This window comes from Melanotaenia boesemani, chromosome 3 (genome assembly GCF_017639745.1).
Source record: "Melanotaenia boesemani isolate fMelBoe1 chromosome 3, fMelBoe1.pri, whole genome shotgun sequence".
Taxonomy (NCBI): Eukaryota; Metazoa; Chordata; class Actinopteri; order Atheriniformes; family Melanotaeniidae; genus Melanotaenia; species Melanotaenia boesemani.
Window position 1 is genome coordinate 3,175,496 of NC_055684.1, and position 72,089 is coordinate 3,247,584.

The 72,089-nt window shown below is 39.6% G+C and overlaps 1 long non-coding RNA gene and 1 pseudogene across 1 annotated transcript; both read right to left on the reverse strand.

Annotated features, from left to right (window-relative positions):
- Nucleotides 1-9,020: 9,020 nt before the first annotated feature.
- LOC121637474 lies at nucleotides 9,021-24,673 on the reverse strand. Its single transcript, XR_006009852.1, has 4 exons — nucleotides 24,425-24,673; nucleotides 22,667-22,671; nucleotides 16,467-16,470; nucleotides 9,021-9,033 (listed from the first exon to the last, which is right to left on the reverse strand). It is a non-coding gene; the product is annotated as an uncharacterized LOC121637474 (long non-coding RNA).
- An 18,523-nt stretch (nucleotides 24,674-43,196) lies between these two features.
- LOC121637466 overlaps nucleotides 43,197-72,089 on the reverse strand; it is a 79,621-nt pseudogene continuing 50,728 nt past the window's right edge.

Here is a 72,089-nt window from a genome sequence, read left to right on the forward strand (position 1 = left end):
GTGAGAAGTCCATAATCTGGATCAATTGGACTGAATAAATTAGGTGAAAGTTCAGCTGGCTGCTCACAGCTGAGAACGCTCAGTGAGTTGTCATGACGACGGCCCCCACCTCAGCTGACGCGCACACAGACTGAGAAAAGAGCAGAGCAGAACTGGCGAATCACTCTGCGCACCTCCCGAACTCCTCGCTCCTGACATAAAACCATAAGAGTTATGAAAATAATTCTTTCACCGTGAGCGCCAGGAGGGTCTGGGGAACGCAGGGATGTAATTTATTCTTCCCTACTTCGAACAGAATTTAAATGGTGGCGAGTTAAAAACACAGGAAAAAAGCACTTTGAACCAGAATCCTGCCTCTGATTTGAATGGAAGTCAATGGGAGCAAAAGTAGACTTTTGCTGGCTTGGAGAGGCCTAGCTCTAAATCTATAAGTCCCAGCTCTGTCATTCTTGGTTCTGTACGAAGCCAAGTTAAATTCCTCCGTTTTGATGTATAATTTATGTCTCTACGACCAAGATTGTAGGAGTTATGAGAATTTGTTTGAGTGGCAGAGCAGGCTGAAAAGTTAGAGTGTGCTAGAGTGGGAGAGATTTTGTTGAAAATCAAGATTTTGATGATTTTTAAACTTCCATAAATCCAAAACCGTAAAACATATCGGCAAAAAAAGTCATTTTTAAATAGCCCAATCCGTCGTGAGTTGTTTAAAGTTTGAATGGTGTTTCTAGCTAAAAGTATGTAAAAGTAGTAGGATTTGAAAGAAGCAGAAGTTTTTCAATGAGCTGAAACGTTTTCCATTGATTTCAATGGCAAAATATTTTTGTTTAAAGTTAAATATTTTAAAAAGTATAAAAGTTATAAATACCAAAAGTCATAGCACCCATCTCCTGAACGAGCTGAACGTTTTTAAAACCAAAATTGTTGAAATCGCACCAAAAATGCGGAAGGAGAAAGGTGCCGAAAAATGGCGGAATAATAATAAAGAGAAACAGGATTCCAGCATTCACACAATAATGGATTAGATTTATGTAGCGCTTTTTCAATGCACTCAAAGCACTTTACATTTTATCCATTATTGATTCACTCCTCACTCATACCTGGTGATGGTAAGCTACTTGTGTAGCCACAGCTGCCTTGGGGGCAGACTGATGGAAACGTGGCTGCCAATCCGTGCCTACGGCCTCTCCGACCATCACTGAACATTCATCCACATTCATTCACCAGCGATGCCAACACTGGAGGCAAGGAGGGTGAAGTGTCTTGTTCAACGACACAACGACAGATGTTTGGGGTAGTCGGAATCGAACAGCCGACCTTCCAGTCATTGGATGGCCTGCTCATCATATACTTGATTTTATTTTGTGCTGTTGGTTTCACAGTTTCCCGTTTTCCCAGATTTTGTGCATATGCCATGGTCAGAGTTTGCGTGGAGGTAGGAACATTATCCTGCCAAGTTTGGTTGATATAAATCCCAAAAGTTGACTATATTTGGCATATGCCGGTTTTTGTACCTACGCCAGGTTTATGCATGAGGCCCCTGATCTTTTGCTTGGGTCATTGCTAACCCTTCTGTACACTTTGGACACCAACATAGCATGGTAGCAATCTGATAGTAGCCATGTGTATAAAATTAAGGTAGCCAGTGAATTTATACACACCTGTATGCATTTGCATTATATACATATTGCTTTGCATGCACATATATAAGTAGAAGAGCCTAGCAATATCTAGCCTTAAAGTAGTTTACTGCTCCCAGCTAATCAGGGAATATATTCTTCTAGAATCCAATCAACATAAACCCGTTTTGTACACAATAGGTATTATCTTAAATTAAGCTGTTGGAACGGATGTAATTGTTGTAGTCCACTGCAGAGTCATAATAAACAAAGACTGAAATTTTAAAAAACTAACAAAAAACCTAAAAACAAACAAGGGGAAAAAAAAAAACAAAAAACCAATAATATTCCACTTTATAATTACTTGATGTTAAAGTGTACGACAACAATAAAAAAAAAATGGCCTTTAAAAAAGGAGAGAAATACAAAAGACGTCCAGTTATTGTTTCCAGGGCAGAAGAAGATTAACATCCTGTTAGATTATGGTGAAAATTGTATATACAGTACAGGATGTGGAACAAACCTGTTGTTTATATTTTCACGCAACCTCTTCCGCCATGAAAACTGAGCAGACTACTCTTTATCATCATGCACACCAATCAAACAAAGAGACATGAGGAGATGAGTTAGGTAATTGCAGACAACACATTATGTGAGAACAGTTTCAAACAAAGGCTGAACAAGAACTGTTTATATTTTTTGACAAGGATCTACTGTATCCATGCAAGCACTAAATTTTTTTACTGTACAGCTGCTGCAGTGTACCCTCTAGGTGAGCAGGGTGGATGGTAATTGCATTTACTGTTTATATAGCTTTCATCTTAAAAATGTAGAAAGTGCCACACCCGCATGAGGTCCAGCCACACACCACAGCAACCCCACTCCGGATTGCTGATCAGTCACACCTGTTTCAGCCAGTTACTCTATGGACTCCAAATTATTTACACCTGTTTCCACTTGACTCACTAGGCTTAATATACTCCAGCACTAAGCTCATTCTTTGTCAGATCTCGTTTACTCCTGCATGGACTTATACTCTCTCCCTTCCTGGCTCCCTGGTTCTTGGATGATAGGTCTACTCCTCTGTGTGGGCCTGTTGTAAGGCCTCACTCCTGTTATCCTGTGCTTAAATAAAGTCTTCTAATCATTTTCCTGTCTCCGAGGGATCCATTCATAACAAAAGGTCTGACTACAAACAGAATGAGCTTGCCAACCAGGGAATCCACAGACGATGATCCTGGGCTGTACTCTGTGTCCCTCCTCACTTCAGAGGACTTAATGGCAGTGCAGAGGGTGGTAAAGCACTACAATGAAACTTTTGCAGAGAAACCTGGACCTTGGGAGAGATTGCGGGTGGCTGTAGACCTCATGTTACTGTGTGATGAAAAACTCATGCTTATGTCTTTTCCGGGGAATGGCTGAGCTGCTGGAAGAGGCTTGGGTGGTAGGCATTATCGCTATGGCTGAGATCAGGCTCTGTTGTCGCAGCCTAAATCTCCATGGCCCACATCTCCAGTGTTGCCTCTGTCTCCCAGCCCCACATGTCTAGTGTCGCCTCCAGCTCCCAGGTCTACTCCAGTGCTTCAGCTCCCCACGCCAGCTCCCAGGTCCATGCTGCCATGCTGGTCTCTGGTCGAAATGCTCCTCACCTGCCACTGGTTCCCAGCTCCGAGGGGGTCTCTGGTCAAGATGCTCCTCACACGTTTCTGGTCCTTGGCTCAGAGGAGATTGCTCCTCCGCCACCGCCTGTGGTCTACACCACCGAGGAGATCGCTCCGCCACCGCCTGTGGTGTAAGCCGCCGTGCAGGTTGCTCCTCTTCTACCTCTGGAACCTGGGCTTGCCATGATGTGGATGCCACATAACCCCCTAGAGATCCAGCTCCTGTCCCTGCCCTCTTAAGATTAAACTCCCATTTGTGCGGCCTCCCAGCCATCCTCCCAAGATCCAGCACCTGTCTTCTCGGCCTCCAAGCCAACCTCCCAAAATCCTGCACCTGTCTGCTCGGACTCCCAGCTACCTTCCAGAGGTTTAGCTCTGGTTGGTGTGGCTTCCCTGCTGCTCTCCAGAGATCCAACTCCACTCAGTGCGCCTTCCAGAGATCCAGCTCCAGTCTGTGCGCCTTCCAGATATTCAGCTCCAGTCTGCACACCTTCCAGAGAGCCTGTGCCAGTCTGCTCACTCGCTGGGTCATCCTCCAGAGACCCGACCCAAGTCTGTCACACCCGCACCAGTTACAACCACGCACCACAGCAACCACACTGTGAATTGCTGACACCTGTTCCAGCCAGTCAGTCTCTGTGGGGGGGGGGGCAATAAACCTGGAGCCCCCAAAGCATATGTTGCTTTTTCCATGTAAGGTTTAAAGATATCCTTATGCTAGCCGCACATTAGCAAACTTTGACAAGAAAATCATTTGGTGTAAGCCTAGCATTAGATGTTAATTTGGTAGCATATGGTCCTATTATATGGGTGATGATGCTACAAGTGAGGTACATAGATTATTTATTACAGCTAGAGCTGTTGAATTTAAAATCAATATTTTCCTTGCAGCCTTGCAGCCCAATGTATTACTTTTCCTACAGAATTCCCCAACATCTCTTCCCCAGACAGCCACAGTTATTAACAAATTTTCATCAGTATCTGACTACTCTATTAACCTCTTGAACCCGAGGGTTTTTGGAGGTGTAGTTCGCCTGAACAGACCTACCCAAATTAAATCAACAATAACTCTGTAATTTTCCGGTCAATATACATAACCTTGGTCTCAATAGATAGGTAACACCCTATGGAATATAAATCCAGTGTCAGAAACATTGTGAATGTTCATATGCCTGTGCAAATTGTGATAAACCATAGGTAAAAATAAAAAACTATCCTTGCCTAATTGTGTTTTTTTTTTTTTACACAAATGAAAACATCATGATAGAAATCATTCTGTGCATAAAGATACCACTGCATGGATTCAGCAGCTCCTTGACTACAACTGTACAAAGTTTCATGAGAACAGAACAAAGCTCATAGCTTTTATGCAGGTTTTAGTGTGGATAGGACCAGGCGGACTCTCCATTTGGCCACTTGGATACCCAAACTGTGCCGAATGTACTGTGTCTGTATTTCCTCCAGAGCTTCTAACAGGGTGTATTTGGTTTTTTGTAATTTCTTGGACATGTTTATGGCTTTTGTCCTTCGTTCTAAATGGATAAAAAGTCAAAATGAAGCAAAGAAATGAACGCTGTTCAATATTTAGACTTTCCGATGCGCCCACGTGCGTAACTGCAGCAAAATGGCAACGATGCTCCTTTGTTTACGTGCAAGTATTTATACCTGACAGATAACGTCTCGTTCAAGTGTAGGATATCGTTGGAAAGCTTGTAAGATGTGGAATTTGACCAAACTTTATTTACAGTGCCAAGACCCACAACAAGACAACAAAATGGCTGTGAATGGGAGCATATGACATGTTAGCACATGACGCAGTTTCACGATTATGGATTACTACGCTGTGAGTTTTGGTCAAAGAACAATGTGGATAGACTGAAAAAACTTTCCTTACTACAAAAAGGTAAGGAAATAAAATGTGTTGCTGTTTGTGAGAATATCTTTCGTATATGAATATGAATATCCTTTGGGATTTGGTGTATTTGGTGATAAACATGCTATCTGATAAGGCTGCTGTGACATGCGAAGGTTAGCTTTGTGTTTGTTTTGAGACTGACGTGAGGTGCTTGGTGAATATCTTTTTATGCTTGGTATCATATGAAAGTGCAGCTTTTCTAGTTTCATTTGATATGCAATATGTTGGGGTGGAGTGAACGGATCACGTGTTGTGTTGCATTTTGTTTCGGGTGTTACTGGTTATGGTGGCGCTGTTGTTTGTGGCATACGTATTTTAAAGTTGTTATTAAACAAATACTTTGTTGACTAAATGCACTTGGAGAGATGATTTAGAGGCATTAGGTATTCTTCTTTGAGACACATTATAAATAAAATATCCTTACATTACTAAAGTAACTTTTTTATACACATGAACTTGTGTTTACACCTGTTGGACCCACCGGTGGGTCCGTCGGGCTTAAGGGGTTAACTGGTCTAAGACTATTATTATGCCCATTAACTGTGGCCTACAAAACAAACCTAATATTACAACACAGTCTGGAAACATTAGATATCTAGGCATAAACATTTCCCCCAGGTTATCAGAACTAACAAAGCTAAATTATGTCCAGCTACTTAAAGCAATAGAGGATGATCTCTCACGGTGGAGGCGCTTACCCATATCACTCATGGGGAGGGTTGCCACAGTTAAAATGATGGTTCTATCTAAAGTAAACTACCTGCTTTCAATGATACCCACTAAACCATCCTCCAGTTGGTTTAAGTCACTGGATCTAAATTTCTGGATCTAAATTTCTATGGAAAAACAAGCCATCACTAGCTTTGCATAGCTAGCTGTAGCTCTTTCATTCCACTCATTTACTTATACGGTTAATTCATACTGTATCTTATATCCATGTCCACCTGTGTAATAACCTCACCACTGCACATCAAACTGGGTGAGGCTATGTATAAAAATACTGTTTTCTTCTTTATCTTTTATTATTATTTACAATTTATTGTACATACTGTTTTTTATGTCTTTATTTTTTATTTTGTCTACGTTTAATGTCTCTTACTTTGGGTTTGAGCTGCTGTAACAGTGAAATTTCCCTACCGTGGGATCAATAAAGGATCTTATCATCACGTATCAGTCTAAAATCTTTACAACAGACTAAAGACAGAGGTGGATTGGACCTACCCAACTTTAATCACTATTTCTTAGCTAATATGCTGCAAATTATATCTCCAAATGGCTTAAACCTAGAAGTCTAGATCAGGGGTGTCCAAAGTTGGTCCTCGAGGGCCACTGTCCTGCAGGTTTTCAATGTTTCCTGCTTCAACACACCTGACTCAAATTAAATAGATCCAGCAGCCTATTAGGTTTTGCACAATGACTCATTCATTTGAGTCAGTTGGTTTTGGAGCAGGGACACATGGAAAACCTGCATGATTGTGGCCCTTAAGGACAGGAGCTGGACACCCCTGGTCTAGATGAACCTAGATATAGAGCAAGCATTGTGTGAGGTTCTCATTATCTCTGACCTGTCATTCATCAGCTCAGCTTGTTTGCATAAGTGTTTTAAAAACATTAACACCAGTTCCTCTTTAATGGCTTGGTGGGAATTTCTAAAAAGAACAAAGTCTTCACTTTTCCCATGTAAACTTACACCCATCTGGAACAACACTGACATCCTGCAAAATAAAAAGATGATTAACTTCACTCAATGGAAAAATAAATTAACAAAACAGAACAAAAGTGGTTGCCTCTGGGCCCTTCGCTCTGGCCCCCCTTTTTGGCTGGTGCCTGGTAGGGTTGGCGGCTGCCAATCATGTCCCGCCGGGGCCTGTGCCCCGTGACTGTAGGGGGCTCTGGCTGGGGCTCTACTCTGCCACCCTCTGGGTGGAACCAGGGTCATCTTCGGCGTGGGGTGGCTTGGGTTCATGCTCCAGGATTGCTGCTGATGACCCGGGTCTCTGGGCTTCCCTAGTCTGCCTCTAGCCTCTGTGGAGGCATGGTCAGATTTGCACGACCTCACTCGTCATCACTGATCACTCCTCATTCCTCATCCTCTGCATGCTGACACAGTCACTGAGTTGTCCAGTGGGTTCATACGTTAAGAGATATTTTTGTTTTGTCTCTGAGTGTGTATCTGGTACTTCAGTTGTTGTTGTAATATGTTTGTGATATGTCTTTTTGATTTAGTTATTATTTAGGAACTCTTGACCACTGTCAGCTCTGTTTTTCTGTAAAAGTCGTAGGACATTTTCTGGTGTGTTTCTGTACAAGTGTAGCAGTTTGTTGTCTTTTGATAACTTGGATTGAAGTGTCATTGCCTTCTATCTGGTGTGTTTTTGTCTCCTCTTTCTTCTTTATGCTTTCCCTTTTGCTTCTTTTTGCTCTTTCTTTTTTCTATTCCATCCTGTCAGGTGCAGCATGATTACATAGATTCCATGATTCAAAGTAAATAAATAACAGTAAATAAATAAATAAATGAATCAGATTATCAAGAGGAGCTTTATATCCATAACCTCCCCTTGGCGAAGCAAATTTGTTCAGCACAACACAGCAACCAGACTGTCATTCGGCTTGCTATGATTGTTGCAGTCTCCTTCCACCGGCTGAGATTTGTGACATTTAAGTCACTTCTGTGATGTCAAAGTCAGATTAAATGCAGCAGGATTGATAAAATTAATGATCTGATTAAAACTAACAACTTTACATTTTTAATACAATGCAGGCAGTTACAACACTACAGGCTGTGCAGAATTATTAGGCAAGTTGTATTTGTGAGGATTAATTTTATTATAGAACAACAACTATGTTCGCAATGAACAGAAAAGACTCATAAATATCAAAGCTGAATATTTTTGGAAGTTGGAGTGGGGCTTTTTTAGTTTTAGTATCTTAGGAGGATATTTCTGTGTGTGCAGGTGACTATTACTGTGCATAATTATTAGGCAACTTAACAAAAACCAAATATATACCCATTTCACTTATTTATTTTCAACATGGAAACCAATATAACAACTCAAAATTTACAAATATACATTTCTGGCATTTAAAATCAAAACAAAAAAAAATCATTCTTTGCGAGGACACTCAAAAGCCTGCCATCCATAGATTCTGTCAGTGTCTTGATCTGTTCACGATCAACATTGCGTGCAGCAGCAACCACAGCCTCCCAGACACTGTTCAGAGAGGTGTACTGTTTTCCCTCCCTGTAGATCTCACATTTGATGAGGGACCACAGGTTCTCTATGGGGTTAAGATCAGGTGAACAAGGAGGCCATGTCATTATTTTTTCTTCTTTTAGACCTTTTCTGGCCAGCCACGCAGTGGAGTACTTGGATGCGTGTGATGGAGCACTGTCCTGCATGAAAATCATGTTTTTCTTGAACGATGCTGACTTCTTCCTGTACCACTGCTTGAAGAAGGTGTCTTCCAGAAACTGGCAGTAGGACTGGGAGTTGAGCTTGACTCCATCCTCAACCTGAAAAGGTCCCACAAGCTCATCTTTGATGATACCAGCCCATACCAGTATCCCACCTCCACCTTGCTGGCGTCTGAGTCGGAGTGGAGCTCTCTGCCCTGTACTGATCCAGCCATGGGCCCATCCATCTGGCCCATCAAGACTCACTCTCATTTCATCAGTCCATAAAACCTTAGAAAAATCAGTCTTATGATATTTCTTGGCCCAGTCTTGACGTTTTATCTTGTGTGTCTTGTTCAGTGGTGGTCGTTTTTCAGCCTTCCTTACCTTGGCCATGTCCCTGAGTATTGCACACCTTGTGCTTCTTGGCACTCCAGTGATGTTGCAGCTCTGAAATATGGCAAAATTGGTGGCCAATGGCATCTTGGCACTTCACGCTTGATTTTCCTCAGTTCATGGGCAGTTATTTTGTGCCTTGTTTTTTCAACACGCTTCTTGCGACCCTGTTGACAATTTTGAATGAAACGCTTGATTGTTCGATGATCACGCCTCAAAAGCTTGGCAATTTTAAGAGTGCTGCATCCCTCTGCAAGACATCTCACTATTTTTGACTTTTCAGAGTCCGTCAAATCTCTCTTCTGACCCAGTTTGCCAAAGGAATGGAAGTTGCCTAATAATTATGCACACCTGATATAGGGTGTTGATGTCATTAGACCACACCCCTTCTCATTACAGAGATGCACATCACCTGATATGCTTAATTGGTAGTAGGCTTTCAAGCCTGTACTGGTTGGAGTAGAACAACATGCATAAAGAGGATGATGTGATCAAAATACTCATTTGCCTAATAATTCTGCACACACTGTATACCAATGGTCCATTGTGTTATCATCTCTGATGGGACAAGTCATTTAATTTTGGATTAGTTTTATTTTAGGCTACCAGAATGATAAAAAAAAAAGTGACCTCCTTTATGTTTACTGTAAGTCAGTTCAGTAATTAGCAGTGTGAAGAGCTACTTCATGTTTTTTTGCTTGAACAATAACTTTAATGAACTGTTATAATTATTGTTTTTATGACTAAATCAGGATTAAGTAAAGGATGAGAACCAGTATGGTTATCATAACATGACAAATGTCCCAGTGGTTCAGTCCACATCAGAACTTTGTCTTTAAAAAAGAAGTGGTTCTGGTCCATTTTGTGGGCCTCACCAGGGTAAAAACCATGAAGCAATGACAGTTCCAACATTTGGGGCAGTTTGGCCAGCTCCCATTGCAATGTTAACCCTAATAAGTTCACAGAACTCAAACATTTTGCAACAGATTGCACAAAAAAAATTTAGTGATGTTTTTAAATGTTTTAAGTTAACATAAAATAATGAATACATTTGCAGTTGCCTTAAATTATCTTATAAATATTCTACGTTGTTAGAATTGATTAATATTGACAACTTATAATCAGGGAGCAATTCACTAAAATTTTTCATTATCTTCCGACTCAGTATGTTGGGGAAATGCTCTCAAAATTTATTCTAAACTGAAATAATGATACCATCCCACTGTACAATTACAATAAGCTAATAATGTCAGAAAACATGAACACAACACCACAGTTGACAATTTAACACCTTTTTTTATCCAACACAAGGTGCTTTTTAAAAGGTACGAATTACAGGAGGTCAGTCAAAACAAAGGGCTTGTCGTGAATTAGAACTAAAGGAAAAGGAAATGACAAGACAAGATGTATTTTAACGTGCAATAAGTGTTATCTTCCTAATCTTGTTCGCCATTGCCATGAACATGATTGTGAAGTCAGCAAACCCTAAATGCAGAGGTCCCAGTATTCAGTCTGGGATCCGCCAACCACCAGCCAGGGCTTTCAAAGGTGACCTGACAGTCACCACAGAGTCAGTACCAGGATGCAGATGGGTCCTGCAAGGTCCGGAAAAGCTGATTCCGTGGGTATGGGTAAGTTTCAAACCAACAAAGTCACTTGATCAGACCTCTGGCATGCAGGACCACACCGAATCACGTTCCTCATCCATGCAATGTATGATTTCTTAACAAGCCCGTCGAACCTCTTTACCTGGGGGAAGGCAGAGACCCCAAACTGCCCACTATGGTCAGCAAGAGGAACTCTGAGCTCCTGCCCCTGACTAGACTTACTCCCGTCTCAGAGGCCACTAATAATGTCATCTTCATGGAGCTGATGATGCCGTGGGAAGAGCGCTTGGAGGCTCATCAGAGCACTGGAGGGTGAGGTGTATGCCCACTGAAGTAGGCTGTAGAGCAGGGGTGTCAAACTCAAATACACATCGGGCCAAAATGAAAAAATTAGAACAAGATGAGGGCCAGACTGGTTCAATGTTTCTTAAAAGCCTTTTTAAAATGACCTTATTGCACACATTAAACCTGGAAATAACAGAGCCTACTAGTTATTTCCTATAAAATAAACTTAATCATTCAATAAATAAAAAAAATAATAAGTCTGTTCGAAACTGTTGCATTTATTTCTCATGGCTCTGTATGCATTTTTTCCTTTTCAGAGTAATTTTAAATGAAAACGCTCTACAGGTACACATCAGGCAAAAAGCATTTCCGCATTTGAAAAATTAAACTGCACCAAAGGTCAGTTTTCAACAAGTATATATATATATATATATATATATATTTATATATATATATATATATATAGAGAGAGAGAGAGAGAGAGAGAGAGCATAGTTCATAGTGACAGTCAACCTGTGATGACATAATGTTGAATTAGATAAGTAATTTTATTGCTATCATAAACTCTGGTTCATATTCAACATTTTCTCTGTTATACAGTTTGCCTTAAAAATATTTTAAAAACTCTGGTGCTTAAAGGGTTAATAACTTTTAAACCTTTTGGAGCCTTTGTTTCCAGTCCAGATGTTTGTATCTGTCGTGGTGCACTTCTTAGTTTTAGTTTTTCATTACTGCCACAGTGCCTCAACACAGAAGACACACAGCTTTGTCCTTTACACTCGCAAACATATTCTGTATTTTTTTTAAAGTCCACTTTTCTTTTAGCCATTTTTGGAGAGAGGGGTTGTGGACAAAGGTTACCAGCTCAGAGAGGCAGCTACACAACGAGTGAGGTATGCGCTCCCAGGCCCTATGATTGATGCGCCAATGTACTGGCAGTGCATTGTGGGACAGTATTATGGTGGTTCCTGCACTCTATCAGTGGGCCAGCTCTAATAGTGATTAAATATGATCATACGGGCCAGATGTGGCCCTTGGGCCTTGAGTTTGACTCATGTGCTGTAGAGGATTTGTGGAGCCTTCAGCTTACTGCTCATTACAGGAGGAGCAAAGAGCAAAGCCATCAAGGAGATAACTGAAGAAACTGAGAAGGCTTTGAGATGGATCTGGAGAGGAAATCTATGGGGGCAAGCGAATGCCTCCTGATCCACCATGGTGAGGTCGCCTGGTAGAGGGTGTATAATGTTAAGAGACCCGAAACACCCGAACGACATCATGTTACATCACTGATGATGCGTTGAGGTGCATCAGAAGATGTATGTTAAGAACTATACTGTGTTATGGTTAACTTGGATGTTTAAGGATTGTGGTTTTGATACAATACCTCTATGTCTTCCCACAAAAATCATAAATCGCACTGCTGCTGTTTAGCTCCACACTTGATGCTTCGACCCAGGGCCGGCCCTAGGCCAGCAGGTGCCCTAGGCAAAACAGAACTTTTGCCCCCCACCCTACGTGGTAAAATGCCTACCTAAACTGAAGCTACATAGCCCTAACACTCTAAACTAAGCAAACTGCTACAAAAATGATAAACAGCAAAAAACAAATAAAATTTAGTTAAAAATAAATAAAGTTTAGTGCAAAGTCCAGAGCAAGAAATGGCACAAGTGCTAAGCCTGAAACAATGTAAAACGGTGAAATAAAAAAACACACCACACTACAATTATGTTAAATAAAACAAAATAATACCACTGTGTAAAATCAAAATCAATCAAGCAATTATATTGTAACACAAAGTTGTTTAGTTATTAAGATAATTCCTTCATGTCCTTCCACCAAGGCCACCACTCAGAGAGACACCGACTGTCTGTATTCAGTCAACTTTACGACATTTCTGCATTCACTGTTCTTCACTTTGATCTGCTTGCTACAGATCCAAACGTTATTTAATAATTGTTAGATAAAAAAAGAACAACATTATAAAACGTAATGGTACTGCAGCCATTCTTTGTTGAATTAACTTACATTTTCTCTGAGAGCTTCTGGTTAAGACAATGAGGTCTCTTCTCTAGCAGCTCCTACAGGTGCCTGTTGTAGTTACAAAAATTTTTCTCATTGCATTTGGACAAATACTAATTTAACACATTACTTTAAATTTTATAGCAGTAACATTTAATAGCAAAATAAAGACAGTTGCAATAAACACTACATTGCAAATACAATTAGAAAATGATGTTGAATCAAACCTTGTGATAGGCATGATTTTTTTTTTGTTATAACAAAAAAAAAATCATGCCTATCACAAGGTTTGATTCAACATCATTTTCTAATTTTAGGCTTAGATTTAGGCTATAGATTGTTTTTTGGATAGGTGGTACTTTAATTATTATGTTGTTCAGATATTGTTGTTATGGTGCAAAAGCATCTATCCTAGCTAGTGTTAGCCCACTGTCAATGTCAAAATGGAAAGTTAAACGCTGCCTTAATGTACAGTAACTCGAACGTACCTCTGGGCTCGTTTTTCCTGCTCCTCCTTCATTTTCTGTAAGCAGCACCGAACGGCTTGGATTGTCTTTTCATTATAAACTTTTTAAAAAATTTTCTTGTTGCCAACACACAATAAGGTGATGTCATCCATCAGTATTATCATTACAAACGTGGATGCGCCGCTCCCCTCCCTCCACCTGCCAGCCACTGCAGCAGCAGCCGGTCAGGCAAGGACGTTGTCATCATCACTTAATATTGAAGCTTTTTAAATTTATATAATTTGTTTGGTGTAGTTATTATTTACACAATGAATGGAAATCAAAAAAGCGTTAAAACAAAAGACACACACACTTTTTTATTCATTTTTTTTTACAGCAATTTGGTGCCCCTTCTAACAGATGGCGCCCTATGCCCAGGGCCGGCCCTGCTACGGCCTGAGTGAGTGAGAGGAAGAAAAAGTAGTTCCTACAAAGTGGGTATGATTTAGAGAAGATCCTGATATTTTAGTTAGTTTCCACTGTATTCCAGTTCACGATCAACTGCATTTTTACCCCAAATAAGTAAAATATTGATATTCTAACATGAAAATCAATTCTAGAACATACAAAGCTGGTATCAGTAGTATCAATATTTTAGTATCAGTCTGCACCTCACTGTCAGCTAAAATTTTCCCAGTTACACTTAAACCAGTTTGACTCAGTTTTCACTCAATATGAACTTACTCTGCTAAACTGGTTCTGCACTGTCATCATCCACTTCCCTTCTGAATATGATATGACGAGCTACAAGATAAATACGCTAACTGTACAGTCAACCACCACCATTACATTGCTTAATTGTAAAAGATAAACCAGCTCCACCATAACGTTTCTCTTGGCTCCAAGTCTTCTCCATTTTTAAATGTTTCGTCAGTTTTGCACCTGTTTCATGTTTAGATGAATGTTGAAGGATTTTAAATTGGGATGAAATGATTAATACCTCATCTGTTTAGCGTGTTTCTGCGCCTGACGTTGGAACGTGATTGGCTGTTGAACCAGGAAGTAGAGCAACACTAAAACACAGTCAGATGATTCTGTCTGAAATGTCCGATTTTACATGAGAACATCCAGGCTTTAATTATGCTGGGGAAAAGAATTTTATTTATTTTTCTTTTTGAACCTTTGCCTTATCTCTAGTTACAACATACGGTTATTTTATGGCACTTTATAGTTCAATTATTACATATTGCGCCGTTAAGGATCACAACATACAAGACATTTAGTGTAGTTTGACCCGGTGTGATTACGAAATAAATGAGGGGGATTAAACTACCTGGGTTAAACCAGCCACTTGCACTTACTCAGGATGGGTGATTGAACTGAAGTGAAGATTCCCCTGGTTTTTTTTTTTTTCTTTTTTCTATCAATTAGCTTATATGAACACAATGTTTATAAATTAAAATAATGTTGGTCATGCTATGGATGTCTTCTAATTGTATTACAATCAGATTTAATTGGACTGTTTTCACTCCCCTTTAGCGACTTCTTTTCACAAAAGCGACTAGCAACAAATCTAGTGATTTTTTCTGGTGTTATTGGAGGCTTTTGGAGACTGACATGAAAAACTGTATAGTTTACTCTTTTCTATGAGGAGTGGGTGCTGCACAGACCCCTCCCCCATTAAAAGCACTTGGAAGAGGCTTGGTCCTCATGCAGGAGATGATCACCGCAGTGAAATGTCAAAGTGTTTCACCAAATAAGTAAAATCAGTTCTAACAGATAAATAGCAGTCATAATAAAAACAACACCAGCAACAATTTGTTTGAGACAAATGGTCTTAAACGCATTAGTGGAAGACAAAATGTTGTTATTTTAATCTTTATTGTCTTATCAATTTTAAGTAGCCTATGTATTTTTTTTATTTTTCCCTACTTAAGCTTTGAGCAGCTACATGGGATCAATTTTTATTCAGAGTAAATCTCTGATTCAGCCCCCGAAGCAAATGGTGGCGCTAGTGGGAATAATACACTGACTGACTGCTGCTCTTTGGGAACAAACAGAAGAAGAAAAGTCTGATCCACCCTCCACAACGGTTGATGGCGGTAATGTACCACATAATGTTGTTTGGTAAATAAAATAGCACCTGATGAAGAAGAAGAAAGACAAAGAAGAAAAAAGTTTGAATGTGAGTGGCGGCGGGAAGCTGCACCAAAGCCAAGTAGCACAGAGGACTGCTGAAAGTGGGACCTGTGCAGCAGGTAGTCAGCATCACTGGATTTGCTGTAAGCTTTGAATGTTAATTAAGCACGAAATGCTGTGATATACGCTCATTATATCACAGCTAAAGACCATTTGTACTCATGTAAAATGGTTAGCAATGATGAAAATACTGAATAAAAATACACACACAAGCTCAAGTCATGTTTATTTGAGCAGAGAAAAGTAACCGTGGGGACAAGGACTACTTTGTTGTTACTATAGATTGTTTCTGGACTGGGATCGGCTTTTTCTCTCCTGCCACAGAGGGGAAGTTTTGAAGCATTAGTCAGCCCCTTCACCCCAAGCTAGCCACCAATGCTAGCACCCGCTAGAAGATATGTCAAGTTAAGATTTTATTCAATCTGTTGATTTTCCTTAAGTAGGCCATTATTTACCATAAATTTGCATAAATGTAATTGTTTGCAAAGCCATGAGATGACTTTGTTGAGAAGAGGTGCTAAACAAATAAAGCTGAGCTGAGCTGAATTAAAAATGTTAAATTATAGGGGAAAAAAACTCATCAGGCAGGCTTTAATATGTAGAAATGGCATTATTGTTGATTTGACGATGCAGTTAAATGAAAGTTTATTGCAGTAATGTTAGGTTCTGCATTCACACTTTGGGGATCAAATGAAAAAACAGGGAAAATTGTGAATGCAAACATTTATAATTTGACACTGTTTGGATGCTTGGTAATTGTTTAGGCCTTTCCCTCTCTCTGTTCCAAGTCAAATCCAGTCATCCAAACTGCAAAAACAAACACCAAAAATCTAATTAATTAAAAATAAATATGCATTAAAATCCAATGCAACTGACAGCTTGGCATTTTTCTTGAAAATGATTGTTTTGTATTGTGAAGTTACTGAGCCACGTTACTCCTCTGAATGTAATTATATAGACATTTAAAAGAAGCAAAAGTTTTACTTACTCTCATGTACACTCGAAGTCGGAAAAGGCCTCGCCGTCATGCCAATAGTATGTATTTTCGAGCTTGTTTGTGCCAACATTGTTATTAGCGCTGTCACTGAGGGTGTCGCGAATAGAGGCTCAGATTGAGACCGGGACGAGGACACACAGGCAAGCTCTCCAGCTTCATAGTTGTATTGCTTATCACAAATGAGGCCCTGCAATGTTTGCACTGATCTATGCACTACACCTCAGCTATCCCAGAGCACTGACCAACACTTTGAGTTCACTCAGAGGGTTTTACTTGGTCTAGAAAATGGTAAATTGTCCCCCAGGTTGCAAACCCTCAAGAATGACTTGATGATACATATGAAGAAACTCATCTGAAACAAGGATGCAGGCTAAAGAATTAAAGAGGCTAGTTCAAAGTTCTCTCCTTATGTCTAAAAACACTTTTAAAAGTTATTGCACTATTCTGCAGGTGTTCAGCCAACAAGTCTTAAACTACACGATAAGCCTTTTATACTGGTTAATGTTGAAACAATTTTTAGTTTTTTAGAAAACATTTTATAGTTTTAAGTGAAAATGTTATTGTAATTTCATCCTGCTTGCTGCTCTGCTGCTTTACTCAGGTATCATCCAAACAGCCAAAAGCACACTTTGAATTAGTATTCTTCTTTTATATTGCTGTAATGAAAGATAATTTCCTTTTTTGTGTATTATTAATCATTATTTTTATTACACACATTTTCCAGATCTAATATATGTGATAAATATGCATTTCCTAGGGCTTAAAGTGGCCAGAAAGTGTTGAAGGCTAGAAACACAAAATCACTAGTTTTTCTGAAAAAATGACTCTAAATTAAGAATTAAATAGTCTGGTAATGTACAGCTGTACAATTTAAGTATATTTTAATATTTTTGTATTATTTATTTTAATTTATAAAGACTTTATTTACAGATTTATTTTTCTAGTTAATTTTGATATTCCCCTGTGCCAAAAGGGAGTGGGCAAGAAAATAACGTTTAGTAGCAAATGTTTGACTTTTAAATGTATTAAGTTAGTTATACTCAGTGTAAGTGACTAATAAACATTGAGTGATGTTAACATACAAATTATGTGGTTGTGTACTTATTTTTTTAAGTTCTGTTAACTTTTTTCTGTGGTTTAAAAAATTTAATTCAATAACTGATAATAATCGAGTTGCCTTAACAGAAAACCTTAAGTAACATTAACTGTAAATCTTTGACTTGAATTAATGAGCTGTTTTTTAATTTAACTGTTATTGAAAGATACAAGTAGCATGTGATCAAAACTTATATGTTCTGGAAAAAGATGACTTATAAGTTGATCTACTCAAAAAAAAATTATGTAAAATATGAAAATTTGCAATAATCTATTTGACTAAGCTTCCATTTCTTTCATTAGTCAGATCTAAAATTCAGTTTTAGTATGTATGAATTAGAGGTGGGACTAACGTGTTAATTATGAATGATTAATTACAAAAAACACATAAAAGCATTAAAAAAGCAACTAGCAACAAATCTAGAGACTTTTTCTGGTGATATTGGAGACTGACGTGGAAGCATGCAACGTTTACTCTTCTCAATGAGCAGTGGTGCTGGCGTCCAGCTCCAGAGCAGGAGATGTTTACCTCTGCTCCATGACCAGACTCAAAGCTGCTGCTGGCTGATCCCATCCTGGCCGTCAGTCAGACATTAATGCCTAATAGATTAGATTAGATTCAACTTCATTGTCATTGCACATGTACAGGTACAGTGCAATGAAATGCAGTTTAGCATTCAACCAGAAGTACAGAAAGTAGTAGTGCAGGTATAATAAATAAATAATTAATGGTATGTCCATACTATGTCATTAATTTCCTAGTGATTTTCAAACTTGGTACCATGAACATATTATACAGATGATACAGGTGTATGTGCCTTAAAGTCTACTATAGGTAAAAACCATGGACTTATTTTACAAGCAGAAATGTACCGAAGTTATGCCATATAAAAATACAAGTTCATGGGCATGAAATAGTGCATAAATATAAACTGTAACTCTTAGGATTGCTATACTGGTGTAGTATTTTGTAGTAGTGTGTGTGTGTGTGTGTGTGTGTGTAGGATAGTCCAGTGGTACAGATGTAGCGGAGTACAGTCTTGATCTGAGAAGGAATGAGGTGAGGTGTTCAGTAAGGAAACAGTTCTGGGGAAGAAGCTGTTCCTCAGGCTGCTGGTCCTGTCCAGAAGCTCCTGAACTGCCTGCCTAAAGGCAGGAGGGAAAACAATCTGTGAGCAAGGTGGAAGGAGTGCTTAAGAATGCTGCCATCTTGATTCTGGACATCCTCAGTGGTTGGAAGTGGGGTTCCTATGGGTTTCCATATCAGGCTGTGACAGTTTGTTGGGATGCTCTCAATTACACAATGGTAAAAGTTCACCAGGTGGTTCTTCTTCAGTGTCCTCAGGAAGAACAGGCGCTGGTGAGCTTTCTTGACAACGTTGTTGGTGTTTGTGGTCCAGATGTGGGTCCGAAAGAACTTGAAGCTGAAGCTGGAGATGCACTCAACTGCCATCCCGTTGATGTGGACTGGATCATGTGTGTCTCCTCCCCTTCCTAAAGTCAATGATGAGCTCCTTGGTCTTCCTGGTGTTTAGGAGGCCTGACATAACATACTGTGATCTGTTGGTAAGAAAGTCCATAATCCAGTTGCAGAGGGAAGTGTTAGTGCCCAGATCTCTGAGTTTAGTGATAAACTTGGAGGGGATGACAGTGTTTAATGCTGTGCTGAAGTCAGTGAACAGCAATTGTGCATATGTGTTGTAGCTGTCCAGGTATGTGAGCACAGAGTGTAGTGCTATGGAAACTGCATCATCTATACTCCTGTTGCTGTGGTAGGGAAACTGGTGTGGATCCATTGTGGATAGGAGGGAATTCTTCTGGTGTGTCATGACCAGCTGTTTAAAGCACTTCATAATGATGGATGTGAGTGCTACCGGGAGGTAGTCATTGAAGCACATCGGGTTGGAGTGTTTCGGCACTGGCACGATGCAACTTTGAAGCATGTTGGCACAATTGCTTAGGCAAGGCACAGGTTGAAAATGTCAGTGAAGAGCCCAGCAAGCTGCGCCACCCCTGCTCGGAGGTATGCCTTCATGGCCAGCAGCCTTGCGTGGGTGATCCAGCTCAGTGCAGGAGGAGAGTGTGAGTGGTTGGTGGTCTGCTGTCAGTATGGTCTTGGTGGCAGTGGCTTTGTTTGTATTGTCCCTCTCAAAGCGAGAATAAAGGTCATTAAGCTCACTCAGAATGTAAGCCCCAATCCCATTTGTCTTTGTTACCCCTACCCCTACCTCTTGCCACTTGCCCCTTAAAAACGGAGCTAGAAGGGGTAGGGCTGAAAGTCAACCCCTACGAATTGGGGCACCCCATCAACAATCAAATACATCATCAGTAGTCACTAAAGAACATTTTTACACTGGAACTGGAAGAAATTTTAAATAAGAAAACAAAAACAATGAATAGAATGGACTCTCAGTCTCATTAACAATGAATGGAAGCCAAACACAGCCAAAAACAATAAGTATGATCGATAAAAAAGTCTCTGTTCTATAAACAAAATTGGCTTTCAAAAACCGGCAAAACTGCCAGTTGTATTTAAAAAAAAATAGGAAAAAATATACTGTGCATCATTGCTGTTTGCGAAGCCGAGATATCTCCCCTCATCGCTGCGTGTCAGACTGATGAGCAATGAGTGAACTGCGCTGCTGCGACGCTGCGTCTTCTTAACATATATGCCGGGACATGCATGAGAGTTGGCAGCCCTGTAAAAAAATGCAGTGTACCGGCTCGTACAGGTGCTTCACCACGGTCTCGTGCTGCAACATGCTGCTGTCAAAGATGACACGAGAGAGATCACTCCGCAAGAGCGTTCAGTCGAGATACTTCATAGTGAAACCTGTTGTCATACAAAGAGAAATGGGATTGTCTATAATAAAGTATGACAGAAAAAAAAAACTTAATCAAAACTATCGCGGCTGGCAAACTTGTCGTGCTAATTTTTTCCTTACCGTGCAATTACGTGATTTATTACTTATCGCGACAGGCCTATGTAGGACTAAATGTAGAACCTTATGCGTGCAATTAAAACATTGTGTTTACAGGCATATTCTCTTTTTCTCTGTGGCTTTTTTGTGAGTGTGTGTTGTCCTGCACCTCAAGAAAGCGTGATGTGTGTAGAACCATTTGCTTTCTCATATGGGATGGAATACTTTTCATACCCCTCTGTTTGAAGTGTGCCTCTTAAAAATCTTCGTTTGAAGGGGTATATAGCCCTACCACTTACCCCACCCCTACACGTGAACGCGCCAAACGGAGGGTAGGGCCGAGGGGTGAAATGGGATTCAGCCTAAGTGTCCATGGCTGTGGCGGTGGGGTTAATGAAGAGTGTGGATGAAAACTTTTAAAAAGTCAAAAGTTCTTTAACATGTTCTAGACTCTTAATCAGAGAACAGCTGGAGCTGCTAGTTAAAGTAGTTAAAATGATACTTTAACTTTAACATTTTTGGCCAGAGATATTTTTCTACTGTTTTCAGTTGAAATACAATTAAATGCGTAAATGCTAGAGCTTGAATTTACGATATTAATGTCTGTATCTATTATTTGATTCAGTCGTTCACTAAAATGCAAATAAAAATGTTGCTTTTTGGGACATTAAAATGTAATTAATCAAGATCATTAATTACAAACCCTCTAATTAATTAGATAAAAATTTTTAATCGAATCCCACCCCTACATGCAGTAAACATGCAGATGAATTAATAGTTTCTTTTAAAACAAAGTTCAACATTTAGAATAAAGAAAAACTAACAGAATAATTACTCTCCTGAGTAATTAGTCATTTGAATAATACTGTAACAGCATAACTAACACTCTTACCTCCTGTTAGATCAGCATGTATCATCAGCTCCACAGTGTCTGTGTCATTTGCTTTTTCGGAAACATGCGCGTCTGTTAGTTTGCATTAAAAAAAATTCAGGCATAATTTAGTGAACACAAGTGCATACAAAAGTAAAATAAATTGGTTTTATTGGTCTTTTTTAAATTTTTCTTTTATTTTTCAAATGACCAAATATATTGCATTTGTGGTAACGTGGCCTGGAGTTTCTTTAAGTGAAGAAGTTGATTTTAAATCTCACTTTATTTCTTATTTCAATAATACATTTTTGTCATGTTAAAACTCAGTCTGCCTCAAGACATGTTATCTAGTGCAGTGTTTTGAGAAGTTATTCATTTTTAACTGAACTGATCCAAATGAAGCTCTCAACCAGCACAGACATGCACGCATGTTCAGACAACATTTGTAATGTTACATTTCTTTTATTTACTTGAAATCAGAGGCTTTTGATCAACAACTGACTGGATTATGGGGTGAGAAGAATTGTATGAACTGCTGCTCACAGATCAAAGGTAAACTTTTCTCTTTCAAGCTCCGACTTACATGAGTAGGTTTTTCCTCTATTTAAAGATGTGATCAAATAGAAATTTCTTCCACTGATGAGAAATATATTTTTTCCCTTTACAATTTCACAGCACTATTACACTAGTAATAAATTTATCATCTGAGTCCTTTGGTTGTTCTCATCCTCAGCTTGAAAAAGCCATTTTATCTAATCTAGGTCACCTTTTGAAAACAGTTTGTTCAGATGAAAATGTTCAGTCATTTGGTAACCTTGCTTTGCTGATCCTCCGTCTATGAAGTGAACTTCATTCAGCTACGATCACAGATGGTGGGGGTGGGGCGGGACGACTTTCCAGCACAGTCACTGTTTTTTGTTGCTGTTGGTCACAGAGCAGCAGCACAAGGCCAAATTGGGGTTAAGTGACTGTGTCAAGGGCAGTTTGGCAGAATTCACTGGGGGCGAAAAAAAAAAAAAACATTCATTCCTCATTCACTTTCTCTGCCCAGGTTTTCTCCTGCTGGTCTGGGATTTGAACTGGGAACCTTCTTATTAGAAACCTGCTTGTCAGACACACCCATACTGGTTGAAAAAACCTGAGACTTTCCAGCATTGACACATGAAAGCCCACCTTGAACTGAAAAAAAATCAGGGATTTGTTACACTAATGTTTTCTAAATTTGTGCAGCACAGCCTTCTCATGACAATAACTGATGTCCTACTTCTGCCGCTCACCTGACGCTGTCTGCTTCATACAGGACTTGTCAGCGGTCATAAACCTGCTGGTCCTATGTGTGTGACCAGCTGCTTCCTGGAAAAAGACTTGGATAAAAAGATCTAAAAGGAGAAGGTCTTTTCTTGATCCCACAGCAGACAAAGGACATCATCCCAGCTTGTACCTCTGTCTTCTTACATATATCAACATTTGTGATTAAATGTAAGCCGTTGTATATATGAATACAATCCAACATTTAGAATTTAAGCATTTATGGGTTCTCACTTTTCAGACTACTTTAAGTGGTTTTGGTTTGATTGCCCTTAAAGTCCCTTTTCAGATGAAAGTAGAACTTAATCTAAATCTCAACCTCATTACTAAATGTTAACAGATAAATCAAACAAATCATTGGAATTATTTTCTGGATAAGAATAATAAGAAGAACAAAACCAACAAACTTAATATTAAATTTATTTAAGTCATATTAGAAAAAAGTTGAAGAAAACTGATGACAAAAAAAAGGCAACATCCAATTTCTGGAAAGTGCATGTCCCTTGTATACTTCAGTCTAAATTATGGAGCACCTTGACATTGGTTGTCCAGCAGTTCAGTAATTGTATCTTGTAGGTTGCAGAGTTCCAGTCTTCCGTGTGCATTAAATAATGCCTCTTAAAGCTTTACTCTGGTGGCTCCACAGTTTCCAGAGTGATGAATGAAGATGGTCTCTGATCGCTCATTTTTATATTGTTCTCTGGGCAGACAAGGCCGATACCGCCTCATTAATAAACCTCTGTGATTAATTTCCAAGCCCCCCTCCTGTGTCGTCTTCCCTTGTTGTCTGTAAAAACGGTGCCCTCCTAATTAGTGAACACTGATGGAGCATTTAAAACGACCAAGGACAAAGCAGTGCTGCTGCACAATAGAAACTTTGTCTGTGGCAGAAGTCTCCATCTAAGTGAGTCTTTAAAGATTCTTGTTTCTTAGTTTAGACTTGTGTGGTGGAAATTATCACGATGAAACACAATAAATGATGTTTACTTGAAATGTACAGTGTAGCATTCTTAATTATGCAAAACAACAGAGTTGTGACCTCGGACACATCCAGACATGTTCAAACATTTTCCTGTTCAGCTATGTCTACCTCTGCAGAGTTAAGACTTTCTTTATCTGTGTTGCTGGGAAAACTTCCTTCCAGCTGACAATTAGTTTGTTGAGTTAAGAGAAAAAGACAGTGCACATTTCATTCATAAAGAAACCCATTGTGTTATACATTGTGATGTGGACACCACAGCTTTTCTTTCCAGTCTGATAGACAGTAAAATTAAAGCCAGCGTTGGTGATAACGATACGATACTGATGCTTTGTAAAAAAAATTACATTAAAAGCAGGCTGCACGGAGGGTAAAGGAAGTGATGGGTTGTCTCTTTGTTTGGCATTTGTAAACACCTACATATTAAAATGTTTAGTTGTTATCTATCAATTGTGGAAGTAATTTTAATGCATATGGTAATCAATCATATTTACTCATATAACAATCACAAGTGTAATCATTCTTTTATTCATATAATACATTTATTCATTTATTACCCTCAGTTACATTTCATTATGTGTATTTTCCTTATATAGAACACTGAAGTTATTATTCTCCTGTCGGGTTCTTGTGTGAGGTCAGGCTGACCACTTTCCTTCCAGACTCGTGATATGAGGAAAAGTTGAGACTGATGGAAAGCTGCTAGATAAACAACTACAAACAGTTGTTTAGAAAATATCAGCCTGTTTGGGCGAGACAGTAAGAGAGCAGCGCCTTCTGGTCTCCCTTCTCCTTTTTATCAGTTCAGAGACTGGCCTTCAGCTTGGATCAGGTTGAATAAAACTGATTCCTAAAATGCAGCAAGGCAGAGTCCTCTTGTCGGCTTCCGGAGTCAACAAGACAGCTCTCGAACTTGCAAGTATTGCCTGTATTTTATACTTCTCCTGTAATAAACCTTATATACTTTTACTCATCCCAGACTCTTGGTAATTTCTTCTACAACACAAGCCATATTTTTATTTATTAAAATCCAACAATGGCTGTTTTACTGAATATTTAATGCCACCCAGCCTCTGCAGCATCACTACTGACTGAGTGAAGGCCTGTTGAATTGATGAGGTGATCTCAGGGACACATATCACCTCAAGCTGGGCTCATACTGATTTTTATTGTAGCAATTAATTATTTCATAACCACATTTAATAATGTACATAACAAAACAGGATGCCTTAGTCTTAAGAATGAAAGGGGATTCCTGTTGTTTAAACCTCAACACAAAAACCTGAACCTTACAGACAAATGAAACACATCTCCACGTTTTCTCATTCTATACCTGAATAGTGGTTAGTGCCTGATACCACCTGATAGCACCTCATTGTACCTGATAGTACCTGGCTAGTACCTGATTAGTACCTGCCTGCAGCATCAAAGGACTTGAAGACGTTTTTTCTACTAAGCTGGCTCCAGTGCTGGTTTAGAGCCAGAGCCTGCCTAAGCACCGGTTAAGAACCGCTTCACGTAGACAAAGGCTGCTTTGACAGAAGGAGACGCTGCAGCAAGCTACGAAAGAACTGTCAACCAGCTAGTAAATTACTTTGAAAAGCTGGAAAAAGATGTCAGGGATTAATATGGAGCTAAAATGTAGCATTAATGGGTGAGCCCCCTCTCAAAAACAGCCTGCATAATGAATGACTTGATTCTGTTTTCAGAGATCACCCAGCAAACCAATCAACCGGGGCTGTGAACTCCTCCACAGTTACGCTCATCCGCCTGCACGGTGGAAAACTGGGAATGCCACTGAATCCGATAAGTGTAAGGGATTTCTAGATAAACACATTATGGAGTGTTAATCATTTTAAACTGACCTCTTCTGTTAGCTATCCTAACCCACTAACAGATGCTAACAATAGCCAAATAAATGTATCACGTGACTTGTGTTGTCCTGTAAATAAAGAAACTTTCCCTACGTTTGCCATGTAGGTGCAACTCTTATGTTCTATGCCGTGGGGTGAACACGCACTAAGATTCTTTTTTGTTTCTAACGGAGTTAAAGCCCCTGGAAACTGAGGAAACACTAACGCTTGTAAAAGCACTTCACCTTCCCCCTGTGTCCAGTTCTTGTCACCCTCCTCTTTTCTCAGTATAACCGGCCTGGTTGGAAATGTGAATACCATGGAAGCAGTTGTCAGTTAAAGCTGTTATGTACTAAAATTACATGTTGTGGTTACCAAACGTATTGTAAAGACACCTTTAGTCTTGGTTGTAATTTCCTGTACTTTTGTTTGTGTAATGTTCATATTGACTAGTTGTTTTGTGTTTTGGAGCAGGTAAACAGGACTCTTATGCAGAGCTGCTGGAATACCTGGAGAAGTCAGAGGAGAAACTGCAGGAGGACAGCGAGAAAGTTTACCTCCCATTTGCTTTCCCTCCTATGTAACAGTAATGAATAATAGTATGCTCACAATAGATACATATTATGATTAACGTGCCTAGCTTTGTATAATATACAGTGCTAATATATATATATATATATATATATATATATATATATATATATATATTAGTGCTGTCAAACAATTAAAATTTTCAATCAGATTAATCACAGCTTTCACATGAATTATTCATGATTAATCACAATTAATCACCATTTACGACAAATTTTTTTTCTGTATTGTAACAACAGAAAGAACCAATGCTTACAAATATTTACTGTTAACTGACCTTCTCTTGGGTAAATGGTCAGTAAATGCAGTCTGTAATGTATTTCTACATGCTTTTCTAAAACATCTCTACCATGTTCTAGATCATAATTCTGAATTAAAACTTTTAATTATAAAAAAAAACAATATACATTGGCCGTATATATATATATATATATATATATATATATATATACTGTACATATATACATTCAGTGGTCCGATCACAACAGGGAGGACTTTGGGGACACACGGATGTTTTGCACAAACTTCAATGTATTTTAAAATCTGGAACAATGCAATACCACTGGATACCGTGGATGTGTCCAAGCAACAGGCAGACTCTGCGTCAGAATCCACCCTAACACCATTTAATAACTGAAGAATACATTAATAATTCCAAAGGGAAACTGCAAAATGGACAGAAATGTCATTGGGTTTGTACCATTTAATCGATGTAAGTATGGTCAGTGCTAAGTTGGGCATGTTGTAGCTAACGGCTGAAACCATTGTAACATAACTCGGAATAATTACCTCGATCCTTGGCCGTAGTTGCCGTTCTCTGTGCTTGATAATCAAACATTCACGGACAGCCATGAACAGATCACTTGTCCATCTGTGGGAGCCAAGTTTGGAAGGACCAGAGCATGACAGTAAACACCATGTTAATCTTTGCCTGAGTGCTTCCTCCTTACTTCTCCTTCCTCCTTCTCCTTCCTTTTACCTTAAGCTGGCATATTCACACACTCTGTGTTATGATTGGCTCTCAGATATTTAAAGAAGTTTGTGGTGTTGCAGCAAAACTTCTGTTTTTCCCACACAAATCATACAGTGCCGTTGCTGTTCAGCCCCACACGTGATGCTACAGACTGAGTGAGTGATCAGCAGCTGCTGTGCTGTGTGTTATTTAACATATGATTTTGGCAGGTGGGAAAAAAATTGTTCCTACTAACTGGGTAAAATTTAGGCAATCTCCTGTTATTATAGTTACTTTCTGTATTCCGGTTTGTTAAAGTTAAAGATTGTATGATATGGTTTGGTATGATATGATATGATATGATATGATATGATATAAAATACATATTTACCAAAATTAATAAAATATCAATATTCATGAAACATGAAAATCGATTCTAGAACAAAAAGCTGGTATCTGAGGTATCAATATTTCAGTATCAATATTCCCAGGACTGGCGTCAAAGCGACCTCGAATAGTCTCCACAAGAACCTGCATGTGATCTTTGTTTGAGTAGATGTATAGTTACCGGTTGATGCAAAGTAGTCTTTAAAGTTGGACTGAAACCAATTTAGAACCAGACTGGAACCCATTTTTGCAGTTGGTCTAATACTATGGTGTGAAAAGTGGCCTTGAGATCAAACAAAACATAAACCGGACTTCTGTTGCTATCTATGTTTGAATGGACATCATTCAGGACTTTAGTCAGTCAACTTGAGTTAGTTTTATGGTGTGCTGGCAATCCTGAATCACAGACATTAAAACAAGTGTAAAGGAGCAGATGCTCCAATAGATCAGTCAGAATTTTTTTTGTCCTGATCCCACATAGATACCATGGCTCCACTCAAGATCAGACAGCCCATCAGTGAGCCCTGGCTAAATAATGAGACCCATGCTGTGAGTGGGAGTGCCACAGGGTTGAGCAGAAATGGAAAAAAGCTCATCGACAGGTCTCTTTTCAAATTATGAGATTGATGGGGTTTATATAAGTCCACTGTAAAATAAGCAAAAAGTAAACATTTAGCTAATATCATCCTTTCTGTCATAAACCTCATGTATTGTTTCAGTCAATTGAGGCTAATTGAGGCTTAATTCAGATTCAGGTTCAAAAAACTTATTTATTCCGTAGAGGCATTTCATTTGCAGCTTACCACAGACATGAAGTGCAATGTCGGACATAATCAGTACACAGTACCCCATGAGGTTGTTGGAAGACATGGCAAATAAATACATTAAATAATCAAGAATAAAACAACATATACAGATACAGGCTAAGACACCTGTTAGCTCAGCTAAAGTAAAGCAACAGAATAAACGTCATTTAAAATGACTGCTGTCAGAGTTTAGAAGTGTGACAGCTGAAGGGAAAAAATATGTAGAATATCTATTGGTTCTTCTTTGAGGCGCATGGTAGTGCCAGCCTAATGGCACCAAAGCAAACTCATTGGTTTACACATGGTGAAGATTACTGATGATGGTTTGTACTTTCTTAATAACCTGAAGCTCCCAGAGGGAATGTCTTTGTCTGACTCCAATAATCTTCGAACAAAATTTAACTATTGAGAGCAAGCTGGTTTTTTCCTTCAGAGTTTTACCTACTGAACCAACAGATCAAGGAAAATGTTAATATGCTTTCAACGAATAAACAATTCCATTTTTTTAAACTGGTCACACCAACATTAAAAGGGTTCACATCAGATGGATTCTCTTATGGCCCCTCTGAACCACAGACTCAGTACTGACATCAAACCTGAGCTTACAGTCAAAACAGTGCCGAGATATTTGTCTGAAGCAACAATTTGGACATCTTAATCATGACCAAACTGTGAAGCCGCTTTGTGTTTGTTATTGCTGTCTCTAAAATCAATGATCATGTTTTCAGTTTTTGAAACATTCAAGTCGAGATGATTGCCATCACACCAGCTGCCAAGCTGTGATAAGGCAGGACCATGTTCAGACTCTGAAGAAGGGATAAAAGGACAGTGTCATCAGAAAACTTCACAATAAACCTGCCTCTGAAGAAGCTCTACGGCTGTCAGTGTCCATGATGAACAGAAGTGGAGACAATTCACAACCCTGAGGTGAGCCAGTGTTTAATTATGTCCTCCAGGACATTTGTCCATTTACAAAATACTACTGGACCCTCTCTGTTAAGAAATTTAACAACAACATGAGCACCTGGTCTGCAAGACAAAAATAAGAGGCCCGCCTCTCCATTAAAATGTGGGGCTGCATTTTGTTAAAGCCGAGGAAAAGTCAGCAAATAAAATCCTTGCGTGGGATCCTGGTTTCTCTAGGTGCTTGTACACAGTGTTCAGTATGTAGTTTTCCATCCCCCACTTCTTTATGTGGCTGACAGGCAAACTGTAAAGGATCAAGTTTCCCATCTTATAGATATAGATATAGATCTCAAAGACATAATGAAGAAGTAATGAGACGAGATGTCAGTGCCACTGGTCTAAAATCATTTAACTCGTTGGAATTTTTTATTTGGGAACTGGTTGGTGTCTTCCAGATGCCAGCTGGTGGGAATCTGTCCAGGTCTACACACATCTGGAACAGTCTGGTAAAGACACTGCTGAATTGATCAGCACAATAATAAAGAATATGCCCACAAACGGCATCAGAACCTGGAGCTTTTCCTAATTGGACCCTTCTGGTTGTGACACCTTTCTGAGATCATAATTTCATTTAGGAGCTGAAGGGATTCTTTCAAAATAATAGAAAGTCTTAGTAAAAATCAGGTGTTTCAAAGCAGAAAAAGAAAGAAAAAAATTACTTGGCATGTCAGAATTATCCACACCCATCACACTGAAAGGTTTCCAAGTGGAAGCCATGGTCTTAATATCATGCCAGGCCACTCTGAGGTCTGCTGTACTGGGCTTCAATTTTATCACAGTACCTTAGTTAGGTCTTCCTTATTTCATTACGTACTTCTCTGGAAGCCTCCTTTTTCTCGAGGAGACTACTAGCGTAGTATATTTGTTTCTTTTTGTTTAGAACTGTTTTAAGCCCCTTTGTTATCCAAGGTTTATTATTTGGAAAAATAACAACCTTTTTTGTTAGTATGATGGAGTCCACACAAAACGTGACGTATGAAGAAATTCTGTCACAAAGATAATTTATATTATTACCACATGCATCACATAAACACTGCCAATCTGTACTATCAAAACAAGCTTGTAGCACCATTTGATGCCATTATTAATGGCATTCTCACCTCGGGAGTGGTTCCCAAATATTTTAAACATGCGGTCATGCAGCCACTTTTCAAACCACCTGGGCTAGATGCAAATGTTCTTGCAAACTTTAGGCCGATTTCCAAGCTGCCTTTTTTTTTATCTAAAGCCTTGTATATGCTATGTGTGTATAAATGCATGTTCCTGGGTGCAACTGTAATTTTTTTTTTTTCATTTTCTCCCGTTATGTAGTTCATTTTTGTTTTAATATGGAAGAATTGATTTTTCATGTAAAGCACTTTGTGTTGCCCAAGCATGAAAAGTGCTTTATAAATAAAGTTTGATTGATTGATTGATTGATTGATTGGAAAGAATGGTTTATTATCAAAAAATTTCTCATCTAAATGAGCAGAGTATTCTCGAGATTTTTCATTCCGGTTTTAAAGTGATGCTCAGTACTAAATCAGTACTTTGGGATGGTTCACGTCCTATTTAAAAGACCGAATCTTCTCGGTTAGTCTAGGGGATTGTGATTCCTCCTGTACTCCACTGTCATATGGAGTCCATAAAGGATCCATTTTGGGCCCGATTCTGTTTTCCTTATACAGTGATACTTTGAGATACGAGTGCATTGACATATGAATTTTTTGAGATACGAGCTGTGATTCGACCAAATTTTTGCCTTGAGATACGAACAAAGTTTGAGATACGAACATCCGAGCCGATGCCGTCGAACAAAGACCCACAACAACGTGTGCTCTGTTTCCCTCGCCTCAGCTTCTCACATCTCACTCGGTTAGTGTTTGTGTGCCTCGCTTTAACACTTGTGTAAAGCTGTGCTCGTATTTTGTGCTTTTATTTTGCGTACGGTACAATTTTATCGCATTTAAAACCATGGGTCCTAAGAACGTGAGTGTCAAGGACAGCACTGTGAAGAAGAAGAAGAAGATGATATCTGTTGAATTAAAATGAGAAATCAACAACTAGAGTGGAATTTTGCAAGCTGGAACGGATTAGTGGCATTTCAATTAATTTAAATGGAAAAAAATTGCTTTGAGATTCAAGCAAATTGAGATACGAGCAAGGTCACAGAACAAATTAAACTCATATCTCAAGGTATTACTGTATTTGATTCCCCTTGAATCAATTCTCAGAAGACATGGCATCTCCTTTTATTGTTATATAAATGACTGCCAGATCTATCTTCCACTTAAAAAGAAGGATGGGCTGTTTGTGACCTCCAAAACTGAGGTAATGGTGTTTGGACCCAATTCTGCTGGCGTTCCTCCTGTACATCTAGACAATTTGAAATCATTTTGCAAGCCAGAGATTTTAAACCTGGGTTTTAAAATGGATTCTGAACTACAGCTTGAAAGCCAGATTCGGTCAGTTGTTAATCCAGTTTCTTTAACCTAAGGCAGCTGCCCAAAATGGTGGCTGCAGCTCAGTCGTTTTCCACCCGGAAGGTTGGTGGAGCCAGTTGGTTCCAGGCTTTCCCTGACTACATGTCAAAGTGACCTCGGGCCAGACACCAAACCCCACGTCGCATTCCTGTGTGCCTATTGGGGTATGAGTGTGTTAATGGCTAAATGTGAGAGGTTGTATAAAGTGCTTTGAGTGGTCAAGCTGACTGGAAAAGCATTATATAAGTACAAATCGGTTTACCTTTTATTTGAATTATTACATTTTATTTAACTATGTGTAAAATTTTAATGTTGTTGCTATTTATTTTAATAGTTTTTAAAGTTATGTGCACATTGCAGCACTTTGTTGTTTTTAAAGTCCATTACAAAGTTGCAGTTGTAAGACAAATTCCCTGTCTGAAAGAGTTAGATGTAAAACAGAATAATGAGAACAGAAATAATATATATATATATATATATATATATATATATATATATAGGCAACCCTACATATGTTACAATGTATGTCATCTTTGTTTGTACTTTAACCTGTCGCCTCATTGGCAAATCTGTCGACTACTTTTTGGTGTTCAGCTCTTCTTACCTGCTTCTTCCTGACCTTGCACTCTCTCCTCTCCTTCCCCTTTTTCATCTTTCCCTCTTTGGACTGACAATCAAATAGACTTTGTTTAACTAGATGACAAAAATTACATAAATATGTAAAAATACTATTGAGAATACTAATAAATAAAGTCCTCTCTGCTCTTCTCTCTCTCCTTGTACCATCAACCAAAAGGCAAATAACTGAACGGTGTGTTTTATATCTAATAAGAGATTTAAACAATGATACATTGATCCAACATACAACGTACAACATCATATTACTTATTCTTGCTAGACAGACCATTTGATCTTACACTCTTACTTGTACCTGGCTTTTTATGTCCATCATGAGGCTGTCTGTCTGTCTGTCTGTCTGTCTGTACACAAAACAAGAGTTATAATGTTAATGGGCATCCTGTCAGTTAGCTTGTCAGTAGCACCATGGCTTCAATATTAACACATGCACATGACATAAGAGCTAGCTTTATTCCGGTTCTAGCAGAGGACAGTGGTACTGACCACATGTAACGTTTTTTAGCTAGAAAACGTGAAACGTGAGGACTGCTAATGATAATGTGTTGGTATTGAGTGGTAGAAGTTAAGAATTGTTCCACATATCCTGGTTTAAGCCTGGTACTGACACCACTGATACATATGTGGTCTGCACACATGCTCTGTGCTCAGAGCCGAGGTGGGAAAAGGCAGGAGGGATCAAACCATTTTTGAGGGGGATATTTTTCTTGTTAAAATATTATGTTTCAACCAAGCACAGTATGATTTTTATACATTTCTAGTTTGTTAAAAAAAAAAAAAAACAAACAAACATAAATAAAAATAAAAAAAATCTCAAATTTTAGGGGTGCTTCAGTACCCCCAAAATGAGTTAGAGACGCCTATAGAGAAGGTCCTGACAAAAACAACACTTTGGGGTAAATATGTGACGTGTGAACCATAAACTGCTAGTTTCCTCCTTCTCAGCTGATCAATAACAAGCGCAACGAGAGAACAGCCGATCAGCTGATCAGCAAGAGCTGTTATGATTCATGGAACATGAGAGGAGGAGGAGCAGTTGCACCCCACAAACAGACAACCAGAGAGCCACGTTGGCACAAAGCGCAGGGAAAGTTTAAAAGAAAAGATACGGAAAAAGTGCGGGTGTGGAACCCTCTCACCGGGAACAGAGTGTGTGTAAAAACACCCCCATTCTCCACTGGGCGACGTCCATTAACCGCTGCGCCATTGTAACACTGTGCCACAACTTTGTCCAGAGAACATTCATATTCCTCAAAGAAATGAAAAATAAGAGTGGCAAGGTCATCAGCTCGCCTGCCACTGGTCACATCCACAAACTTGACAAAACGCTCCTTGACACCTGTGGCCGTCACATAGCGCAGGACAAGTGAGAGCTGTGCCATGTTAGCCACGTCTGTGGTTTCGTCCACCATGACAGCGACAAAAGGGGCTCTCTTGATCTCCATTTTGATCTCCTCTGCCATCACTTCAGCAGTAGCATGAATGAGGTCGTTTTGTATTTTTCCTGATGTCCCAGTAAATACCCTGTTAGTGGACAGGTGGTAGTGAAAGTCTGTGTCATGTTCAGCCAGAAACGAAAGAAGCTCCACATAGTTGCCTCTATTTAAGGACTGCGGGCCTTCATCGTGTCCCCTAAATGAAAGTTCTTGTTTACCCAAAAACATGACACAATCCATCAGTCTTTTTAATATCTCCCTATTTTTCTTTACCCTTTCATTGTGGAGCTCCGTTTCCCTCCGTGCCTGTTCGCTGAGCTGTAGATCCACTCGGGTGTCCCCAAATGTTTTTACAAGCACTGTAGCCTTTTAGGTCCTCGCAAGTGCTCATCCATTCACAGGACACGTTCATGTCCAATTCAACGTGAGACCCTCTAGCTGGCCTTGGTGTCGCTGACTCGAGATCCTGATTGGCTATTGCAACTTACTGTGTCCGTTCAATTACAGCGCACGGGAGCCTGCTCTGTTGATTCTGAAGGCCTTAGGCCAGTGGTTCTTAACCTGGGTTCGATCGAACCCTAGGGGTTCGGTGAGTCGGTCTCAGGGGTTCGGTGGAGCCTCCGCCGCAGAGGTCCACCCCTCAGTCTAGTCTGCAGTTAGTGAAAGCGTCCTGCTCTGAGATTTCCAACCGGTCCGCTTTGAGGTCGCTGGTTTATGCAGCAGAGTGAGACCTCCCTATCAGACCGCTAGGGCTGTATATGTGTCTGAGTGAGACTCCCTACCGGTCCGCTTTGAGAGCGCTGGATAAGCAGCAGAGTGAGACCTCCTTCTCAGTCGGGACCACACATCGGAATTAGCCCGTTATCTCCCGAGCGCCGATCCAGGCAAATAAGGCGATCTAAAGGGTCGATCGCCGTACGGACTCACGACGTGGCGGCGGGGAACTGGTACTTTTACCCACTGTGATGACACGTTGTAAAACGGCTGTAAAGGAGTGGACGCGCTGCCAGCGTATCACTTCCTGTTTAACAACACCTTCTTTAATAACCCTCCGTCTGACCAGCGGTGTGCGTCAGTGACGTTGGGTTAGCGTTAGTGACGCCGACCCCACGTCCACCTCCAACCAATATTTTATTTTTTACTAAAGAAGGGTTCGGTGAAGGAGCATATGAAACTGGTGGGGTTCGGTGCCTCCAACAAGGTTAAGAACCACTGCCTTAGGCAGATTTAGTAGAGCCTGACAACACAAGCTAGCTTAAATATGATTGGATAAAAACCTCTACTGTAAAATACACAACACTGGAAGCAGCTCAACCAAATATATGGATATAATATGAAAACAGACAAGAGATAAAATTTGTATATATGTATATTATTAATTAATTAATTAATGTATTTATTTATTTATTAATTAATTAATTAATTATTATTAATTAATTATTAATTTATTTATTTATTTATTTCCTGAGTATGCTTAGGCTAGCAGAGAAGGCCTTGCTGGCCCTGACGGCCCACCACTGTGAGAACCAAGTCTGCACAAGTGTGAACAGAAAAAAAGTTTGTGTTTGTGTCAGAGTGTGAGTGTCTGCCCCATCTGAGTGGAAAGAAAAAGGGGGGTGAAAACAGTTGAGCTGGAGTCCAACAGATTTTTTTAATTTGGGGGTATTTTTTCCTGCAGGCACAATCAAATGTCTACAAAATTCACTGAATTTACATCACTTATTCAAAATCCCAGATTTCCCAGGCAATACCAACCAATTGATCATAAAAGGAACGTTCTATGCCAAGCGGGAACTAAACTGTCTCAATAGCCCCTTTCCGACTGTAGGAACCTTTTGCAGTTCCTATAACATTATCAGGAACCAGGCCGTTTTTTCGCGCATCCGGACATATAGGAACTAGGGGCCAAAGCCCTCAGTTCCAAGAACCATTTTAGCTCTTACTCCGCAGCAGGGTCTTTTGGGGGTTCTATAGGAACTGGTTTCGTGACTGGTAGCTACGCTGCTTGCCAGTTTTCCGCATCTTGTGTCCCCCCACATTATAAAACACGGTTGCACATACGGACAAAAACAACAACAGAGCATGAGATAAACGGACCGACGAGGAGATCAAAGCTCTTGTGATCGTCTGCGCCACAGAGGATTCTCAGAGAGGTTTTGAAGGTTTGCAGCGAAATATAAAAATATTCCTGACGATCGGTTCTCAGTCAGAAAACGCGGGGATTTATCATAACGCGAAGCAGCGCATGGAGAAAACTCACACAAGACTACAAATACATTAAGAACCACAACAACCGGAGCGATGAACCGAAAAACCAGTAAATGATTTGACACCTTGGACCACCGACATGTCTTCTCAGGCAACGCCGCAGCAAATGACCCCTGCGTGCTGGTTCTGGAGGTGATCATCCGCAGTGAAAACACTGCAAACTCAGAGGAGTTTGAAGGTTAGTAAACAGGACAAGAAGCATTAAAGCTTCTGTATAGACCTAAGAGTTGTTCTCAGATACCACCCAAATAACTGAGCTGATCTACTTCACATGTTTTCATCTTTTTTGTATATAATATGGTTCTGATCCATGTTTACTTCATCAGAGGAGTCAAACAGCATCCTGGATGCTCCTGCTGCCTCCAGCAGCCCTTGATCAGGCAAATAAAACAGCTTTAATGCACATAAAATATCTGTTCTTGATTTAATGGAGATAACAAAAATCAAATGTAAACAGGGCATGTATTCTTATATGCAGATACTGGTTTAAATGGATAAGGGGAACTGATAGAGCCACACTGAACTGCAGACTCAGTCATTTCAATGGAACTTAAACTTAATTTTTTTATTTAATTTGAAATGACTGTTATTAACTTGTGCACTTCTGGACAATTGAGAATTTTACACTATATATTAAAACTTAAAGGTCCCATATTATACACTTTATTCCCAATCTGAGACCATTCATTAATATCTAAATGAAATATTTCCGCCATGGTATGGACAAATCGACCCTCAGTTTGAGTGCAGCGGCTTCTCTTCACCTCCCTCTTTTTAGCAGCTTCAGAAATGTGCCGTTTATGGTGGGCGGAACCCTGGTGGAGCAGCTCAGCTGTTGGCTCCGCCCATCGCATCGCCCGTCATGAGGTGATTGACAGGTTAATATATTTTCAAGCTATCAGACTAATAAGGCCGAAACGATAAAATAACTGCCAGCTCTTACCTCTCCAGCTGTGTCACGGACAGTTGGTATTGAACCTGGCTTCAGCTTCAAACGGTTGGCGAAGCCTGCTTTCCATGCACCCATGTTGTGGAAACAGTCCTCTTTGAAATGCTGGCCACAGACATGCAAAACCTTTGGAAGTTTTCCGGGTACATTTCCTCCAAAAATAAAATTAATCCACTCAGTCCTCGTGGGTTCAGTGGATGGAAGTAAAAAAACGTTTTCGTGTTCATTTATGCAGCCACAAACAGAACAGTGCTTCTGTCGCTTAGCCATGTCCGCTAACGAGGGTTGCCGAAGAGGGAAAAACACTGGGCGCTAGGTGATTTTTAGAGGGCGGGCTTTGAGAGCCGGTAGACGGGTCCATCGCTCTGTGGGGAGTGGTTATTGTCCCTTATGACGTCATAACGTACACGCTTTCAAACAAGCTCATTTCAGCGCTTACTTCCCTAGAGGTGGAGCAGGGGGGAGAGAGAGCGCCTGAAAGAGTTTCACACTTACGGGTCTCCTACACATGCGGGGGGACCAGTATGACTGTTCCAAAACCATTAAAAAGTGAATTTTGCATAATATGGGACCTTTAATTAGCATCCTTCTTGTTTACAACTTGTTTTTTTTTCTAAAATGTTTATCTATTCAGCAACTAAACCAGAACCAGTGTCAACCACCATCAGCAGCACCAGCCAGCTGCCAGCACCCTCTGCCATCCTGGACCTGGTAAAAAAAAATAAAAAAATAACATTCTATTGCATTGCACACGCTTCTTGTTGAGTGTCACTATATTACAATTCAAAATATTTTATTAAAGTTGATGTGTTAAGCACCTGTCTCCACCCTCCCTGTTTTTCCATGAAACAGAAAAAGGGCCGACACTCTTCTGGCTGCTGTGCAGGACCAGCTGTTAGATGCTGAACAACGAGGCAAAGCGATGCAGCTTCAACATGCTGCAGGTCTTCTAGGAACAGAGCAGCGGCTGGACGGGCAGAACTGAAGCCAGCAGAGATCTGTGATGGAAGGTCTGTGGGTGTACTGGACAGGATGGCAGAAAACACCAAAGTAATATGTTCATCATATACACACATGTAAATAGTTCTTTCTGCTCTGCTGTATTCACTATAAAAATAAATGACTTTGTAAAGAGTCTGAAGTTTTCAGTTTTTGTCAGATGTGGTTTGGCCACATCTATGAAATGTTAGCTAATAAAAATATTAAGTAGTTATTAACCATTAATAGCTATGAAATATTAAATAATCCATCTTTGCTCACTACATTTTAAATCTTTATCCTGGGGTGTGCATTACATTACAGTTTATTACCTTTAAAATGCAGCACAGGATAAAGTTCATCATGTTTAACGAAGGTCCAGCATCAAGTACTTGTGGAAAATTATAAAAAAGAAAGCGTCTGCTAAATGACTGTAGAAAGTACACACCTGTAAACATTTCACCACCTTTTACTACATTTTAACCCTCATATACTAATAATTTTGTGTGACTGTATCTCCTCATAATTCTAGACCATAAGTCAGTCACAACCAACTCTCCAGTGACGGATGACTTCTCCACCTTTCTACTGATAGATTCCATAATGCTCACAAAGCTTAAAGCAGGTGACGAGATCTTTATTTTGCACATAACAAAAAATTAACAAATGATGCATTTTCTATGGAACGTTTTCTCTTTAAATGTGTACATCATGTATACATGTATGAACTTCCACAACATGATGCTTATTATGAAAGGTATGTTGTGATTTGTTGGAAGGCAGGAGGTAAAACATCCAGGCTGCAGCTCTCCAACTCCCTCAGTATCTGCAGCAGGTGGTTGTGTCCATCCTCTCCAGTGCAGCTTCAGGCGGCCACAGATGGACTGAAATGTCTCCCTGGACATACAGAAATTCTCTATCTACTGCTCATTGTAAAACTGGGAACAACCTTTTCCCACCATCATCAGCTTTGCTCCGGACCAGCCGGACGGTGAGGAGTGTTGCTCAATGAGCTGCAGCAACGTCTGAAACAGAACACGAGTTACAAAAAACCTGCCGCCTGAAATATTCACCTATTGTAATCTGCTCAACACAGACAGTAGAAAACCATCTTAAATGCTTACTCATACCACACGTATACAATCAGCGCATGTTTAATAAGTTAAACTTACGTCTCCTCTGACTGCGGCGCTCTGCTTGCATTTCTTGCACCATGAAATGAAGAAATATCGCCTGACGCTGGATCCTCATCTCTGGACTCTCTATGTGCATTTCCAGGCTCAACGTTAGACACCTGATGTTATCATCCATCAGTAGCATCTCCGTCAAGCAGAGCATGAACACAGCGATTGGTTCGTTCTCCATATTAGCGTGGTGGTGTTGTTTTGTACTCTCCTTATTTTTCGTGGGTTTTGTTTTGTTGTTATGTGGCGCAAAAGTCACACGTTACTGTTGCAGACGGTTGCGTCACATCGGTCCCGCTACCCCCCAAACTCATGTGCAAATGCAACATGAAACAGTTCCCATGGGGAAGGTAGTTCCTAGAACTAGGACAGTTATTAGAACTGCGTTATTAATACTTCTCTGTCCGAATGCGCCTAATAACAGACACTGCAATTAGTTCATACTAGTCAAGAGACATGCTTTACTGAGTACTTGGTTTGGCTTTCACAGCACTCATAACGTCAAAATACAGAAAGCCTGAAATTTTCTTAGGTGATGTTAATCTATGAGAGAAAACAGGATGAGATACATACAGAAATCAGCTGATGAAATATCTGAGTCTGATAACAGCTTGACAGCAGTTGATGGCTGTCAATCAGAATAAAACTGTAGTGATGGCTGAATTTAGTATAGTGGTGCCTATAAGCTCAAGTCAAACAGGAGCTGAGAAATGAATTCATTTGCTCCGTTAATTAGAAAACATTCAGAGACTGGGATTTCTAAAACTGACCGAGAGACCTCACAGATGCTGCAGATCTGTAAAAGAAGTCAATTTTGTAATAAAACCTTTTTTTTTATTATTAATTAAGCTGGCATCAGCAGCTCTTTTTACCTCCAACTAATTTTTTATTACATCACCTGCTTCAAAATGGCATCACGAACCAGAACGTAGTTCACCACAACATCAATAATGATAACATTGCTTTTTATTACAAAACACACTCTTTACAATTGCAACATGACTACATATTGTGGCTTCAGATTCTTTGTAAAGAGTAAATTATTCATATTGATTTTCCCTATATCCACACAAATAACAATGTGTAATAGAAACAATTATTTTCATAAAAATCTTGTAGTTTTATCTGATGTAATGCATAGCACAAATCATGCACTCCTGACTTGGATTATAGCCAGGATATATCCATGATATACAATGTAAGATTTTATCATGCGAAAGATTATTTAGTGTAGATGCTTATTTCTCATATTGTTATAAATTATTTCTGAAATATTTTTCATCTTTTTCATAAACAAGCAGCCGACCCACCTAAACAAGCAGCCGACCCGCCTAAACAAGCAGCCGACCCGCCTAAACAAGCTAAGCTTTTTTTCCATAATAAGAAAACAATTGAAAACACAATAATAATAAAAAGAAGTATCCAGGAAGTTTTTCAGAAAATGTATTTTCAGTTGAGAAAAGAGGCAAAAGAGGATGCTTTTGAAATCATAAGTGACAGACTGAGCTGTTGAACTTGTATACACATATACAAATATGCATACAGTGAAATAACTGATAACTAATAACTAAAAGTCAGTTAATACCTGTGTGGTAAGTAACTGTGTTGCTGGTTAAAACATACTTCTGTATTTGTTTCATGGTGGTTACATATGTACACTGTTATTGCGAAGGGGGCATAAGTCTGGTTGCTGGTTTTGTGAAGTAAACGGAAGTAGGCAAACTGCACTGTTGTGAATATGGCGGCTGAACTTATCACTTATCATCTCTTGAGGGACCCATGTCTTAACAGATGTATTACTGTGATTGCTAAATCAATCAGTTTGGCAGAAGCAAGACAAAATATCTGTGCCTGGAATAAACTTTTTCTTTTTTATTAAGTTACAGTTTTAGAAAAACAAAACACAAATTAACAAACAATGATTAACATGCACAATTTTAGTATACAAGACAATACAATTTCTTTTCAATATGAAAATGCCATTCTACATGTCAGTATCTCACAGAGATCATTGATTAATACACCAGTATTAAAGCCAGAGAACACACTATATAAAAGCAGTAACATTGTCATTGATGGCTATGTTTAAAAAATATATGCAAGCTATTTACACTGTACCAGGCGCACTCCTTTCTAACAACAATAATCACAGAAGCTAAGCTAACTTAAGTGACCTTATGGAAATAAATATTTGATGTTTTATGATCAATAAATTTTAAACAATCCAACTGCTCTGATAACTCCCTTTAGATTGTACTTGGTTGTACTGATTAAAGCACAGGGCCAGGAACACAAATTTCTTATGGGTTTCTTATATGATCATGAGCAGAGAGGAATCAGCCTCAACAACAACTATGTAGGTAATATAGGAAAGCTCTGAGAAATTGCCACATGGTTCCATAATGTAAATTATTAACTTACAGTATCATCCCACAATCTGACAGTCAGGTTACCTCATTTGAAAATGTACAAAAATAATTACACCACTGGAGTTAACACAGAAGCTTTGAGGCCTTGTCACACCAGAAAATGACATATTCATCTGTAAGTACTCATTAAAAATGAACATTTTAATCTCGGAACCAGTCAGCTTTCATCGGATGACTTAACCCATGGGAAAAATGGTCAGTGCTTCCAGACATTCAATTTACTCAGTAACTCTATGAAACTGCAAGCTACAGAAATAAGCTACAGGCCTAATCTTGGTCAAAGTATGTCCAGTGGTTTAATATTATCATTTGGTTAATCTGAGCCTCTTTTGCCCTCCACAATGTATTTTTACCTGCATGCAACAAAAGCATGATCAAATGTGATTGGGCAAAAATGAATCCTATTGGACTAGAAACAGAAACTTAAAAAGTTCTGCAACAAAGATCCTGTCCTTTACCTCCAAACTATTCACACTTGCCCAAATATATCAGATTTTGTTGTTAAATAAAGTTAACCAGCTGGTACTACCTGTTTAGCTAACAGCTAAACATGTTAACGGGTCAGGAACATGACACTGGGGGCTCTTTAAGTTTCTTTTGATTTTTCTCTGTTGGGACATTTACACGTCTACAAATTTTGGTCTATATTCATTCTGTAAAATAAAAAAATAAAAAAAAAATCAGGAGGTCAAACTAGACTTGCACCAATAGTTACCAAGGTCACTAGCTTTTGTTGGAAGCTAATATCTAATAGCTAACATGTTTATTTTTATTTTTTTATTATACATTTGTATCTCTAAAAACCATAACCTTTTTAAAATCACATGACTCTTGTGAGGCTGATTTTATTCAGTTTAAGTACGAAAATATATGCAGATACAGAATAGCACAATCAATTTTTGATTCTTAGTAAACAATGTCTGCAGCTTAAAGGTCCCATATTATTAATTCTTTTAAAAATTTCATATGGGTGTCAGAGGTCCAACAACATTGTTTTCAAAGAGTATTACCCCTAAATTCAGCCTTGGTCCTTATTTTCAGCCATTTCAAAAGTAGCTCTTGTGAGCTCTAATGAGAACGGGCAGTTTCTGTAACTAAACCTTTAAATGTTCATTAGTGGTCCCTGTCCATGCCCCTCTCTGGGAGAGGATCAGGCTTTTGCTGGTGCCCACTCTGTGATTTTTGAGGGCAGCCTCAGCTAGCCGTGGGCGTGGTGGGTCAAGGGCGGTATCCCCTACTGGGGGCAGTAGTTATTTTCCTTTGTTAGGTCACAAGGGGAAAAATCTCAGACTCACCTATTTGAGCTAAAAGGTTTAGCAAGCGAGAAAGAAAACAGAATTGTCTCATTTTTGGGCCTCATACTCAGACAATGAAGACCTTTAGTTAGTGAATTATGCATAATATGGGACCTAACAACAAAATTTTAACCACATAAAAACTGAGGCAGAAACGTGATTGCTATGATCAAAGCAAGTCTGCATTGTTGTCAAGGAAGGATTTTCACAGTTTAGGTTGCTGCTGTGGCTGTGCTTCCATGCTGTTTGCGGGACAGATACAGCAGTACTATTATAGCACTATGCTTGGTTTGTTTTGATATCTTAATCAATTTTTATGTCACTGCTCGAGTTCAAAGTCACAATCTACCACTACACTTTAAATATACTTCTTTCATTCTTCACTGTAAATACTGTGGAAAAACTGAGCAAATGCAATTTCTGGTCAAGCCAAAACACAATAACTAAAACAAACAACACACAAAATGAACAAAGACGAAACAACAACAAAAAAAAAAAAAAAAAACAAGGGGAAATGCCTTTGAAGACATTTGATTGGGAGTAAAGTTGTGGAAATAGGTGGAAATGGTAGGGGACATCACAGACTGTAACAGAGCAGAAAAGGTGCATAATAACATGGCCATCAGTCAATCAAGCAGCTGAATTGTGTCAGCCACAATAATGGGCCAGAAAAATCAATATCCCATTGACTGGTTGGCAGCAGTCTAATCAACGAGCACAGAGTCTCATGAATCCAGTCAAGGAGCAGATAGGACAGAATGATTATGTCAGCCATTTGGACCTTTTACGAGGCCTCTGAGGTCCCACACACCTGTTCATATGGTTAAGTGCGGACTCACTCCCAGTCAACTTCCATCAATTTCTTGTGCTTTCATTTGATTCAGGGTGCAGCGTTGGGAAGGGTAAAGAGTGCAAAATGCAGACAACAAAAGCCTCTAGCTAACAACCGTACACAACCCCACATTTGGCAAAGGCACAGTAATGTTTAGCAGTTCCTTTGACTGTATCCTTCCACTTGCAGACTGCCAGGACCCAGCACTTCCCAACACTTCGACCTTTACTTTGATGGCTTTAGACAGACTCATCCACATGATAATAGGGTGTGAAAAGTAGCTCCCTCAGCAGAGCAATAGCGTTCCTTTGTTACAGTTCAGTCTGGTAAATATCTAACAAATGGTGGTGGGGCAGGGGGCAGAGATGCCTTGTGCTCCATTTCCAGTCAGGGCTCTAACCTTGGTATTCACATCCATTATGTTGATGCCTTAATAGCCCATAAATTATTATACCGATGAAGTAATAGGATATATTATACCACCATTTATCGCAATCCATTGCAGCTTTCCTGAATCTACCAACCCTTGTTTTGAAAATTTAATCAACATACCATTTTCAGTCGAGTGTTGCCCCTTCCCTCTAAGCTTCCTGTTCTTCATAGCTCATATTATTCTAGAAAAGCAAAGCAAACAATACTTCTGCCTGGATCTTTCTCATAAGCTATCTGAAGAGGAGTGAAATAAAAACACTGGGGTGAGGTGAAGGCACTGTTATCTAGTAGTCCACTGTGCACCGTGGCAGCTGGTCATCTGGGGTCTTGATGGTACATGTTCTGTGATATGACTTTGAACACTGGTTATTTTAATGTGGAAACGGGACAGCACACATGCGATCTGCTACACCACACAAACATTCTCCTCAATCTCAACTTTTTCTCTAGACTAAGAATGTGTAGTGTGATAGGCATTTATTATTTAGAGGAGCATGAGATAGAGAGCAAAATGCCAAGATCTATCAGAGTGTTGTGGAGGGGGCCTAAAGCTCAGGAGCCCGTGGCTCTCTAACAGACTTAATATTATTTCAGTACACAGAGATAAGTGGGTTTCAGGCACAGCTGATAAATTATGCATTGACCATATATTTGACAAAAGCCTGGTAAAAATCCTATGCCTGCAGTGAATGATTCTACTGGCAAAAGCTGCACAAAAAAGGGTGGGTGTGAATCAATGGCTGTGGGATAAATGGATAATTTGAGAGCTAAAGTATGGGTATACAGTGTTTATACTGTAATCGCTCTGCCTGTGAGGCTGACAGTGTAAAGATGACTTTTTTTTTGCTAAAACATTTTTATATGAGGTTAAAGCAAGCAGCCTCTGTCACCTACTTTGGTTTGGGCTGTTTTTGTGGGTTTTAAGGCAATAGTATCTCCAAAGATACCAAAGAGGATACGTCACATAGACATCAGAACTTCTAAAAATGAAACCTAGAGCACTTATGACACTGGAAGAAATACAGAAAGATTTCATGCATGTAATTTATCACAACTCCATCTGATGATCATTAAAAAAGAGTGGAATGGTCACTTTAAGAATTTGGTGCATTCCAATCCTTCCCACTTTTTCCAAGTCCTTCCACTGAAGCCAAGGCCTTGTCAGTCCAGTGAACCTATCAACATTGGGAAGGCTGAATGAAGCAATGGGACAGAAGGCAGGTGGGGTCATAGGCTGAGGGTGGACATCACCATAGGGAGCAGAGCAATGCGGTGATGAGGAGTATTGGGTAGGACAACGGGCTGAGGCGGCTTGCTCCAGAGCCCCGAGCGCCCATGCCTGTAACCAAAAACAGCTTGGTGAAGAGCCAGAAATATTCCTTCCATTGAAGAACACAATAAGAAAAAAAGTCTGCTCTAATATCCTCTAATTTTTTACCTGTCATTATAAATCAAAAGCTAATAAGGATTTTTTTCCATATCTACACTATTACTTGCTTTCAACAGGAGAGGCTATTAAAGTATCCCAAGAAGATGAAGTTGAAGATAAAGCAGCAAACTGAGCAGCCTCAGCAGTGAAATGGGAGCAGAGAACTGCTTTATATGCTGCATCCCTGTGCAGCCAGTCAACAAGGAATAATAACCCAATGGCAGAGACAGATGACACTGTGCATGCATTTCCAAAAAGGTCGCTTTTCTTGCACTCAAATAAGTCTATCAAGCATGGTTGGAAAAGGATGCAATGAAGCAAGATTAAACTAAATTATTAAATTCTTGCTTAAGCTTAATTAGTGGTCTAAGAGGAAATAATAATAAAGAGTTAGAATGCTAAACTCACTTAATTTGTGGATGTTGATGGGTTCACTGCCCACACCTTCGCCACCCTCACTCATAGCCTTGATCTGGATGAGATAGTTGTCATTGGCTAAGAGGCTGAGCTCGGCAGTGGTTTTGTTGGTGAAGATGGTGGTCATGTCATTGTAGCGATGTCTCTTCAGCAGCACCTGAGACAGCACAGGATAATGCACAAAAATGAGCTAGTGCGAAAAGATTAATCAGAGGATAAATGAGAGATTCTGTGATAGGAACCTACCAAATACCCAGTCACCTTTGACTCCGTACCCATGGCTTGAACAGGATCCCAGTGAAGTGTGAGTGTGGAGCCAATCATGGTCCATTGTATGTTGAGCGGAGCCCGATCAGGAGCTAGAAATGAAAATCACAAGTAGACATATACATGAAAATTTATCTAAATTAATTACACATACACTAATTAAGGCTCAGTATGTAACCAATTTAGGGGAACTTGGAACTATAGAAAAGTTTGCAAATAGTCACGTGAAAAAAAAAGTTAATCCTCTTTTCATTTTAAAGATTTTATCAATCAGAACATGATAGTTTTTTCTTTAAAGAAAAAAAGAAGAAGAAGAAAAAAAAACATTAGGTCATTTACCGGTCTTAAAATGAGATTAATATAATCTCAGATAAAATCAGTAGCTAGACTCTTCTCCTCTGTTGTCCCCCGGTGGTTCTCCGTCCGATCCACAGAGTTCTTATCCACTTTTAAAAGCAAGCTAAAGACTCAGTTGTTTAAGGAGCATTTCCACACTTTACTCTTCTACTCAACAGAAAGATTTGTCCAGCTCTTTGGCTCAACCAAGTACTGAATAAGCTGTGTGCACTTATGCCCAAGATGATGTTGTTTGATGAAATCGTGATCTTTCACCTTTCACAGATTTTAAGGATGTTTTAAGGCTGAAAAACCCCTCACTACACACTTTATACACTTTTCTCAGACAGGCATTAACATTTTCACACTTTTCCCTCTTGTTTAAACACCTTCAAAGTTCAAACCTTTGTAGAAAAATAAGTCGATTTCTGTAAATTTGGCAAGCTGAACGCATTCTGTACTGTACAGGAGACACAGCACATATTCTACCATGTTCTAGATCATAATGCAGAATTCATATATTATCCTCTCACCAACAGTCTCCATGGTGATAATTTGTGTCAAAAAACCTGCAGATGTGACAACTGAAGTTAAACAGCCAACATTGATAAAGATGATTAAAAAAAAAAACTGATGACCTGGATAAAAAAACGATTTTTTCTTTTATCATTGAAATATTTGTGCAGCATTGATAAAAGTCCTACAACAGCATCACCCAAAGTAAACAACTGTTGATAAAATAGATCATTGGCTGTTTGTTTTACTAGGTTTTCTTCACACCTTTACACTAAATGATCGCTTTAGTTGTAATAATCAGTTAAATTTTTCATAAAATCTAGAATTAAAAAAAAGGTGTCATTTGTGCCCCCCTTTTTCTTGGTCAGTGCCCCTGCCTGGCCTCCCATTAAAACTTTTCTAGACCCGCCCCTGCTTACATGAAGCATAATCCCTGTCTACCACCAGCTAGCTACTGTGCTAGAGAAGGTCCTGTCAAAAACAATGCTTTTTGGTAAATACGCGACAGATTGAACCATGAGCTGCTAGTTCTTCCTCAGCTGAACGATAAACAAACGCAACAAGAGAGAAAGGCCAATCAGCTGATCACCGACAGCCCTCATGATTCACGGAACAACATGAGAGGAGAGAGCGAGAGGAAGCAGCTGTGCTGCACAAACAGAGACAACAAGAAAGCACTAGAGCAGACATGTATTTGTTGTGTTTATTCTCAAATCCATCGATAGCATCCATCGATATATATATATATATATATATATATATATATATATATATATATATATATATATATCAAAAAGGCCCAATAGGACTCCTTCTTCAGCCTGACAGCATCCCTGACTGCTGGTGACCACCAACAAGTTCAGGTACTGACGGCCTTATGACCACAGCTCCTGCTGGCCACCTCAACAATAGAGGCATGGAACACAGCTCACTTGGACTCAAAGTCCCCTGCCTCACCCGGGACATGGTTGAAGTTCTGCCAGAGACAGGAGTTGAAACTCTTTCTGACAGGGGATTCCGCCAGACATTCCCAGCAGACCCTCACAACACGCTTGTGACCTGCATCCTCCCCCACCATCTGAGCCAACTCACCACCAGGTGGTGATCAGTTGACAGCTCTGCCCCTCTCTTCACCCGAGTGTCCAAGACATGTGGCCGCAAGTCCAAGTGCCAAGTGCACATATAGAAACTCTTATGCCTGAACAAGGTGTTTGTACTGGACAATCCATGAAGAGCACAGAAGTCCAATAAAAATACACAACTCAGATTTATATCCGGGGACCATTCCTCCCAATCATGCACATCGAGGTCTTACTGTCATTGCCCACGTGAGCACTTAAGTCCCACAGCAAAACAAAGGAGTACCCGAAAGAAGTGCTCTCCAACACCCCTTCCAAGGACTCCAAAAAGGGTGGGTACTCTGAACTGCTGTTTGGTGCGTAAGCACAAACAACAGTCAGGACCCATCCCCCCACTTGAGGGACCCTCCTTTCCACTGGGGTAAACCCCAATGTACAGGTGCCAAGTTGGGGGGCAATGAGCATGCCCACACCTGCTCGGCACCTCTCACCAGGAGCAACTCCAGAATGGAAGAGGGTCCAACCCCTCTCAAGGACAGTGGTTCCAGAGCCCAAGCCATGGGTCGAGGTGAGTCCAACTATATCTAGCCAGCACCGCTCAACCTCACGCACCAGCTCAGGCTCCTTCCCCACCAGAGAGGTGGCATTCCGCATCCCTAGAGCTAGCTTCTGGAGGATCAGATCACCAGGGTACCTGCCTTTGGCCGCCGCTCACACAGCATCCGACCCCTATGGCCCCTCCTGCAGGTGGTGAGCCAACAGGACGTGGGGCCCATGTCACCCTTTCTAGTTGAGCCTGACCAGGCCCCATGGACAAAGGCCTGGGCACCACCAGGCCTGGCTCCGGAGGGAGAGGGGGACCCACACCTCGGCAAGGGAAACCTGGGTCCATGGTTTGTCGTCATCATAGGGGTACTTTGAGCTGCGCTTATTCTGGTCCCTACTCTAGACACCTGTTTGCCATGGGTGACCCTAGCCATGGCAACATAGCTACTAGGATCGTCAGGATGTGCAAACTCCTCCACCACGGTAAGGTGACTGCTCAGGAAGGAATCACCCAATACATGTTGTTTTTGTAAGATTGTGTTTGCATTTTATTATGGTTACTCATCCTCACTACTCCTGCTGTCCCTGGACCTTCTGATATTCCGCCTAGCTTATAGCTTACTTTTACAGTAAATACTTTGTTGTGTTGCATTATTAGTCAAGGCTTGTTATCTAACTGAGTGAAGGGTTACATAGTCCATGCATAGGACATTGCACTCCCAGAGGACAGAGATGGAAACAGTGGATAAGCAGCAAAGGAAATCCATAATGATCGATGTAGACATCCCCAACAATGGAAATATCAGGAAAAAAGAACATGAGAAACTGGAGAAATACCAAGGACTCAAGGGAGAACTGGAGAAAGCCTGGAAGGTGAAGACAACAGTAGTACCCGTAGTCATCGGAGCACTGGGGGCCGGGTCCCCCACACTGAAAAAGTGGCTCCAACAGACTCCAACAGAGGAGTCTGTTTGAGCCACTGTTGGAGTCTGTTGGAGTCTGTTCTCTACGATGATGATTGGAAGCTGCCACTCCTGCACTTTCTGCCTCGAGACCAACTGGAGGACACCTGGATCTTTAAAAGAACGGAAGAGACTTCATTCGTGGCAGCTGTGATTCATTAGGCCCACAGTTTGCCTTGGGATTGTTTGTTGGGACGCTGGTCTGTGTTTGTGAGAATTTGGTGGCTAAAGCCTTTAGATTTCCCTTGAGTAGTTTGGTTACCTTTTTGTGTTAAGAATTGAGAAGAGACGCTCTCATTGTTTTTGAGTAGCCATTTAAGTTTGTATTTGTTATAAATTGTAATCTCAGTAGGAGACTTTTTGGTTTGGTTTTGGAGATAAGACTTTTTGTTTGTAAAGTTCATGGTAATCGTTTTTGTTTTTTGGTAAAAGTAAAAGCTCTAGTTTTGTTTGTTAGATAATTGTAAATTGTTAACCTTAAAATAAGGACACCATTTGGTAATTGTTTTTCTTTTGTTTAACCGGACAGATATAACCTGGGACACTTTTTGTTGTTTATAGTAGTTGTTGTTGTAATTATTGTTTGAACCTGGGATTTGTTAATATATATTGTTATATCTTTTAGTTTGGGTCCGGTCGGGTCCCCTAGTTTTAAGAGGGGGTCATAACATCATCGGAGCACTGGGAGCCGGGTCCCCCACACTGAAAAAGTGGCTCCAACAGACACCTGGAGAAACATCAGACATTTCTATCCAGAAAAGTGCAACACTAACAATTTGATGAATTGATGCCGTGAAAAATTAAAGAATTTTCAGAAGGCAAAACCTTTCGTCCAACCCTGTACCTAACGAAATTCTGGTGTACATCAAACTCCTTTCTTGGCCTCCATAGAAGAGTTTGTTACATCTCCTCTCCAACTTGTGTGTGTCTCAGACATTTCTTCAAATTTAACAGTACCTTCAGACTTCCAGGACTTGCTGCAGGTGTAAAACAATAACAGACCCCCTTAAAGCTTTTTAGAGGCACAAACAAATGACTCACGTGGTTTCTTCGTAGTGTTATTGATGGGCGCTGACTGCGGTCCAGGCCCAGCAGTATTGAAGGCAGCCACAGAGAGGTAGTACACCGTGTTTGCTTTCAGCTCTGTGATGTTAACTATTGTGTAGTTTCCAGTTATGCGCACTTTGCCGATGGTATCAGGCTTGGTGTCGTCTTCCCAATACACAACCTGACAGAGAAAGAGGGGAGAGGAGTTCATGATCCTATGCACTTTGGTTTTGTGGTTCATTTAAGGACAATGAAATTCATATTCCATCATGAAATCTGACATGTTTGTATTATGGAAGAGGATGAAGGAATTGCTGATGAATCTCCTGTCTCCTACCCCGCTTCTCATCAGGGGGTCATGTGACAGCTTAGGCAAGGAGAAAACTTGTACCTCTTTCTCTAATTTTCTTAATATTGTTTTGAGTCAACCAGATATTGAAAGTGATGGTGTTATGTGTAAATCAAACAAACACGTCTTAATAATTTGACAAATTACCTTCTAAACTAAAGCAGGAATCTCTGCTGTTTAAAACAGGATGAAAACTATATTTTACTTCAGGCTATCAGCTGACAATTATGGGTTTTCATGTGTCTGGTTTTAAGTGGTAAATAATTAAATTGTGAAAGTCTTCCCTTAGGGATGCTACAGCTTTCCCATCTCAAATAATAGTTTTTCCAACTTGTAATCAGATCTGTGTGTGTTAAGCATCAGAGCTGATAGTGATATAGTCTTTTGAGAGGTTCTGATTTGGAATTGGATTTGGATCTTCAATTTTATAAACATCTAATTTAAGTATAAGTACCACACCTATGTGATCCAAAGCTCTGTTTGTGGCCCATTAAAATTCAGCAGCCTTAATCCACTTCAGGGCTGCAACTGAGGAATTCGGCTCTGTTTTAAAAGGACAATGTGGCCAGCACTATGGCAGCTGGAGAGCTTTGCATCAATGGCCAGAGGTGAGAGATATTCAAAGAGCAAAGCAGGGACTCAAAACATTTTTTTTTATTATTTTGCATTGCTGAAAAGAGGAGGAATTTGATTTTACTCTTGTGAATCTTTTCTGGTGGTGTTCAAAGGTTATTTCTTATATTATCAAAGAAGAAACAAGATCCCTGTGGAGATGTATGGGGAATGAAGTAATAATAATAATGGCTGTATTTTTTGAGGAACATTTTATAAAGACATTTATAAAGACATTTTTTTCTCCATGCCTGTATGATTTTAAAACCTATTAAAGCTTATTAAATAGTATGATGCAAACTGCAAAATGTGTTCTACACGGTTGCTCAAATGAAACATCAAAAGATTTTTTTATTTTTAGATAATTGTATAAAAGTAGTTGTTATTTCATGGACTGCTTTATTTCAAATATTTTTAGTGCATATTAATCTTCTGTTATTTACTCTTTGACCTATTTTTTTAAAATCAGAAAAAGATTAACAATTTCATTATCCTCTTGAATTTATTCCAAGGATATTCAAAGGGTCAGTTCTTAATATCATTCAAGAATACAGCAAGACCTCTGCAGAACACATTAAAGATAAAGTAAAAAAAAACAAAAAACAAAGAAATGAAAGCTAATAAAAAGAACACCAAAAGGTGGTTTTCAACATGAAACACAAACAATCCCTAGGCAAAGGCTTAATGATCACATTAGAGTGATTATGCAGTCATACCTCATATCCAAGCACTCTTTCTTCCAGGTCAGGAACAGCTTCCCAGATCACTTCGATTTGCTCTGCAGACAAACTTCTAGCCCTAACCCTCTTAGGAGCCACACTGGGGACTGCAGAAATAGAGCAGAAATGTGGTGAGAATTCCTCAGACTCATCCAACACCATCACACACAATAATAGCATGAGATATAAGGCACAAAATAGACCTGTAGTTTCACTGAGATGCTATTTCCCCTGTTCTCTTTTAATGGGATCTGTGACTGACATAAGGGAAGACTATCTGCACAGCAAATTCAATTAACAGGATACCTCCCTGACAGTGCAGTGTGGTAAGTGTCTACTAGGATTTCCTGTAATCTACCAGCATGATAACTAATATCCAGTTGACATTCTCTGCTTTGACAGGGGAGGGGAAGTAGCAGCACTGGGGAAAAAACTCACTCATCATGACTATTCAAGGTCACAGTAGTAAGAGAGGTAGATTATGGCTTATTTAAGCATCACTTTCTGTCTCTGTACCTTCTTCTGACGAGTACACGGTGGTGATGGAGCTGAAGGTCCCTCTCCTCGGTTGTTGTAGGCCCCCACTTTAATGTCGAAAGGCGAGAAGGGTGGGATGGTGTCGTTGCGGGAAAACGTAACGCGCCACGCCGGGTGTGGAGACGACAGCCCGGGTCCACGTTACTGTGCCCGTGGGCCTGAAGGCGATGATATAACCAAATCCATCTCCATTCTGCAATTCCTCGGGCACCGGCTGGGAGCGAAACACAAAACTATAGTGATATTTAAATGCATACAGACAAAGAAACAGACGGGCCTGTCCTCTGCACTGCACGCTGAAAGCCTTGTTTTATGTGCTGTTTGCTGCCCAGAACTCTCCACGATCATTATTTCACTCTATCTTTTCCTCTTGGATGGTTTTGTAATTGTAGTTAAATTACAAAAATGCTCCAGAGGAAGAGCTCTGTGTCATTGCTTTGGAAGGAAGAAATAGCTGTTGATAGCTATGCCAGACGAGGGGTGTCTCCCCTCCTAATGTAGGGCATAAAACTGCTCCACTCAATTCTGCACAATTAAGCAAAACCATTACTCTGCAATCGAGAGAACAGTAAAAATGTGACAGATGACTTACCATCCCATGTTATCACTAATTCAGACTTTGTGCCGCCTCCACCTCCGACATCAGTGGGAGCTGTATCAGGTACTTGAGAGGTAAAGCCCAGAGAGGAAGCAATTAGAAAAACAGTTACAAAACACAACAAAGAGGCCTCACTGTACTTGTATCGTCATGTCAGCACTGCCTGCTGCAGTGTTACACCCCTGACAGACCCCACTCCTGTGCAAACACAACTGTTTGAGAGAAGCAAGAATTACTGACATCGCCAAATGTCACAGTGCATACCCCGCGAGCTGGGATTTATTTTTACAAATGACATTTGACTTTGCCCACTCTGTTTCTGTTCCCATTTGGCTGTTTGTGCACCGCAGCATGCTGGCAAAAGTGAGCACCCAACCACATCCTCGAACTATCTTTAGTAAGCAGAGCGCTGATTTAATTACCAGAATTTGGTCCAGCAGATATTATTCATGAATGAAGATACCAGTTTATCTCATGCATTCTTAAATTTGTTCATACTCCCTTTCTTTTCTTAAACAGACTTTACTTTGCATATCTTGTTCCTACAGCATGTACTGTTTCCAAAGGGACAAGACTTCCTGAGAAACAAAGAGCAGTGAAAAGGCAGCATACACTATTTCAATCGTAACATTTCATTATTCGATAAGGGGTGTAACTTACAGGTGTCATTGCTATATGATGATTGATTCGATATTTGTCAATATCACAAATTTCTATGATGTGATTTTTTATTTGATTTGATTCAAGATCCAGCAACTGATACGAGATGATGTTATATGTTGATTTAATAAAAACCTCTCTCGTTCATAATATATAGCAAAAAGAAACAAAAAATAACAAAATCAAATTTTATTTCTGAGCTCAATCAGAAATTAACTACAATCTGTTTATTTTGACAAAAAATAGACTGTACTACATTCTGTATACTGAGTTTTAAATGTTCACAAATTTCTATTTGTAGACATTACAGCAGGATATAGTGTAAACCTCCTTCCTATTCAGAAGCCTAAAGCAAATATTCTAAGAACTTAAATAAATTCTGACTTTTTCATAGTTATACACCACGTTTAGATAACAGCATTTTCTTTAGCTAATTAAAACATAATAATAATAATATAATAATAATAATAATAATAATAATAATAATAAGAAGAAGAAGGAAGAAGAAGAAGAGAGGGAACAATATTTTGGTTATTAAAGCAAAGAAAATGGATATGGATATGGGGGATGGACACCATTGGCTTGACTGAAACTGGGTCATGCCACAGAAAAATGATCCCAAACACAGCAGCACATTTCAACAGAACGGCTGAAAAAAGAAAAACGTTAAGTGTTGACACGATTCAGTCCATATTTCAACCATTATAAACTTCAACAGACCTTTAACAGAGACTTATTATTGAAATATTTATATTTTTTTTATATATTTTTTTGTTTATATTTATTTATATTTATTAAAAATATTTATTTATATTTATTTATATTATTTGCATTTCTATTTGCCTCTATTTTACTTTATACCTGTTATATTGTGTCTTGTGCTTGTCCTGCTTTACTGTTGGTGTGGTATTGCTGCTGGTACCCAAATTTCCCTGAGGACTCTCCAAAGGGATTAATAAGTATTTCTATTCTATTCTAAATAAATAAATTTTTGAGTGAAATGAAGAAACATTGTTAAAGAAATTGGACCAAAATTCCTCCACAGTGATGTGAAAGACTGATTAATGTCATAATTACTTCAAGTTATTGCTGCTAAGTGTTAATATCATGAGATGAACAATGGTTTCTGCATTCTGGGTTAGTTTTATTGAATAAATAATAACATGTATTTTTCTCATGTGTTGTTGTTCACCCTAGAATTCAACTTATCAAATTTATGACCGGGTAGGAACCATATATTTTATTTATGTCCAGATACACATATTAGCCTTGATTCTGGTCCACAAACATCTGATGTTAAAGTTTACAAATTTTTGATAGAATAGAAGCAGATGTGCAGTACATCCATGGTTTTAAAATGAATATCATTTAAGCATGTTGTGCATCTTCAAACACTAAACCTTATTTATTTATTCTGATGGAACAAACCATGATCATATATTATACCAGTGTCTGGGTGTATACTCTATTCTGATTGGCCATAGGGTGTCCGTTTTAAACAGTGTCTTGGACACCTGTAAAAAAGTTCCGGTCAAATAGCCCATTGTTGTAAGTTATTGCGCTGGCCTAAACCCTAGTTGGTAACCGTGGCAACAGTAACTCAGAACATATGTGTTACGTCCCTGCTTGTTGCAGGCAGCTGTGGCTGTTTATGACTGCTGATTAGGGACTGCAGAGAGCTGCCCGGAGTGGCTAAGGCCAGCGATCCTGCCCACCGCCCCGTTTTGACTGGGCACCCCTCTGGGCCAGTCAGGCTGCAGCCCACAGGGAAAGCTGAGGCTGAATAGGCTGCAGCCGAGGCAGGTCTGGAGGGGGAGAAGCCAGCATGGCTCAGGCCACTCTCCCCCTCATGTTGTGCACTGGGTGTGTGCGGGTGTCGCAACAACCTCTGTGTCACTTGTGGGTGCTTTCGGAGTTCAGTTCGTGTTGGTATTTTATTCTGTGTAGTTGGGTTAGTGCTGGGCTAGGTTAGAGTTTATTGTGTTGTTGACAGTGGTCACTTTAGTTATGGGCCTGTTGCTTTTGTTTGGTTTTAGTTCACCACCGAGTTGCGGTTGTGTGTTCCGTTTGCACTCGGTGTGTGTTGTTGGTATAGGGTTTTTTGTTGTTTCTTTTCTGCAGGTCCGCTAACCCCAGCTCATCTTTTGTTTTACAGGTTGTCATTCACTGTCCTACCGTGCTTTTTGTGACACCCAAACATACCCCTTATATTGGGTCGTAACAATATGTTATTTATATTATTATATGTAGATAGACAAGAATGGAGCAACATTTGTCCGTCCCGTAACGTCCCAACCAGCAGTAGTCGGGGTCCACAAACGTTAAATCCTCTGTCCTTCAACTGCCACTTCCTACCTATTGTCTTTATTTTCCACGATCAACGGCATGTAGCATTAATTTTAAATAGTTAGTCGCCTGTCTGTCTGTCTTGATTATCCTTACTGGTTCCTGCTTGATACAGGGTAAATGGTGGACAATATTCTAAAAGTGATATGAGGACAGACTTACTTGCCTGATACACATTTTATGATCAAAGTGAATGTGGATAGCATAGATGATTCTAGCCCATTTTGGGGGTGCGAAGCACCCCTAAATTGTATCCCGGCACCACTAAAATTTGAGAGATCTTTTTTTTATTTAGGTTTGTTTGTTGTTTTTTTTAACAAACTAGAAATGTATAAAAACCATACCGTGCTGGTTGAGACATAATATTTTTAACAAGAAAAATACACGTCTCTCTGCCTCAAAAATACTTTGATCCCCCTGTTGTCCCCACCTCGGCTGAGCCTCTCTGCTCAGAGAGATGCTGCTTTCCTGATGGCCTAATATGCATCAGTGGTGTCAGTACTGGCTTAACCAGGATATGTGGCACAATTCTAACTTCTACCACTCAATACCAACACATTATCATTAGCAGTCCTCATGTTTTGCTGTAGGAGTTAGCAACGTTTTTTCTAGCTACAAACGTACATGTGGTCAGTACCACTGTCCTCTGCTAGAACCGGAATAAAGCTAGCTCTTATGTCATGTGCATTTGTTTAATACTGAAGCCAAGGTGCTACTGACAAGCTAACTGACAGGATGCCCATTAACATTATAACTCTTGTTTTGGTATTTATGTGTACAGACAGACAGACAGACAGCCTCATGATGGACATAAAAAGCAGGTAGAGTGTAAGATCAAATGGTCGTTCTAGCAAGAATAAGTAATATGATGTTGTACGTTGGATCAATGTATCATTGTTTAAATCTCTTATTAGATATAAAACACACCGTTCAGTTATTTTGCCTTTTGGTTGATGGTACAAGGAGAGAGAGAAGAGCAGAGAGGACTTTATTTATTAGTATTCTCAATAGTATTTTTACATATTTATGTAATTTTTGTCATCTAGTTAAACAAAGTCTATTTGATTGTCAGTCCAAAGAGGGAAAGATGAAAAAGGGGAAGGAGAGGAGAGAGTGCAAGGTCAGGAAGAAGCAGGTAAGAAGAGCTGAACACCAAAAAGTAGTCGACAGATTTGCCAATGAGGCGACAGGTTAAAGTACAAACAAAGATGACATACATTGTAACATATACACACACACACATATATATATATATATATATTATTATGTTATCATTAGTATTAGGTATATTATTATATATTATTAGTATCAGTATTATTATTAGTATTAGTATTATTATTTTGTAGATTTTAAGCGCTTTTCTTTTTTTTAAGTGTATTTTTATTTATGTATTATATAATACATAGATTGAAAAAGTAAATTTGTGTTAATGTGTTTTACATGTTGTGCAATGTATTTCAAATAAAAGTCCAAAAAATAAACCCAAGGTCTATTTTTGGTATTTTTGGTACCCATTGGTACTTACTGATTTACTTCAGAAACATACATACTGTTTATGTGTATGTTGAGGAGCTACTGCATCAAAATGAGTTGTTTTCCCCCAGAAATTAGAATTACATGTTTCTGTTATGATTCCAATCTATTCCTCTTTGCTGTGTTTCAGCATATTAATAACCTTCATCAGATTTAAGGGTTCAGTCACAGCCTTTACCAAAAAGTGTTTAGCTTTTCTTTCACAAATGTGGGAAGGAAATGGTGTTAAAATATATAAAACATTGAAATTTCTCTTGCCTGGCCGGGTAGCTCAGCACCCCTAAACCTCTGATCCTAGAATTGCCCCTGATGGATAATATTACTTGCAATAAAACCGATTTAGGAAACTTTGTTTGAAAAGATATTTTGCATTATCCTCTGGACACACACAAGCTGTAAGAGCTTCACCCGCCCTCTGAAATGTTTGTGTCACGTAGTTAAGTAATCATCTCACTTCTCTCCACTGATCAGGTCTAATACAACAGCTGCGGCCGACCGAGCTGCAGGTTCTGTGTCAGAGCCAGTTACCTTGACAACGCGTCACAACAACAATGGACACTTCATCGGTCATTATCCCTTAATTATTTCATAACAACTTATGTTCAGCATTTGAATATATTCCAATAAGGAACTAAAATGTTCCTTTCCTTTAGCTCAGTATCAGACAATTCATGGTTTGGCACTATTTGGTACCACACAAACTGACAAGAATATTAAAAAAATGTTAGTGTACAACAGTGTTCTGTCTAAAAATATATGTCCTAAATTCCCAGTGAGTGAAGTAATGTCGTGTTGAGTTTGACATACTGGTATCTTCCGTCCTGGTCTTGGCAGAATTTGGGCTTGGCTCTCCGAGACCGACAGCATTGCGGGCTACCACCCTGAACTCATACTCCACCCAGGCATTGAGTCCCACCACCGTGGCTGTCAGCAAATTACCGTTGATCACTTCCGGCACTGCAAAGATAAATCAGATTTTGTTTTAAAACTGGAAGTTGTGCAACAAATTAAATGATGAATAAATAATTAATAATACTACAATGAGGCCATTTTTGGGATACCCGTGTCAATAGCCTGCCAGCCCACAGTGAAAGGAGTTCGACCCTGGATGATATAGCCGGTGATGGGGCTGCCGTTATCCCTTCCAGGAGTCCAGGATAGCTGTGCTGTGCTGTCTGTGATTTCCTCCACTGACACTTTGTCCGGTGGGCCCGGAGGACCTGCATCAATCAGAAGATAAGGAGGGTGAACCAGAGGTGATCACCTACTCTAAAACGCCCCGCCACTTCAAATCATAAAGACTTCTTCACCTTTTACATATCAAGGCCACAATTCTCACCTTAATTATGAAATGGATCTGTGGCATGTTCACACTGAGTGTGTGATGTGCAGGATTATAAGTGCTGGGTGAACACAGGGTCACTGACAGAGGAGAGATAAACTAGATGGGATATTTTATTAGAAAGTTAAGGAGGTGTTACATGTGTTCTAGGGTTCCTTGTTATTGTTTGCTCTGCTACTTCAGTGTTTTTATTTGGATGCTTTTGAAGATATTCAACACGAATGTGGAAATTAGTCATTAAAGCTTTTTTCTCTGATAAACACCTTTTTTTTATCGCATCCGGGACAGTCAAGTTTCCAACGTAATCACCTGAGATATTTCCATTTATGATTTATTACAGTCAAGATTCAACAAAAACAAGACATAACAAACAAACAAAACCATTTTATAAAAGACAAATCTTAAAAAATGCATCAATTACTCTCCCAAAAGGAGAAAATTATACTAATGGTTCTACAACTATGTGTGATACAGGTATCATTAAACCATAGTTTAATACTATGGGGGGCATATAATGGAAAAATCTGATGTTATCAAGAATAGACATTCACCAGCCAGTTGATCAGGTCCATACATACAAGCATCACACAGATGCGGCAGATTTGACGTCTACACAGAGTGTGAATAATTGATATATTGTAAAGTTCTTGGGGTGCCTTTGAAAACACCATAGAAATCTAATCCATTAAGAAAACATTCTCACACCATTAATCACAGTCAGCTGTTGATCCAAGGCAGGATGGATACATGCTTAAATGTTGTTTTCACCAAATTCTGACTAAATGTGGAGCTGAAATGGAGACTCCTCAGACCAGCAACGTTTCTCCATCTTCTATTGTCCAGTGTTGGTGAGTGTGTGTGAATTGTAGCCTCAGTTTCCTGTTCTTAGCTGACAGGAGGCACCCGGTGTGTCTTCTGCTGCTGTAGTCCATCTGCTTCAAGGTTGGACGTGTTGTGTGTTCAGAGATGCTGTTCTGCAGATTTTGGTTGGAACCAGTGCTTACTTAATTCCTGTTGCCTTTCTACCATCTCCAACCAGTCTGCTCATTCTCCTCTGACCTCTGACATCAACAAGAAATTTTGGTCTTTTCAGACCATTATCTGTAAACCCTGGGGATGGTTGTGTGTGAAAATCCCAGTTCATCACCAGTTTCTGAAATACTCAAACCAGCCCACCTGGCACTAACATTTAATCTTGCTTTTTGCTTTGCTGTTAACATCAAATTTTATCCTTGGTTCAATCAATCATCAAGCATCAGTATAGCACCAGTAAGAGCTGTTACAAAAACCAACATCAGGCCATACTGGCAACATTTCTTAAAGTTAAATGCTAAAACCCCCAACAAAACATAAAGGATCAAAGAAAGTCCAGAGTTTATGATGCCAATATGTGCTGGAGGAATTACAATGTGAGTTGTTGGCGATGTCATTAACCAACCAGCTGCTGATCATCACAACTCCCAATGAGACTAGAAATAAAAGAGGAAAATGTAAGTCTTTGAGAATGAATTTGTCAGATATTTCTGTCAGTTTGATGTGTGGTCTGAGCTCTCTGGCTATGTATTGTATGCTTTTTCATACTGTAATAACATGCTCCAATGGTTATTAAGTATAAAGAAACAGGCCCTGAGAAAGACAGGGCCAGAGTGGAGTAATGGGTCACTCCACGTCCAAAATAAGCCACTTGAATAGAGGCACAAATTATTGGAAGAAAAATAAACTGCTGCAGTCTCTCTGAGTTATTTTGACCAAATCATGTCACAGATGTTTCTTTAAACCTTAGAAAATTGTGTCAGCTTGTGAAAAAGGGCATATGGTTCTGACTTCTGCAGCCACAAACACTAGACTGGCATCTGAACCCAAACCCTAACCCATTTGGCTTAGTTTATTTGGAATGGAGTGTGAATGTTAATCAGCGTTACATGTAAACATTTTATGTAAACAGCCTAGATTTTAGCCAAGAATAATTTCCATCTAACCCTTCTTCTTGGATGAAGTTAAAAATAAGGTTTTAAAAAATACAACAGACAGATAAAATACAATATAATCAATTTAAAAATTAAAATCAAACACACACACACACACACACACGCACACACACACACACACACACACACACACAAATCTTGCAAATGCCACTGACATATACAGTATATAGACATACATTCACCCATATCCAAACATAATTTCTATGGTGATAAGTGAGTATAGAGACGGTTGCAGTTGCAAGACAATTCAGATTGTTAAAATCAATCATGAACTTGTGCTTTGCCACAATATGGCAGTGATGAAAAGAAAGAGAATATTTATTAAAAACACTTAGTGCTTTTTTGTAGTCCTTTTATAGGTTTGATGGTTGTGGGACAGGAAAGAGACCAGCTCATCAGACCGTACTAGATGTATGTAAAGATCAAAGAATAAAGGAAAATATATATACAGTTTTTTGGTGTTAAGCAGGAGACAGAAATCTGTGAGCCAGCTGTGCACAGATGATAATGCAGCTGTAAGGATACCAGCAGCTTTTTGGATGTTATTTTTTCTTGGTATAAATGACTACATGATCTAAAACGTAGTAATGTGTAAATGTTTTTTGACATGAATTTGGCAAATTTCTGATGAAGGGTTAAAATATGGCCAAAGGACTGACTCCCAGAGAACACCAACATCACAGCCCAAGCATGGAAAATTAACACCATCCATGGATACATTCTGTTTCGTGTGTCGTCATTGACCTGTTTTATCCTAAAAAAAACTGGCACCAGCATGTGATTTAACTGGTGACAAGCAATACATCCAGTTATAGATGGCAGGAAGAGACTCTCTTCTTAAGCCTGCACACTATGCTAGATGCATCCAGCACCAGCTGTGTTAGCACGTCTGAACCCATGACACAGCTGACTGTGTCCTTTTACATTTCAGCAGCATCCACGTATCTACGATATCAATAGAAGCTGACATAACGCCGACTGAGGCAACATCCATTTTTGCTTTCATGTACAGTATTTCTGTAGGCCTGAGGGATATCTCACACCTTTCTGTCAAACGTCTTTCTCTATGAGCACTTCTCCACTTTTCCTTTTATCCTGCACTAAATAAGCTGAGTTATTCATATACTGGCACACAAAGACAAGCTGAAATCAATCGGTTTTCTTACCTTTGACAACCAAAATGGCAGAGGTGGACAGGCTCTCCACATCTGTGTCGATAACACACACATACTTCCCACCATGGTTCAGCTGAATGTTGCGAATCATCAGATCCCCAGATATGATCTAAAGGAAATGGATAAATAAGGTTAAGTAAGATATGTAGAGTTATTTCATCAGGGAGCTTTTGGCACTGGGATGTTTTGAATGTTTAAATGCTTTCCATCAAAACAAGTCTCCAGGCCACTGATTTCTGCATCTCTACAATGACATGGCCGACGCACTCTGCACAAATAAAGCTTTTGTTGTCCTTTAGGCAATACCCAACCAGCCAGCCCCTCAGCTACCAGTTAAGCACAAGACACACAAAACAAATACAGTTTAGCTAATTGGCAAGATTATCATTATTATACTCTAATTACATAAAAAATAATTATAAAATGTTTGTAAAATCCTAGTGTGAAGAAAAATATCTTACAAGAGCTGCATGACTGTGTTGGTCAGTGGGCAAACATCACAGCAAATATTAGTTGTTTGTTATTTACTAAATTTGTTTAAACACTAAAGTCATGGAAGGGCTATAGAAAAAAATGTTATATGACACAGGAATCAGCTGTTTAATTTTCTGTCTTTTATTTGCATTTGGTGCACTATGATTTATCTGTATTCATGGTCACTAACAGAAGTTACCACTGAAAGAGAAAAAAATTGTTTAAAAAAATGCAAAGTGTAAATAGTTGGTTTTAACCTTCAGTCACAATTCAAAAGAAACAAATTTTCAATGTCGTAGCGAAAAAACGCTGTGGGAGGCAAAAACAGAAAAGTCTATAAAATATACAAGTTACAGTCAACAGATTCAACAGATTCAACAGTAATTGGTGACAGGTGAGGGTTTCAGGATTAGGTATGAAAAAAAGCATCCATCAGAAATGTAATCTTTACATTGAAAGTAGCACTATGTAACTATCTGACCTTAAAAATCCATGTATCTGACTCATTTTGATGGCACAGCGACATTCCCCATGGACATTTAGTGGAGCTAACATTGCCCAGCAGTGTCCTAAGGCTCAGAAACCGCATTTCACAGAGAAACTGCATTTTTTTTCTTTTTTTTAAGTACTGCGTTATTTTACTGCATCATTTCACTTTTCGGCAAAGTGTCACACACTACCAAATGTATATTAATATAGTGGCCATTTTGAAAATGCACTGGGGATGATTCATTAAAGAAAAGCAAGAGGGCATTACCTGAGGAAGGGAGGAAAAGAACAAGAAAAGGGGAAAAAGCAAGACGTAAGACAATAGTCAACATGGTAGTGACTTTTACTGACTGGAGAGAGCTCAGAGTATCCAAAATGCCAAAAAAGCTGACTTCATGGAGTGCCGCATTTAGAAGGATTTACCATAACTCACTTGTGTGGCTTTATGGATGGACAGATTAAGAACAAAACACTGTACTCTGTAATCATCAGCAAGTTTAAAAAAAAACTTTTCAATGCAAGATTCCAAAAAATGTTTTTATCTTTAACATCATTAGATCTGTAATGAAAAGATTCTGAGTCTGTGTAAATCTCCTTGTGTAAAGGCCAAGGACAGAAGCCACTGTTGGATGTGCATTAGAAACCATCACATCACTGTTATCATTATAACCCCATGGATTCTGGAGTACCTTGAAAAACCATATTCACATAACATGGCCTACTTCTGCAAACAGAAATTTAACCTGGAACTGTCTTTAACAAGAAGGAAGCCTTTTTATTAAACTACAGAAACACTGCTCAGGTCTCCATCTTAGTTGGACAGAACGACAGTGGCTATGGGTCTTGTCATCATCTGTGATGGTACGGGGACATCAGTGTCCATTTCATGGGTGACTGGATGTCTGTGGTTATTTCAGCAGGACAATGTCAGACCTTCCTCTGCTTGACTTAGAACAACATACACACAGGGTGTATGTGCTGACTGGTCTGGCTGCAGTCCAGGTCTACCTCCTTTTCATGAAGCAGCTGAAATCTTATATTAAGCAGGAACAACCATAGATTCCTCAGAGAAACTCAAATATTTCATATATATATATATTTTCTTTACTCTTATAATTCTTATTTTTTATTCTCAGTGCTTATCCAAACTGTTTTGTTGTGGCCAAAAATGCATCGTAATCTCGTTCTACAGTGCATCTATGATGTTATGTTGAATGACAATAAAGGAATCTGAATCTGAACCTTAATATTTTTTGATATTCTAACAGGATCTATTTAATTAAAATTGTCTAATTGGGTTCACAATGATAATAAAACCGGCCTCTCACCACCATTATCTGTTAAAAAACACATTTCTGTTCAGGCTAAAAGTTTTTTAATGATCTCTTTTGAACAGATTTCATCCAAACAGCTCCATTGTGTTCTCATTTGACTGCTGATGGTATTCACCCTCTAAAAGTCACCTCTTGAAGTACCCTGTCACAAAGAATGTGAGCCTGTGAAAAGAGGTATGCTACATTAAGAACAAGTCACCCAGGGGCAAGCCAGGTAAGACTCGCTGCAGTCACAGCAGATTTCGTCACCTAGTGGCAAGTAATCATAACTCTATTGTGCTGCAACAGGGAGAGAATGCCTATGGATCCATTTCTTTAAGTCAAATGGCATTCCTAGGCAGCCACGGGACAAAAAAAAACTTCTATCTACAGTTTGTGTCTCCTTTTTCCTTCCTTCCATCTCCTTCCCATGACGGTTTATTTTACTCTCCATGTCTGATTTGGTTTTCAATGTCAGCCACCACCTGGACAACCTGAGAGCATGCAACGAGTTGTAAGGCCTCCTGTCTATGCAGAAAGGAAGTGATGAGGCAGATTTGCTTTATTATGTTAATTCATTCATCAGAAGCTGTTGAGCAGAGGGCTGGTAATCTCACTGGACAGGGAGAAACTAATTCTGTGAAAACTATATCTTGTTAAATGCCATTGTGGTTTCCAGTGTCACCAGTAATTGTCTTTTGCATTCATGAAGATTTAAGTTTGACATGTCCACAACACTGCAAAGGTATTCTAATATGAAATCAACCTTTAACACAAGACTGGCACTAATCATTCTGCAAGTGTTGGGGGATAAATGGAACCACATATAGCAAAAAGAGTGAGAGTAATAAATTCAAACTGACAAGCTCTGAACAATTAGGTTTGCATTTCTTCAAAAGAAACAGATATTCAGCAGTCATTATTTCAAGTTGTAGGGATTTCAAATGAATATTTACTGGTGTCAGGGCTGCCCTTGGTGAATGCCACTCAGCTCATTACTTAATTATTCTGGGACTCGCGATTCATAAATAGGTATGCAAATTCAATTACACTGGTGTAAGATAATAAGAAAATGTGCTCCCTTGAGGCACAAGAATTAAAAGTTGGAAGGATGAAAAGTATAAAGACTTCATTAATGAGGAGCCCTAGCGAGATTAAAATTGTATTTCACCAATGTACTATTAGAGGTATAACACATGGCAGCTCATGTAGTTAGTACAAAAGGTAAGGATCCAAACTTATGGGCCTGATAGAGGCGTTTACCAACGTTTTAAAATCTATGAATGACTGAATGTAATCAGTTCTCATTTGATATCACTGTCTTTTGAAAATTTGTTCACCACTAATCCAGAGAAACTTTCAAATGAACAACTGTTGGCATGAATTTCTCTATAAGAGGTCCTTAGCAGGGCAGTGGAGCATGCCCTTACAGACCACACAGCTTGTCCCACTTAATCCCACACCAGCTGAAAATATCTGAGTTAAATGCTTAAGATCACTTACCCCGCCCACTCTTTCAAAATGATCGCTGTCTTGCTGGAAGTCGATGAGCTGGCCGTTGAAAGCCCATGTGAAAGAGACATCCAGAGCTGGATCGCGGGCAATCTGGCATGGTATCACGATGCTCTCGCCAACAATAATCTCCATGTTAGTGGGCCTCATGGTGATTCTAGTGGGCTCTGGCCAGACAACAGATGACAGTACACGCATGTTAATATCTCTGCCACCAGCACCTCTAACACCAACGTGACCCCTGTAACTGCAGTCTCACTACAATTCACAGCTAAATCAAGCCTCTTTCATTACATTAGTCATGCAAGTGCTCTTAATACAGCAATGAATTTCCAAGTGCATCCATTAAAAGTGTGTAATGATATCTTAGCTCTGCATTTTATTTATCTGACTGTCTGGAGAGAGAATGTAGTTTTCAGAAAAGGTCACAGTAATTAAATCCTCTGACATTAAATGTTTCAGCTGTCAGTGTACGAGAACAACAGATGCCAATGAGAATAAGTTAGACGACAGCAGGACACATCAGATTAAACCATGTTGCTACATGAACGTGTTATGTCACACTACTCATGAATAATGACCTGTATATCAAGGATAATGTTTGCTGATGCATAACTGTGCAAAAATAGCTATATGTATTGGACATTAATCTAGGCTGTGAACAAAATAGATCATTGTTCAGCAACTGGTGGTTTGCAGGCCAAAACTGGCCCACCAGATTACACTGACTTAAAAAACAAACAAAAAAAAAAAACAAAAACAAAAAAAAAAGATTGCAAGTTGTGTCTTATTGTGCAGAGACATGATGCTGTTTGCAGTGTTAAGGTGGGTACACACTACAGGATAATTGGACTGATTTTTGTCCCGATTTCCCCCTTATGATAAAAGCCAGCAAAGGCCCGATGGTTGGATGTTTGCAAACAATATCGTGACCGATTTTCCTGTGGTGTGGGGTGTGTTAAGAGTGATTTTGTCCAGTCCGATTCGCTCGGAGGGGTTTGGAAGGAGAGATTGGAAGTGACTAGAAATCCTGTAGTGTGGGTGGTGCCAAGCACGCAAAGTGTGTAACGTCACTGTACTGGAACAAACGCCAATCAAGATGCAAGCTGACTCAGAGCTAAGTGGTCAGATGAAAAAAACAGCTTCATTTCTAGTAATGTGCTGCACTTTCGCCAATAACGGTAACAGTGTTATAATGATGGGAAGAGTAATTAATTAGATTATTCTTACTGAAAAAAGGAATGCCATTAGTAATGCTGTTATTAATAAAGCTTGTTATGTGGACTGTTGAGTGTAAAGACTACAATGTCGCTAATGGATGACATCACATGACGTTCGACAGATTTTGACTAGGACCCTGCCTGCCAAGCAGGCTCATGCTGTTTTATCAGTTCTTTGGCTGACATTAATAAAGCACCGTTAACACAAGCAAGAGAGTTGTTATTAATGTGATGTTATTATTCCCATCACTACTTGTTTGCAGAAAATTTTTCCATAGTCATTTTTCCTTTTTTGTGTGTGTTTTTCGAATTGGAGGAGGCCGAAAATAACTGCCGTTGTTACTTGCTTCTTTACATTGAAGTCTTGTTTGACTATGCAAGATTTGGAACATTGAGTGTGAAGAACCTGATATACTGAAGAATTGTTTGTGTGTGGTGTGCTCCGTAGTGCAGATCAGAAGTATCTGTCTGACAGAAGCAATCTGTCTTTTGTTATCATCAAGCATGGGCATCGCACCCACGGGGGTTGTGGGTGTTTTGACACCCACACTTTTCATAGTAACAGGGTCCAACACACACACTTTTTTTGCTGTTTTTTTTTTTTTGACTTTTGAGGAAATGTTGCTGCTCCAGTCGCTCTGTGTTCTTGTGCTCCCTGAATCATGACAGGACTGTCAGTGATCAGCAGATCGGCTTGTCTGTCCCAGGACGTCTCTTTTGTTGTTTGGTTATTCTTCATCATGTTGAGAAGGGGGAAACTAGCAGGATACTGATGTAAGACAGTAGCCCATTTTAATGCATTTATTTTATATCATTTTCATTATTAACTTATGTTTTCTTGTGACACAGCTGTAAAATTTGCTGGTCATAAGACAACAGGTTCAGATATGTAGCAATTGTCAAGAACAAGGGGATATCTTCTCTAAGTGTGGGTTACATTAAATCATTGGGGGCGGCGTGGTTCAGTGGATAAAGTGGTTGTGTTGTAGCCTGAGGGTTGCCGGTTTGATACTCGGCCCGTTGAGCTCATATCGAGGTGTCCATGAGCAAGACACCGAACCACAAATTGCTCCTGATGAGTCGTGGTTAGCGATGGCAGCTTCCGCCATTAGTGTGTGAATGGGTGAATGTGATGTATGATGTAAAGCGCTTTGGGTATCATTCCAGGTACAGTAAAAGCGCTATATAAATTCAGACCATTTACCATAAATTATTGGTGCTGTACAGATGCTGGATGGACAGGTTTACCTTTTAGGAGCCATGAATGTGGTGGAGGGAAATCATGAACAATCATGTAATATTTATTTAGAAAAACAACTACAAAGAAATATATCATTTTCCAAAAAGTAACAGTCATACAGAAGTATGCACATCTTTTTCAAATTGTGCTTTCTGTATAGCCTTTATAAAAACAAAAGTACAGAGCTACCTTATTATCTTTAGTGTGAGCTTTATGTGAGATCCCTTACAATTTTATATCATCTAGGATGATATACACTCCCCCCAGCCACTTTATTAGGTTCACCTGTTAAATGGCTTTTTAACAGAATCTGCTAATCGCATGGAATCAACTCAATGCATTTTGTCATGTAGACATGGTCACCAAAATAAGTAACCAAACCAAGGATCAGAATGAATGAATGAATTTATTGTAATTGCAAAACAATTACATCAGCAATAATTGGCAGTGAAATTCTTAGATCCCAGGCTCTCCTAACAATGCTAAAATGAATATAAAGTGTTTCTCCAGTTGAGAAGGAATGGTCGGACACTTTAGCTGCAAAGCTAACGCCTCAGTTGTCAATCTCGGAAACGCTAGCTAAGCCACCCTCCGCATTACAGCATCTCCACGAATGTGCAATGCACCTGCAACCTTTCAGAGGTTAGTAAATGCTCTGTTTGCAGGCCTGTCTTACTGTACGGCCTATTTAGATGACATTGTGATTTACATAGAAACTTTGGAAGACCACCTGTCTGTGTTGAGGACGTATTCTTACGCTTAGCTCAAGCATCATTGACACTGAACCTCGCCAAATGTGGGTTCAGGTGGTCCACTGTCTCCTATTTAGGAAAACAAGTAGGACAAGGAGTAGTGTGCCCTCTTGAGGCTAAAGTTGAAGTAATGACTCTGTTCCCTGTTCCGGAAAACAGAAAAGCTCTGCGCCACTTTCTCAGTTTGACAGGGTACTATCGCAACTTCTGCCACAATTTTTGCCACAGTTGTCACACCCCTAACAACTTTGATCAGTCCGAAAAATTACTTTAAGTGGACTCAAGAATGCCAACATACTTTCGACAGTGCCAAAGCTCTCCTTAAACATGTGCCAGTGTTAGCTGCACCCAAGTTATTAAAACCATTCAAACTTGAAATTGACGCCAGTGCAGTAGGAGTGGGAGCCGTGCTCCTACAACCTGATGATGACGCGACTGAACCCCCCGTGTGTTGCTTTTCCAGGAAGTTCAGCCGGCACCAGTTGCATTATTCAACAATAGAAAAGGAGACCCTGTCGCTGCTGATAGCTTTACAGCATTTTGATGTATACGTGGGTTCTTCGTCTGTGCCTACATTAGTATACACTGATCATAACAAGTTCACATTCTTAGGAGGAATGTACAATCAGAATCAGCGGCTAATGCGTTGGGCACTTACAGTACAGGAGTATCACTTGGAGATACACCACAAGAGAGTTGTGGATAACGTTTGTGCAGATGCTCTTTCTCGTATGGAAGTTGAAATCTGAAAAATGTATGATGTACGATGTAAGAATGCGTGATAACGTTCCTTTGTTGTGTTTACCCAAAAGGAAACACTTGGAAGCCTGATGGTGGACGTAAGTGTTAAGGGTGGGGGTGTCACATCCCAGACCTACAGCCTGCGAATGTGTATGTAAATTCTGCTGCTTGGTCGCAACATAGTGATTGGCTGCAGATCCGGCTGGAACCACCCTCCTCTTTTACCACTGGGATTGGTCCCTGCCAGTTCAGCTCTACCTACATCGGGACCAACCTTGTCGGCCACCTCCGTGATTGGACGCTGCCAGCTCCGGGCTTCCGCCGAAAGGGAGCAATCAGAAAGACTCCAGGTCCTTAAGAAGGAGGAACTGCAATCGTTTGATGCAGCTATGTTCCATAGACTCACAGTTTGCCAATTTGGGATTGAGATAGACACTGGTTGTGGTTTGTAAATAGCCTTTGTGGTTTTGTAAGCTTGAGATTCCCTTTTTGTTGTTTGCACGGTTGTGCTAGTGGTTTAATAACTGAGAAGAGACACTCATTTTGAGTAGTGATTTGAGTTTGTTTGTATAGAGTTTTGGTTTTCTTAATAGGAGACGTATTTTGTTTTGTAGAGACTTCTGAGTTACGTTCTCATTAGGAGGCGTTTAGTCTTTGGTTTGTTTGTATAGAAAGATTTGATTTGTAGTCATAATAGTAGGACTTTGTTTTGTGAATAAGTACAAGGTACTGTTTATTTTTATATAGTGTTAATTGTAATTGTTAATTGTTACCTAATTAAGGACACCTTTTGTTTCTCTTTCTCTTTTTACTATACTGGACATGATATATTACCTGAAATAGGACACCTTTTGTTAGTAGCCCTGGTTTTGTTTAATAAATTATTGTTATATATATCATTCCATGGGTTGGGTTTGTTTTGTTATCGACCCCGTTTCCCATAGTTTACAGAAGGGGTCGTAACATTGTTGCTGACAGCATTTAGAAGTCTTATGGCCTGCGGTATGAAGCTGTCCCTGAGCCTGATGGTACAGGCTTCAATGCTGCAACTCGATTAGACGGACCACTGTTGAATGGTCCTTGACACTGCAATTTCTTTTCATAGGAAGGCAGCAGCAGAACTGAGGCGTGATCAGATTTCCCAAAAGGAGAGCGAGGGAGGGCCTTATACATCTTTGCGTAAGGGGTGTAAACATGATCGAGTGTGTTCTTGCCACGCGTCCCCAGCTGATGTGTTGGTGGCCATCAAGTCTCTGCCCTGTTCATAACTTCAAATAGTTCTTCCATGGCCTTGTTGGTATCAGCGTGCTGCAGAACATACACTACTGTCATGACAACTGATGTGAACTCACGTGGAAGATAATAAGGCTGGAACCTGATCATGAGGTGCTCCAGGTCCGGAGTACAGGCCGTAGAAATAAATCCCACATCTGAGCACCATTTGTTGTTCAGCATGAAACAGACACCACCTCCTTTGCTCTTTCCTGAATGTATAGTCCGGTCCAGCAACAAACCTAGAGTCTCTCAGGAACAATGGCCTAGTCCGGGATTGAGTGGTCAAGCCAAGTTTCAGTTAAAGCAAAAACGTTATAGATGTTAATTTCCCGTTGAAACGCCATCCTGCTCCGAAGTTCATCCAGCTTGTTGTCTAATGACTGAACATTTGCTAGAAGAATATTCAGTAGAGGAGGCTGATCCCCTATTTCCTCACCCAGACCAGGACTCCAG